Consider the following 60,948-nt stretch of genomic DNA (forward strand, 5'->3'; position numbering starts at 1 on the left):
TATTAAGTTTGGGTGTTTTTCATAGAGTTTGCACTTTTGGATTGTTTTCTTGCATTTTGTATTTGTTTACATTTTTCATGAAGTACATCATGGGAAATGGCATGAATAAATGAAACAACAACATAAAAAAAAACAATGCACACCTGTTTTTGTTACTTTACGAGGAACACCCCCCCCCCCCCCCACACACACACACACACACACACACACACACACACACGCACACAAACACAATGTTTTTGACATTGTGGCGACATTTATCTGATTTATACGGCTTAGTGAGGTTAAGGTTAAGGTTACGCGTAGCAACTGGACTGGAGGAGCAACTGAAGGAGTAGTCAAGGACATTAAAGCAAGTGTGTGTGTGTGTGTGTGTGTGTGTGTGTGTGTGTGAGTATGTGTGGATAGGTGTTTCCCAGGTTTATGTAAAGGTTTCCATGGACACTTCCTGAGAGTGCACAAGCAGTAGAGGCAGACTGAGAGACTCTTCTACACTGTGTGTGTGTGTGTGTGTGTGTGTGTGTGTGTGTGTGTGTGTGTGTGTGTGTGTGTGTGTGTGTGTGTGTGTGTGTGTGGTATGGGGTATTCCACCATATGCAGTAAAAAAACAGATTAGTTTTCACTACTATATTTAGACACACCAAACAATAGAGATTAAATCAACTCTAACCTACACAAAGCAAACCTGCTATCCTACTTCTGTTAAATAAGTGGCATGTTAAAACTGAATTACCACCCACTAATCCATAGCAGATCCGAATTTGATGACTGGCCTTATAGATTATGCATCTGTATCACTGGTTGCATAAATGGCTGTGTACGTGCCTGCGAGCATTTGTATTTCTATGTTTAAGGCCAAAATCTAATTAGGAGGCTGTGAGTTGAAGTCAGGCCAAGCCCACCCAGCATACCACCCACCACATTGTCCCTTCCATCAGCTCAGTTTAGAGTCGTCCACTGCCAAAATTCTGACATCTATCTGAAAGATTCCACAGTAACATTCTCACAAGATCATTCAAATAAACCCTCTATACACAATTATTGACTTCTCTCACTGTTGTATAAATACATCTTACATTAAACTGGTGTTGAGTTATATTATTATCCAGAACTTGAATTTGAATTCAAATGAATTGCTGGCTAAAAATTCTTATATTTTTATTATTATAAGTATGCACTTACAAGATAAGTGCCCATAATATACGCTGAAGCTTATGTAACAAAACGACAAAATTTGTCTGAAGAAAAGCACACATACAAAGTTGTAAGAAAGAGACCAATACTTTGGTTTGTTGCTTTAAGGATAACATTTAAAGTTTTCATGTAATTTGATATATTCCTACAACGAAGGACAACGAGCCATGAAAAATACTTTTAGGAAGCTAGAATCATTAACTGTTATTTGGACAAATAAAAGTTTCTTTTCGGCTTCTCCCATTAGGGGTCGCCACAGCGGATCCTCCGCACGTTTGATTTGGCACATGTTTTACGCTGGATGCCCTTCCTAACGCAACCCTCCCCAATTTATCCGGGCTTGGGACCGGCACTAAGAGTGGCTGGGGATGGTTCCCTGACCGGGAATCGAACCCGGGTCGCAGCGGTGGGAGCGCTGCATCTTAACCACTAGACCACCAGGGGACTGTTATTTGGACAAATATGAATATAAATTATGCAACATGAATCTAGAATTTATGCAACATGAATTTACCCGTTTAATAACTTTGCAATGTAGATTTCAACTTATTTCTATGTTGGCCTTTAAAAAAAAAAAAATATTTTTCCAGGATAGGCAGGATGGCAGAGAGCACAGATGTGGACCAGCTGCTATTTGCCTTTAAGAAGTTTGCCATCCATGGAGATACTAAAGCCACAGGCAAAGAGATGAATGGAAAAAACTGGGCTAAACTCTGTAAGGACTGCAAAGTTATTGATGGCAAAAATGTCACGGCCACCGATGTAGATATTGTCTTCACTAAAGTCAAGTGAGTTGACAAGTAACAGAAAATTTTTAAAACGTTAACGTTATACTATAACTATATCTATAACATTAATATTACTATATAATATTGAAAAACTATATTATTAAAGTAAATAGGGAGTAAATATAAATGCTATATTTTGGTTTGTATGGTTTATAGTTGTATATGCATTATAAAGGACATTTTTCTGACATATTTATACTTAAAAGAAAGAAAGAAAAAAAAAGATTAAATCTAGAACCCTAAATTTTCTTCTGATTGTTGCATTAGAGGAAACCATGAAATTTTTCTTTTTTTCTATAAAAAATGTATTACTTTAACTAGAACTCTTTTAGAAATCTAAAATTATGTGCCATTTAACAATTCCTTTATAAGCCTACTTACAGTTGTGACAAATGTCTGTTATTCTAATTATAATAAAACAAATATTTCACATATATAATTTGACAAAATTGTTGACAAATCAACATTGGATTTTGTCTTAAAGCAATGAAAATTTTTTAAACATGGAATATGTTGTATATTGTTCATGGGTGTTTAGAGCAAAATCTTCTCGGTTGATCACTTATGAGGAGTTTCAGAAAGCTCTGGAAGACCTGGCCCTGAAGAAGTTTAAAGGTCAAAGCAAAGAAGAAGCATTGCAGGCCATACACAAGCTGATCGAGGGCAAGGAACCTACCAATGTTGGTGTAACGGTGAGACAAGCAATCTGACATGCATAAAATATGCGCATGCAGTACATGTATATAACAATATGGAAGACAATTTACACAATTGTATTTATGTAAATGATAATTTAGAAGACAACGAGTTTAGAATAACAATAATTTGGCTTTTATTAAATTATTTTGTTTATTGAAAGCTTAAAATCCAAGCTTTTACATATGAATATTTTAAGATGAATGTGTAAAAACCAGCCACAAATATATTTTTTTCCTTTATTAAATATCATGCATGTTATTCTGTATAATATAAAAGGTGTACATTATGTGGAGCCTTATAAATCCCAGTGAATTAGTTGTCATTTCTGAAATATAAACTTGTCTTTGAACCATCACTCCTGTCAATATTAGTCATATTACATTATGTATAATAATACTGCTTAGGCTTTCCCATTCCAAATTCTTTCTGTGTGCTCAGTGATGATTGAGTAGCTCAAGCTATCTTTATCTATGTACATTTAGCTTAAAGAGCAAGAGTTCATGAAGAGTTATTTTCAATTACATAACCTTATATTTAATATATATCTCACACAGCCAACCCTGTCAGGATGCAAATTATCTCCTATAATAAATATGTAATTTGTTATGTCCTCTAAAATTATCATGTGTACTTGTTTTCAGAAAGTGTCAAAGGGAGGAGCAGTGGACAGATTAACAGACACTTCCAAGTACACAGGCTCTCACAAGGAGCGCTTTGACATGAGCGGCAAAGGCAAAGGAAAAAGCGGACGTGAGGAGATTGTAGAGAACACTGGCTATGTTTCAGCATATAAGAATGCAGGGACTTACGATGAGAAGACCAAAACTAAGTGAAGGTCGCTAAGGCTAATGGATCACGTGAAGAATCTGGAAGAGCTCCATTTCCATCAGCACTTACATCTGGACCAAAGGCAGACCTAAATGTTGTCATGGTGGAAGCCAGTGAATGTCAGGAAATTATGTAAACAGCTGTGTTTGGTGTTTCCGGATGCAGTAATTTAGATGCATCAGTGTTACGGTTATGTTGTTTTTAAATGTTTCTGCAAAATATTTGATCCAATGTTAATGCATTTTTCTAAATCTGGCCAATTTTAAACTTTATACCAAAGCAAAACTAATACAAGGGTTTTTTTCTTTCTCTTTTCTTTACATCTTGATGTCAAAATGTTTAAGTGTTTTGTTAATGAAAGTGACCTGCGTGGTTGCAAAGCACTGGATGACGAATTATCCACTCATTAATTATAACAGTTTTCATTTATGAGCTCATTTTATTTCTCAAGCAGTAAAGTAAAAAAAAAAAACATCAATGTCTATATAAAATTAAATTAAATACTAACAATTTAGAAAGAAGAAAGCACTGGTATAGCCAGGAATTGATTTTAGCAGAATGATAAATAAATAAAGTAAAATTTCTAAATGCAAATTAAGTTGTGACATGCCCTTGCAGTTTGAGTGGATAAGAAACAGTAGTAGAATCAGTGTTTTAGATATTACTTAATTTATTATTTGAGGTATGATCTACCAATCTTGCTTTAATAAATTTAGAACATAAAACATCCATACCACAGGTCTACATACCCATACTTTGCCTGTTATTTTGACATGCCTCTGCGTAGAGTATAATAAGTGGTAGCTATGCTGCTGCTGCTGAGGGATCTTGTTTTTACAAAAATTATGAAATCTAAAAGCTTTTGAAGAATTATTTAGTTCTATTATAAACTTTTTAAAAATCTAAGAGCCCATAACTACCCAAAGAATCCACTGATGCATCCTTAAAAAATTTTGTGTACATATACTATGCAATATTGTTAATTTTGCACGTGATGCTAATTGTGTTCAAACGTTTTTTTCTGTAACGCCATAGTTCATAAACCTCAAATGACTGAGAGAAACTTCATGCTTATGACATTTTTGACAGCAGTGCTAGATGTGTACATTATAATTTCATCATTTCTTTTTTGGTCTTCAAGCATAAAATATGCCTGCCTTCTTAGTTGCACTTTAATGGATGCAGATAAACTACACATCCTGATGTATACATTCATGATAAGAAACAACAAAATGCATTGTTTCTCTAATAATTTATCCTAGTTCATAAGAATATTGTCATTTACCTGTAAAAAACTGAAAAAAACATTCTGAATTCTTTTTATTCTGAAAAAACAGCATAATAATGTGCTATAATCATATTATATTGAACATTGATGTTGTCTAATCGTGTTTTACATGTGGTGAAGTTTCATTTTAGGTTGATTTTTTTTTTTATTGTTTTTTTGTTTCTTTATATATGGTATATTATTTCATACATGAACAATTTCTCATCCTCATACTTAAGGCTGAAATAAAACTGATTAATAGACTGCCTTTATATAAGAATTTAAAAAGGAAAAAATTATATTGATTATATATGACAATACATTAATTTGACACATTCAAGCATTTATTGCACATAAAAGCAACTCCAAATGTAGATCATGCTAAAAATATGCCTAAAAAGAAAAAAGTTAGAAATGTCAGCAATGCATAATTATCAAATCTGTGCACATTTTGAACTATTCCTTTAGTAAAGAGATTATTTTGCATTTATCCATGGTGACCAACATACACTAGCGTTAATAACTGCTTGTGGTGTGTATGTGGCTGAGAATATCAAGCCTGGTTTAGAAAGAAAAAAAGTTAATGTCCTGTCTCATCCAGACACACACAGTCAGGCCCAAGCTGCTCATTTATGTGGACAGTGGACAGAGTGATGTGAAGTGTCCACCGCCCCTTTCCTGGTGTTTGAGAGGAACAGGATGCCTATGTGGGTCCTTCTGTCACCATGGCAGCAGAAACGTACACAAAATAACAGCTCGGCACCTGGCTCCGGCACTTCTCGCCTGCCTCGCGTGTTTTTTTTTAACTAAACACGCTGGTTCATGGCAACGTTTGTTTTGGACATCTCCTAGGAAGTCTCTAATCAAAACCATATCTCATGTAGGATCTGTTCAAATGTGGCCCCCTTTTTTTTTTTTGCCTGAAGCCACAACTTGAATGAATTCCTTGAACCATTCTTCAGAAGAGCTCTGCTGCTGCATTTTTAGTTTACGATAAATTTTCTGATTAATTGCTTGTCAAACTTAGATTGCAGTCTTAAATTAGGGTGTGGAAGTGCTGTATATCATCACATGAGGACTGCAGTTATATTGCTGTAGTTATGAAATGATAATATACAGACAAGAAAAGCATTAGCTGATAAATGGCACACAGTACATACTGTATATCTGCAATTATTTTAGAATTAATGTTCTTTCCAATTTAATTTCTACAGTCATAATTTTGAGTTTATAGACAAAACAGTATATTTAACCTGCTCTCAAAGAAAGTCTTTTTCATTGAATTGTATGAATGAAGTCATACCAAAAGGTTATGATCGAACTGCCCAATATTGCCTTACTTCACCTCTCTTATCACAAAAGCATAAAAATAGACTTGATTTCCAAATATGTCCTTATAATCCATCCTTTTACCTAATCCAGCAAATTTCCCAGTTTGCAATTTTTTTACACAGACCAAAAAAGGTTGCATTCCTTCTTTGATTTGTCGTGGTAACATTTCTGTGGTGTAAATTATTAATTTGCTTGTATTTTGGAAAACAGATTTAAAACAATATTGGGATGCAAAATCAGTATATTTATATTTTATATTTATATAATTTTTTTTTTTTTAATAAAAACTCATATTTAATAGTATATGAAATACTTACATTTAAGTCACATTAACTAAATAAATTTTTAAAGGGGGTGGGGGGTTACAGCATGCTTTTATGAACCATATCTAACTTTTCTTTTTTTTTTTTATAACACTGCATATTGAAGTATATTAATTGTGTCAAGAGTTCATTAAAAAATTCCAGCAACCAACAGGTGATTATACAGATATTACATAGTAATTATAGAGTGTGCAAAGTAACAAGCAGAGAATGATTTACTAGTCAAGTAGTTTGCACATGCTTATCATCATTATCAATATCATCCTCATCATCATACTAATACTTACAGAAATCTGAACATTAAGTTCAATAAAAGTCTTTCCTTTAGCTACATGGTAACTGGAAACAACTTCTGACTGTGAATAGCTGTAATCGATGGCCAGCTCAGCTTTTAGATGTTGCTACATTATGCTGCTATGGTGATACTTGAACTTTAAAGTCTACCTGCCTTCAGCTGTAAAGTTGTTGGGCCAGTCTTTGTGTCTCTATGACTACAAAGGCAATCTTTCCTGTCTTCACTACTTTCAGTGAACTTCAATATCTTTCAGGTGGTGCAAAACAACCCCTCTTATATAAAACCTTGCAAATCTTGGACAAGAATTCCTCAAGAATGAGGGAAAATTCTGGAAAAGTGGCAAAAAAGGAAAGGAATACACAATGTGATCAACAGGATTTTATGAGGTGAGCACTAAACACCAGATATAATATAATATAATAGTCAACAATTGAAATATATTAAGATTTTTAATAATTAATTATTATATGTGAAGCCATAATTGTATTATGTGCATTATTTTCAGTCTAACAGCAATAATTTGGTAAAGAAGCTAATGCACTTCAGTGCTATAAAATCGCATTACTATGATATGAATTAATGTAAAGGATACAGAAAATGGAAATTCTACAAATGATGACTAAGCATTAACATTGTCATTTTAAATCTTTCAGATGACAAATTATATCCTGGTCCTTCTCACGCTGTTCTGCATTCCTCCTCAATCAAAAGACTTCAAAGTGGCTTTTAAACAGGAACTGCTTTTCAAAGACAGGGACTTTTTGTAAGACTTAAAAAGCATCACCTTCATTTTGGAGAACTGATCAGTATTTAGTGCACACTCCTACATAAAGCGCAATAGAGATAAAATCTTTCTATTTGGACTCTGAGCCTACAGAAGGAACCAATAAACCATTGGGCATGAATTTTAGGGATGTTGTGTTGTCACAGACCTCAATGAATCACACTTTGGCTGAAACCGAAACAGAGCTGGAAGCACGTACTGACAGACTGATCCGCCTTACCAATGGTACTAAAGTATTTTTCTCATTTTCATTCATTTAATTTTATAGAAGGCCTTATAAATTATATCATAAAATGTCTTTTAAAATGTTATAACTACAGTATGAAACATTCCAAATGTAAGGATTTAAAGGAGAATTTATCCTGAAGGCCTTGCATATTAATCTTTATAATGTTCAATTACATACAAGATTTATTCCTCACATACATGATTTTGGTTTTCACGTTGGTTAAGTTCTTACATTACCCACATTATGCAACTTCTGAAGTTATGTATGTTGGAATTTTCTGTCCAATGTTTACCGTCGCTTCTTCTACAATGTTGAATTTAGAATTAATAAGACTATTGCTTCTTATTCCTTTGCTGTTGTTTATCGTAGTTAACAGTGAAGAATTTTTATTTCCTATATTAGAAATTGTTTACAGTTTTACTGCCATTTAATGACATTGTGCATTGTGCAGGTAATGCTGTGATGCATGATAGATATGTAACATCTCACAGGAATAAAGAAAAAAAAAGCCTGAAATAATTTATTTGCACCAGAATTGCTAAACACCTTGCAAAAACGTATACTGTAAAAATATTCAATTTCTTTCAAAGTAAAGTTTCTCTTTTTATTCTATAGACTTGTATGAAGCAACTCACCAATCTGATGCTGCCACACAAATATATGAGATGAGACAAATGAAAATATCACCAAAATATAGACTCCAGGTGAAATCATTATTAAACCCAGACAAAGAGGAAATGCAGCAGACTTCTAAACAACAGCTGAAAACCAAGGAACAGGTTTGCTTTTTAGATTTATATTGAATAAATTATAAATTGTTTTTAATTCTGAATATTCTCCTTGATTTCCTCAGCCCCTTAATTTAGAATACAAGTTCATTCATTCATTTAATTTTATTTATAAATATATATAGAAAAAGTAATTGTTAAAAGTGCATATTACATGTCACAAAGACATGTTACAGAAATCAAATATAGGTTTGAATCTATCCCTAGAGGGGAAGCCATTGGTGACAAGGAAAACTCAAAAGGAAACCCATTGTCTTTATATGGAAAGAACTGGCTGTTATTTACCATGACTTCAAAAAGAGAAATATAGTTTTACTTTCTAAAAGAATTTGGCCAAATGGTTTTCATTCAAATATTTCTCTATCAGGAAATTAATGGCTTTTACTCATTAAGCCAATTCAGTTTATTAGATATAGAATACATTTGGTTTATAACAACTCACATTCTGGTATACTAAGTGAATATTTCTAGGGTTAGCTAGATACACATGCTATATATAGGTTTTTGATCAGGACATTAAAAATGTCCTTTATGCTCTCTGGCCAATAAACCACAGTATAATATAATTATGGATAATGTACAAATGTATAATGTATACATTTAAATTGCATTTATTTACTATTACTATATAAGCTTTGTGACAATCTCTGTGGTTAGAAGTACTAAAGAAATTGTTTTTTTATGAGATTTCAGGGGAAAACTGTCAAAGAATATAACATGACATAAATCTTCATAAACAATTTGCAAAAGTTGTGAAGCTCAAAACTCACATTTTGGTCAATATAAGCTAGTGTTATGTCTCTTTTGGAGCTGACATACATTAAAATGTAACTGACTTTCAGAGTTTTTCAGAGTTCAGAGATACACCAGTGATATGAACTTTTCAAGAGAATTATTAATGAGCACTTTCAACTCAACAGATACTTGGCACATGATGCTCAACATTAATTCAACATGCTTATGTCAACACAAGTGCTACATAAACATCATTACAATTGTTAAAAGCTTTTGCTGTTTGGATTACGAATGGAGCCTGTTAGAAAAAGCCCTTAAAATTGTGTATGTAAAGTAAGCTTATGTAGCTGTCCTGAAGAGCTTATATTCAGTAGATGTCATATAGCTTAATGGTGTATGCCCTTTGGTAAAGTAGAACATACAGTGGTACATGATACTGTATGTTCTCAGGTGTTCTTACCAGAAGCCCAAGGTAGCGCTTTGCTTGGTACAGCTGTCAAGCCATTTGGCCCTGATGTGTGTGCTGTGTTGAGGACTCTGCTAGACTTGGTAGATGAGCACTGGAATGGGCAATTCTCTCTACATCTCAATCCTAACTTTATGGGTAAGCATCCATTTTAAAGTGAACTGTAAGTGATGTGCCTTTTTAAAGTAATTTTGAGTGAGTACTCTTAACAGTTTAAATGCTAACACCACCAAGGTGTCACTGCTGAGCCCTTGAGAAAGGCCCTAATCCGCAGCTTCTTAGTTTTATAAACAAGATCATTATAAGTTACTCTGGAAAAGTTCATCTGCCAAATGCCATAAATGTAAACATATATTAATGTTTTTAAGACTAACATACAATACATGGCCAAATGTTCGCAGACACCAGAAAATCACAACCACAATTTTAGAAGCACACACTTGGTAGGATATATGTACAAGAGTGTGAGTAGTGTTTTTCCAGCATGACAATGTTCCTGTGCTCCAAGCAAGTGCCTTACAGACATAGTGTTCCAAGGCTTTAGTGGAATAATTGGAGAATCCTGCACAAAGCCCTGACCTCAAACCAACTGAGAGCTATTGGGATTAAAATAAATCATTCTATAATAATCATGGATTTAGTTTATTATATGAAGATCCCATTTTCAAAATGGATTTCAAATAAGTGATACAGACCCCCTGAGTTGAATAATGACACTTGGAATCGCTGATTCTTATTTGATAAATAAGAAGGTAAGAAATAATAAGCAGCACATTATTCGAACACATATACACTATATTTCCAAATGTTTGTGGACACCTGGCCCTAAGTATGGTATGTGCGTTTTGAGCATTGCATTCCACATTCCACATCCCAATTTGCTCTTATAATTCCCTCCACTCCTCTGGAAAGATGCTATACTGAATTCCAGAGTGTGCTTGTGGACATTTGTGTTCATCAGCCACAGGGGAGTTAGAAAAGTCAGGTACTGTTGTAGGATAAGGAGGCCTGGAGTGCAGTGTTCCAATTCATCCCAAAGGTTTTCAGTAGGGTTGCGATCAGAGCTTCCTAACAGGCCACTCAAGATCTCCATCTTCAAACCATGTAAACCATATCTTAATGGAGCTGACTTGTGCACAAGGGCATTTGCAAGTTAAACTGCATAATAAGCTAATGTTGTTGATACGAAAACTGTTAGCAATGTTTTGGAGGCTGCTAAATAAACTACTGAGATGAAAACAAAATTCTCTCCGAAATACTACATGTTGGGTAAGATAAAAATGCTTTAAAATGTAAAATGTATAATGTAATCTATCAAAGAATTCATCATCATTAAAATAATACAACTTCTTCAATTATTTCTATGGTTGCTCACAGCAAAAGCCATCCTACTTCTCTTACCTCTGACCAAACCAGTTCCACCATCACAACCTGAGAACAGGAATATAAGAGGAAGTAAGGATGAGCTAAAAGCAAGACATGGGAAAACATGGGAAAGCAAGAAATGGTGGGATATGGAGAAATTAAGGCAGGCTCATAGCAGTTTGGGAAGTGAACAGGTTGGAAATGAAGAGTTGAAATGCTATAAAGAACACAGATCAGCATCAGATGAAATTCGACGACTAAAGAGACAACTTGAAAAAACCCAACATGAACAGGTTTTTCTTTTTCAAGATAACAGTTTAAGATTTAACTGCTCTGTTTCTAAATAAACTAAATACTTCTATGTTATAGGAATCGTTAAAGGCAAAACTGATCTCGGCTTTAAAAGAGAACTTTATTTTGCGGGCTGAGAAAATAAAGATTGGAAAGTATTGAGCATTTACATTAAATAGAACATACATAAAACACAATATAAACAAACAATGAGATATACATTGTGTGTGTGTGTGTGTGTGTGTGTGTGTGTGTGTGTGTGTGTGTGTGTGTGTGTGTGTGTGTGTGTGTGTGTGCATTTATTAATATACCTCAATGTTGAAATTGGGGGAACATCTAGACAGAGAAACACAAGTCCTTCAACAGCAAGATAAACTCTTAAAGCAGTTGGAAGAAACACTGCATCTTTTACAGGACAATCACAGGTAAAATCTTTTACAATTAATCTGTCAGTTTATAAATATCAGTCATCTGGATTCAGTTTATCATCAGAAATGCAAAAATCACTTGAATAACCTAATCCTTTAGCAAGGTAATATAAATTATATTTATGTTCTGGTATTTTGCTTTCTCATTTAGTAAATGTAATGTTTTCTTTTTTTAGATCCTTGGTGTCCTATAATGAGTTGCATAATGCGGTCGAAAGAACCAGGAAATGCAGTAAAACATTTTTAATTAATTGAATTAAATATTAATAAAATTAACAATTTGAATATTTTATTGTGTGTGTGTTTATGGCTGAACTTAATTTGATTGTTTTTTTATATGTTTTTTACAGCTTAAAATTTCAATCAATTGATGAAGCACGAAATAAAGTCGCTATCCGTGAGGAACTTTTCTTGTGGCTTTCTTGTAAAAGGCTGGACTCACAAAGTGGAGGTTACTGATTTAAATTCTGCTCATGTACCTGCTATAACTGGTTCAAATGATGATTATGAAGTTCAAAATGTATCTTCTACTTGACTTAGTTTTGCATAAATTGTATCACCTCCTCACCACCACACCCAAGACATGAAGTAAAAGGATAAATTCCAACTAGCAACCTCTGTTTAAAAAAAAAAAAAAAAATTATTTCTGTGTATAAATAATATATAATAATGTATATTAATGCAGACAACTTAAACTTAACTTAAAATTGCCACTGTTACAATAAACAGTACAACAATTTTAGGAATAATCAGGAATAATCATAGTTCCATGTAAACCTCTATAACAGGACATAACTGATTTAACAGATCAATCTACAATAATGTTTATAAATGATCTAATTATGTGATCTTTTTTGTATGAATGCAAAATATTTACCAAAGATTTCATACATACCCATTCTGATGGTTATAGTCCTTGAAATTAGACTACCAGCAGATGGTGCTACTGATTAACCAAAACCAAAGTCCCCACAATTCAGATTTTTTTTCACATATACAGGTGCATCTCAATAAAATAGAATGAGACTAAAAAGTTGATTTATTTTAGTAATTCAATACAAAAAGTGAAACTCGTATATTATAGATTCATCACACACAGACTGATATAATCAAGTGTTGTTTCTTTTAATTTTGATGATTTTAGCACAGCTAATGAAAACCCAAAATTTAATATCTATGAAAATTAAAATATTGTGAAAAAGTTCAATATTGGAAACGTGTGGTGTCACACTCTAATCAGCTCAATAAATCCAAACACCTGCAAAAGTTTCCTGAGCCTTTAAATGGTGTCTCAGTCTGGTTTAGGCTACACAATCATGCGGAAAACTGCTGACTTGACATTTGTCCAGAAGACGATCATTGATACCCTGCACATAGAGGGTAAAACACAAAAGGTCATTGCTAAAGAAGTTGGCTGTTCACAGAGTGGAAAGTTGAATGGAATGGAAAAATGTGATAGAAAAAGGTGAACTGAAGCCCATTCAAGAATTTGGGGAGATTTACAATAAGTGGACTGCAGCTGGAGTCAGTGCTTCGGAAGCCACCATGCACAGACGTATCCATGGGCTACAACTGACGCATTCCTTGTGTCAAGCCACTCCTGAACCAGAGACAACGTCAGAGGTGTCTTAAATGGGCAAAGGCCAAAGTCGTCTTTTCAGATGAAAGGAAAGAATATTTTGCATGGAAGAAGAGTGGAAAGGCACAGAATCCAAGTTGCATGATGTCCAGTGTAAAGTTTGCACAGTCAGTGGTGGTTTTGGAAATCATGTCATCTGCTGATGTTGGTCCACTGTGTTTTATCAAGTCCAAGGTCAGCATAGCCGTCTACCAGGACGTTTTAGAGCACTTCATGCATCCCTCTGCTGACCAGCTTTATGGAGATGCTGATTTCATTCTCCAGCAGGATTTGGCACCTGCCCACACTGCCAAAAGCTCTAAAAGGTGGTTAAATGACCATGGTGTTGATGTGCTTGACTGGCCAGCAACCTCACCAGAAATGAACCCCATAGAAAATCTATGTGGTATTGTCAAAAGGAAAATTAGAAACAAGAGACCAAAAATGCAAATGAGCTAAAATCCACCGTCAAAGAAATTTGGGCTTTCATACCACCTCAGCAGTGCCACAGACTGATCACCTCCATGCAAAACCGAAATGAGGCAGTAATTAATGCAAAAGGAGCCCCAACCAAGTATTAAGTACATATACAGTAAATGAAAATACTTTCCAGAAGGCCAACAATTCATTAAAAAAAAAGGATTTAAATTTTTTGAGATGGAGTGGGTGGAGAAGAGTGGCAGGAGTAATTTGTGATAGTAGGGTATCTGCAAGAGTGAAAGGGAAAGTTCAGAGGACTGTGGTGAGACCTGCGATGTTGTATGGATTAGAGACAGTGGCATTGAGTAAAAGACAGGAGGTGGAGCTGGAGGTAGCAGAGCTGAAGATGTTGTGATTTTTGTTGGGAGTGACGAGGATGGACAGGATTAGAAATGAGTTTATTAGAGGGATAGCACATGTAGGACGTTTTGGAGACAAAGTGAGGGAGGTGAGATTGAGATGGTTTGGACATGTGCAGAGGAGGGACATGGGGTATATCGGAAGGAGAATGCTGAGGGGGGTATGCAGACGGATGATCCGCTGTGGTGAGTCCTAATGTGAGAAGCCGGAAGAAGAGGAGGATATACAGCGGGTACAATAAGTATTGAACACGTTGTAACACGCTGAATCAGGGCCAAGGGAAAGCTTGCCTAACTGCTGCTGAAATCAGCCAAAACTACAGTGGCTGAGAAGTGCAAAACACATTAACAAATTCGAAAACAAAAGAACAAATCCAAAAACAAAATAACAAATCCGAAAACAAAATAACAAAACCCGAAAACAAACCGGAAAAGGTAGGTATTCACAAACTATACCTACCTTTTCCGGTTTGTTAAAATTGTCGTTGTGTTTTGGGAGTTGTTAATGTATTTCGTACAACGATTCAGACACCTGTCATTCAAGATATACAGGCCGTGCAACAGTTTACTTCTGTTATTTTCTTATATTTAAAGGTGAACTAATCGAAATAAAAAATAGTTTAAAGTAAACTGAGAACTTTACACATGTACAATAAACAAAGTTATAAGATTTCATACTGCCTGTATACCTTGAATGACAGGTGTCTCGTCCAATGATCGGTAAGTTTTCCATTCACAAACGATACATACCTTTTCCGGTTTGTCTGAATTGTCGTCGTGTTTTCGGATTTCTTAATGTGTTTTCAGATTTGTTATTTTGTTTTTGGATTTGTTATTTTGTTTTCAGATTTGTTATTTTGCTTTCGGATTTGTTATTTTGTTTTTGCATATGGTAATTTGTTTTCGGATTTGTTAGTGTTTTCTAATTTGTTAATTTGTTTTCTGATTCGTTAATGTGTTTTGCACTTCTCGGACACCGTACAAAACACACAGGTCTTATTCCACATCTCGTGTTTTATTTTCCTGGAAACAGTGTTACTTGCAATAAAGAAGACAACTTAAATGAGCAACAGAAAAAAAATGTAATTAAAATAAATAAGACCAACATCGGACTCACACATGCAGTACTCGTGACATATGCAGCTGCAGACTGTTCCCAGAAGGCTCTATTCTTAAAGAAGCCACGACACAATTCAACTGTTACGTCATTATTTTTTCTCAGTAAATATATTTAAGTTGCTATTGAAATTAAATTTACCAGATGTTAGCAACAACCCATGCGAAGAAATCAAACAGCACATTTCTATCAAATAAGTTATGTGTAATAATGTGAAATGACACAGGGAAAAAGTATTGAACACGCTTACTGAAATTTATCTAATAGTTTGTACAAAAGCTTTTGTTGGTAATGAGGACTTCAAGACACCTCCTGTATGGAGAAACTAGTTGCACACATTGCTCAGGTGTGATTTTGTCCCATTCTTCCACATAAACATTCTTGAAATCTGAAGGCTCTGTGGGCCTCTTTTATGAACTCTGTATCTAAATCTGTAGTTCTTTTCATAGATCTTAAATAGGATTCAAATCAGGTGATTTCTCTGAAAACCAATTGAGAGTTTCCTTGGCTGTGTTTTTGGGATCATTGGCTTGCTGAAATGTACACCCTCCTTTCATCGTCATCATCCTGGCAGATGGCTGCAGATTTTTTATCAAGAATGTCTCGGTACATTTTCTCCATTCATCCTTCCTTCAATTATATGAAGTTTGCCAGTATTGTATGCTGAAAAACAGCCCCACAGCATGTTCCATAATGCATCTCCAAACTTTACTGTATGGTGTTTTTGGGGTGATGTGCAGTGCCATTTGTCCTCCAAACATGGTGTGTATTATGGCATCCAAAGAGTTCAATTTTGGTCTCATCTGACCAGACTATATCCTCCCAGTATTTCACAGGCTTGTGCAAATGTTGTAGAGCACCTTTAAACAAGCTTCAACATGCTTTTTCTTTAGAAATTAACACAGGCACAGTCCATGGCAGTTGAGTGCATTGCTTATTATTTTCTTTGAAACAATTGTACCTGCTAATTGCAGGTCTTTCTGAAGCTTTCCACAAGTGCTCCTTGGCTTTTGGAACTTCTTTTCACTCCTCTGTCAAAACCTTTGTGAGGAGCACCTGGTTGTGGCCGGTTTATGGTGAAATTATGTTTTTTCCACTTCTGTATTATGGCCCCAACAGTGCTCCCTGGAACATACAAAAGTTTTTTTAATCTTTCTGTAACCAATGGCATCAGTATGTTTTGCACATTACGGTTGCAACGGTCTTGAGCGCGCTCTTTGTTTGTATCCATCATAAAATGTTTCTTGTGTGGCGCCTTGGTAATGGAACACCTTTATATAGGCCATTGGTTTGGACTGAACCAACAGATAATAATTTGCACTCATGAGGAGCAGGATTGCTTTCTAATTACTGAATGATTTCAGCTGGTGTCTTGGCTTTTCATGCCTTTTTTCACCTCCCTTTCTTTGTGTTTAATACTTTTTCATTGTCATTTCACATTATTATACATAACTGTAACTGTTTCTTACAAACATCTGGTAAAAAATATAATGTCAATTGCACCTTAAGAAAAATATTTACTGAGAAAAATGGTGGCGTGTTCAATACTTATTTTACTTGCTGTATATGTTAGTTTAAATCAATATTGACAATTTCTGAGTAAATCTGTGAACACTGACAATTTGCTGTCTGAAAAAGTGAATATATCATGATCAGTATTGTTATTTAGCTCCTAACGAAACACACACTTTCATGGAAACATTGAAGTTTTTCTCACCTTTTGTGCTTGAACATGCCAAGTGCAAAAAATTATGTAATTCCAAGTTCAGACTTTGTGGATAAGACATGAAACACGTTTAGAAATAATGCTGCATGCCATTGTCTCAGCAAAAGTTTATTAATTGGCTGAGAAAAGCTGTATAAGAAAACCTTACACCTTTAAAAACCTGTGTGCCTTCTGGTCCAGAATTATGAACATGTAGGGGTTTGTGGGCTGGGTTAAAGGAGTGAAAAGAAAAACATTCATGTCATATGGGCCTACTGAATTTTATTTAGCACACCATGCAATCAAGTTCTAAATTTGTACATAAAAGCTGCCACTGCATACAAGACAATTATCATGGCTTGTATGCACATTCTAATTTGATGCACAGGCTCACTCAACAACGCCCCATATTTGGTAAACAACTCCCTTTTAACAAAGCAAAGAATTAGATGTTTAGTGTTTAGATATTTAGTGTATGTATATATATATATATATATATATATATATATATATATATATATATATATATATATATATACAGTGTTGTGCTCGTTACTAAAAAATAGTAACTAGTACAGTTACTCGTTACTTCATTCTCAGTTACTTTGTTGATTACTTCCACCAAAGTAACTTTTTTTGAAGAACCTTCTTTAATGTTCCCATTAATGCCATTTTATTGCGTTATGGTCTATACAAACACAAAACTGACTTAAACACAGAGCAATTTTTAAACACTATTTTATTGAAGTCAGACCAGCACAAACTGAATATATCACAAGGATTTCTGAAATAAATAACAAAACAAGCTGAATAATATATTCACAATCAAAAACTAAAGTGGCTTCTGTTGTTGTGTTGAGCTCTTAAAAATGTTCCTTTCACAGCTGAAGTATGAAAACTATTACCAATGTAGAACAGAACACCGGGTTAGCGGTTAGATCCGTCGAGGCATGGAGTTTCTGAAGGAGCTTCGGCAGATTGGAGTTACTGTTTATCGCAGTAGATACGAGCTTCGAACCAAAAAGACACAGCTTACATTTGACAGTTTTTGTCTTTATACTCAACTAAAGTGAAATAATGAGCATATTTCCACTTTGAGAAACTCGTCTTTCTCTCGCCTCGACTCTCCGTTACCGCCGCACAGACCTAAATAAACGGATACACGCCCACAGCGCGTCTTCTTCGTGTATACAGAGGTTCATCCTACAACCCTACAACGCGTCTCTGCTGTAAGCAGGTTAGGCTGTAGTCTACACTTCAGCCGAAATTAATTCATTTTTAAAAGTAACGGGTAACGCACCATACGGTAACAGTATGTATATATATATATATATATATATATATATATATATATATATATATATATATATATATATATATAATAACGACTGGAGGTAACTTCTATGAATCAAAGTCCCCGTTTATACGTGTACATTTATATGTTATATACACACACACACACACACACACACACACACACACACACACACACACACACACACACACTGTATATATTATTTGACTCAAAGCCACAGCGCCATCTGCTGGCAGAGCTCGTATGTTATTGGTTATCGTATAATAAAAAATATTCAGTGAAATTATACTTATCAAGCTAGATAGATCACGCAATGCATTTTAAATAAAATGAGTACAGTTTACTTTGTATACAAGTTTAAAGGTGCTAAGATTTTAACAGAAGATTGTATCAAATTGTAAGCTTTTTTGACTAATCTGACTAAAGCGCTTTGTTCAAATGGCTCCCTCTTGTGGACACATTGGAATATTAGACATACTTGCGACATATTAAAGTTTTTATTTCATCACTTTCTCTCAGTAAGCACTTTATCATGATTACAATCTCAGTAAAATCGTTGGAATCGGGCATTTTTTGTTTAAACTTTATATAAATAGACCAGCTATAATAATGCTAATATAAATCAGTTTATTTGTGCAGAAACACTGCACACCAGGCAGTATATTTTTTTAAATGTTGATTTTATAACATTTTAAACCTATGTTGTATAAAATGGGACACTGTAACACCAATATAAATTGTTTCTTTATTTTTTATTTTCTGGAGAGGTTGTGCCATGACGTGTTGTTTTCTCTGTCACACATCATTATCTGATAGGAATTAGCAATTTAAGCGTAGTCTCATGCGAAACTTAATCACACCAAGCATGCATTTTTCTCTCCACTGTTTGAATATACATGTGCCTTATCTGCTGGCCTAAACTCTTTTTTCCCATATAATTTGCAAAAAAACACTATTTTTCTTAATTTCAAATCCCTTAAATGTGAAATGTCCAGTCCGCCACTGCATACGTTGAATTGGAGTCAGTGGATGGAAAAGTGTAGCCTGTCTCCATCACAAAAAAAGTTTTTTTATTATTATTATTTATTGTTGTAACAATGCTTGCAAAGTATAGAGAAGGTCAAAAGGAGTTGCATTGTGTGTTTGTGGATCTAAAGAAAGCGTGTGACAGGGTGGAATGTAAAGAGTTGTGGTATTGTATGAGAAAGTCAAGTGTGGCAGAGAAGATTGTGAGACTTGCAGTGGTGATGGACAGGTTGACAGACGAGGTCAGATAGGAGTCTTCATGGACTTGATGTTTGTAGATGATATTGTGATTTGTGGTGAGAGTAGGGAGCAGGTTGAGAAAAGCCTGGAGAGGTGGAGGTATGTGCAGGAGAGAAGGGGAATGAAAGTCAGTAGGAGTAAGACAGAGTACATGTGTGTGAATAAGAGGGAGGGAAGTGGAGTGGTGCGGTTGCAGGGAGAAGAGATGGAGAAGGTGGAGGAGTTTAGGTACCTGGGGAGTGTGTTAGAGAAGTGAAGAAAAGAGTGCAGGCAGGGTGGAGTGGGTGGGGAAAACTGGCAGGAGTGATTTGGGATAAAAGGGTATCTTCAAGATCTAAAGAAGCTGAGATTTTCATTGGGAGTGACGAAGATGGACAGGATTACAAACGAGTTTATTAGAGGAACCCCACATGTAGGATGTTTTGGAGACAAGGTAAGGTAGGCTAGATTAAGATGGTTTGGACATGTGCATAGGAGGGACATGGCATATATCGGTAAAAGAATGCTGAGGAAGCAGCCACTAGGCAGTAGAAAAAGAGAAAGGACAAGGAGGAGGTTTTTTGGATGTGGTGAGGGAAGACAAGCAGAAAGAGGCAGATGTAGAGGACAGGGTAGTATGGAGACAGATGATCTGTGGCAGCCCCTAATGGGAGCAGCCAAAAGAAGAAGAATAAGTTGTAACAGTTCTTGCAAAAATAAATTTTATGACATTGGTACAACTTGCAAATGACAAAGCACCAATATTATATATAATATATTGTTATATTGTAATATATTTTTTTTAGTTTGTGGTGCTTTGTCATTTGCAAGTTGTACCTATATATATATATATATATATATATATATATATATATATATATATATATATATATATATATAACCCAGCCATTAGGGGGGCACAAGCCAGTGTACTCTTAGTGCCGGTCCCAAGCCCGGGTAAATGGGGAGGGTTGCGTTAGGAAGGGCATCCAGCATAAAACATGTGCCAAATCAAATATGCGGATCACAAATGAGAATTTCATACCGGATCGGTCGAGGCCCGGGTTAACAACGACCGCCACAGGTATCGTTAGCCGACAGGGTACCGGTGGAAATTGGGCTACTGTTGGCCGAAGGAGGAGAAGGAGAGGAGGAAGGCGTCTACAGAGACGGCAGGAAAAGGAGCAGTGTAGGAGAGTAGAGGTTCGGGTTGGTACTTTAAATGTTGGTACTATGACGGGTAAAGGGAGAGAGATAGCTGATATGATGGAGAGGAGAAAGGTAGATGTGTTGTGTGTTCAGGAGACCAAGTGGAAAGTAAGGCCAGGAACATTGGAGGTGGGTTTAAACTGTTTTATCATGGTGTGGATGGGAAGATAAATGGTGTAGGGGTGATTCTGAAGGAAGCGTACAGTAAGAGTGTAGTGGAGGTGAAGAGAGTTTCTGATAGGGTGATGATCGTGAAGGTGGAAGTTGAAGGGATGTTGATAAATGTCATCAGTGCCTATGCTCCACAAGTTGGCTGTGAGATGGAGGAGAAAGAAAGATTCTGGAGTGAATTAGATGAAGTGGTAGATGGTGTACCTAGGAAAGAACGATTGGTGATTGGGGCAGACTTTAATGGGCATGTAGGTGAAGGGAACAGAGGTGATGAGGAGGTGATGGGTAGGTATGGTTTTAAGGAGAGGAATGTGGAAGGGCAGATGGTGGTAGATTTTGCTAAAAGGATGGAAATGGCAGTGGTGAACACGTATTTTAAGAAGAAGGAGGATCATAGGGTGACGTATAAGAGTGGAGGAAGGTGCACACAGGTGGATTATCTTCTGTGTAGGAGATGCAACCTGAAGGAGATTGGAGACTGTAAGGTGTTGGCGGGGGACAGTGTAGCTAGACAGCATCGGATGGTGGTCTGTAGGATGGTTTTGGAGGCGAAGAAGAAGAGGAGGAAAGTAAGGTTTGAAACAAGAATAAGATGGTGGAAACTGAAGGAGGAAGAGTGTAGTGTGAGGTTCAGGGAAGAGGTCAGACAGGGGCTTGGTGGTGGTGAAGAGGTGCCGGATGATTGGGCAACTACTGCAGGAGTGATGAGGGAGGCAGCTAGAAAAGTACTTGGTGTGACATCTGGAAATAGAAAGCAAGACAAGGAGACGTGGTGGTGGAATGAGGAAGTGCAGGAGAGCATTAGGGGAAAGAGATTGGCAAAACAGAAGTGGGATCGACAGAGTGATGAGAAGAGTAGGCAGGAGTACAAGGAGATGCGGCAGCAGGTTAAAAGGGATGTGGCGAAAGCCAAGGAAAAGGCATATGAGGAACTGTATAAGAGGTTGGACACTAAGGAAGGAGAAAAGGATTTATACCGATTGGCCAAGCAGAGGGACCAAGCTGGGAAGGATGTACTGCAAGTTAGAGCAATAAAGGATGGAGAGGGAAATGTGTTGACTAGTGAGGAGAGTGTGTTGAGAAGATGGAGGGAGTATTTTGAGCAGCTGATGAATGAGGAAAATCAGAGAGAGAGAAGGTTGGAGGATGTGAAGTTGGTGAAGCAGGATGTAGATAGGATTAGTAAGGAGGAAGTGAGAGCAGCGATTAAGAGGATGAAGAATGGAAAGTCGGTTGGACCAGATGACATACCGGTAGAAGCGTGGAGATGTTTAGGAGAGATGGCAGTGGAGTTTTTAACCAGATTGTTAAACAGGATTCTGGAAGGGGAGAGGATGCCTGAGGAATGGAGAAGGAGTGTGCTGGTACCGATCTTTAAGCATAAGGGAGATGTGCAGACCTGCAGTAACTACAGGGGAATTAAGTTGATCAGTCACACCATGAAGTTATGGGAAAGAGTAGTGGAAGCCAGGCTGAGAGAAGAGGTGACCATCTGTGAGCAACAGTATGGTTTCATGCCGAGGAAGAGCACCACAGATGCCTTATTTGCTTTGAGGATGTTGATGGAGAAGTATAGAGAAGGACAGAAGGAGCTGCATTGTGTATTTGTGGATTTAGAGAAAGCGTACGACAGGGTGCCGAGAGAGGAGTTGTGGTATTGTATGAGGAAGTCAGGTGTGTCAGAGAAGTATGTGAGGGTGGTGCAGGACATGTATGAGGACAGTGTGACGGCAGTAAAGTGTGCAGTAGGTACGACAGACTGGTTCAGGGTGAAGGTTGGACTGCATCAAGGATCGGCCCTGAGCCCTTTCCTGTTTGCAGTGGTGATGGACAGGTTGACGGACGAGGTCAGACAGGAGTCTCCCTGGACTATGATGTTTGCAGATGATATTGTGATTTGTGGTGAGAGTAGAGAGCAGGTTGAGAAGAACCTGGAGAGGTGGAGATATGCGCTGGAGAGAAAGGGAATGAAAGTCAGTAGGAGTAAGACAGAGTACATGTGTGTGAATGAGAGGGAGGGCAGTGGAGTGATGCGGTTGCAGGGAGAAGAGGTGGAGAAGGTGGAGGAGTTCAGGTACCTGGGGTCAACAGTGCAAAGTAATGGAGAGTGTGTTAGGGAAGTAAAGAAAAGGGTGCAGGCAGGGTGGAGTGGGTGGAGAAGAGTGACAGGAGTGATAGAAGAGTATCTGCAAGAATGAAAGGGAAAGTTTATAGAACTGTGGTGAGACCTGCGATGTTGTATGGATTAGAGACAGTGGCATTGAGTAAAAAACAGGAGGTGGAGCTGGAGGTAGCGGAGCTGAAGATGTTGAGGTTTTCGTTGGGAGTGACGAGGATGGACAAGATTAGAAATGAGTTTATTAGAGGGACAGCACATGTAGGATGTTTTGGTGACAAGGTGAGGGAGGCGAGATTGAGATGGTTTGGACATGTGCAGAGAAGGGACATGAATTATATTGGTAGAAAAATGCTGAAGATGGAGCCACCAGGTAGGAGGAAAAGAGGAAGGCCAAGGAGGAGGTTCATGGATGTGGTGAGGGAAGACATGCAGGTAGTTGGTGTAAAAGAGGCAGATATAGAGGACAGGGTGGTATGGAGACGGATGATCCGCTGTGGCGACCCCTAATGGGAGCAGCCGAAAGAAGAAGAAGAAGATATATATATATATATATATATATATATATATATATATATATATATATATATATATATATATATATATATATAGTACTCGCCAGTGAAGATTTAACTTGAATGTTGAAGATGATGATGAAATAAGTGTGCAGTACTAATGATGATGAAGGTGATGACAAAGGAATGAATGTACTGCATACCCAAGAAGAGCATTACAGTTCTTCTGAAACCTTAATTTTTTAGACTAGAAATAAAATAACATTTAACAATACTACCTATATACTGCGGGAAAAAATTTAATCCGCAATGTAAAAACCCGCGTTACAGTGAGACCCCAATGTGGCGAGGGATTACTTGTATATACAAATTACAAAATACAAAAATAAACAAAAATAAACTAATTTTATTTTGTTTTCTAGTATATTTTCTAGTATGTACAGATATATATCTATATATACTAGAATTTTTTTTAGCTGTGTCCACCAGAGGGCGTCGAGGGCGTAATCTGGCTCTATTTGAACTTTTCCTTAAAAGCTGCAGCGGTAATTAGAGCCACAGAACCGCACATTTGGTTGGCGACACAAGGATCCGCAACGTGCAGCGCTAACGCGGTGAGTACTTTCAGAAAAAAAAAAAAAAAAAAACGATTAAAACTATTGTTATATTTTGGTGATGTATGTATTTTGTAACTGATTATAATTAAATAACTGGATTGAATTTTAATTGCTACAAAAAGGTAATTCGGTTTCAGTTAAACCGTTTTATTCATCAATAAGATTATGCCTAAACTTGTTAGATTATGTAGACTACATTGTGTAGATGGTGATATTAGATACATTACACAAACTATCTTCTTTAACTGTGATTGAACACCTTTGCTAAATAAACAATTTACTATGTTTTTTTTATATATATTTAAAACGGTAATTTAACTCAAATACAGTTTTTCAGTTTCAATCAGATTACATTGTTCATTTACTTATTCCTAATGCAGTATAAACCAAAATTGATCCACAGTTATAGAAAGGAAAAAAAGGAAATGGATATCTGACTTTCTATCAAATGGTTAGGTACATGAGAAACATAAAGCTCTGAGACCCTTTAACAAATGATGATGGGGTAGACAATCCAGTATGGGGTTTGCCAGTATGTCATGTTTAGTACATAACAAAAGTGGTCCAAAAAAGACAACAGGTTTACCAGCAACAAGGTCATGTCCTGTAATGTAGCTGCCTGGTGGTCAGAGTGCTCATGCTGACCCCTGTCCTCTATCGAAAGCAGCGAAAGTGAGTATCAGAACTGGACCGGTCACGCTTGGGATTTCAATTTGCACTTACCAATCGAAATCTAATGGCCTGCCTTGTTGGGTTTCATTTAAACTTAACAAATCTGACCAAATGAATCACTATTTTATATAGCTCCAGTAAATCTGATTAAAGTTTAAGTAAAGCTTTTTTTTTTTTTTTTTTTCTTGCTAACAAGGAATTTCATAACATTTGCATAATTTGGTTTGGCTCTGAGCTAATGCTTTATTTTGCCCCCTAATGGAAATATTGTTTACTTATAGCTCACAAGATGATTGTAAACATATTTGCTGGGCCGAAAATAAGAAGCTTTGTTGGGCCTTATGTATAGAATGCTTGGTTTGTGCAATTCATGAAAGATGTTGAAAATTATGAACATGACAGTGTATGAACCGTTTCATTTTTATATATTTAGTAATGTAAAAAGTACACTATTTGATAAGAAAAAGGTAAGAAACTTCTTCTTCTTCTTTCCGCTGCTCCCGTTATCCCATTTTCCATAGTACCCTGTCCTCTACATCTGACTCTTTCAAACTGTCTACCTCCATGTCTTTCCTCACCACATCTATATACCTCTTTTCCTCTTTTCCTCCTTCCTGGTGGCTCCATCCTCAGCAACCTTCTCCTACCGATATATACCATGTCCCTTCTCTGCACATGTTTAAACCATCTCAATCTCGCCTCCCTCACCTTGTCTTCAAAACGTAATACATGCACTGTCCCTCTAATAAACTTGTTTCTAATGCTGTCCATCCTCGTCACTCCCAACGAAAACCTCAACATCTTCAGCTCTGCTACCTCCAGCTCCACCTCCTGTCTTTTACTCAATGCCACTGTGTCTAATCCATACAACATCGCAGGTCTCACCACAGTTCTAGAAACTTTCCCTTTCATTCTGCAGATACCCTTCTATCACAAATCACTCCTGATATCACTCTTCTCCACCTACTCCACCCTGCCTGCACTCTTTTCTTCACTTCTCTAACACACTCTCCATTACTTTGCACTGTTGACCCCAGGTACCCGAACTCCTCCACCTTCTCAACCTTTTCTCCCTGCAACCGCACCAGTCCACTGCCCTCCCTCTCATTCACACACATGCACTCTGTTTTACTCCTACTGCCTTCAGCACATACCTCCACCTCTCCAGGATGTTCTCAACCTCAATCCTGTCCACTTTCTGCGTAAATGGCGCAAATGTAAATATAAATGTAAATATGAATGTGAAAGATAAATGTCATCATTGCCTATGCTCCATTGCCGATGCTGTCTAGCTACACTATCCCCTGTTATGACTGTAAGGTGATAACAGGGGATAATGTAGCTAGACAGCATCGGCAATGGAGCATAGGCAATGATGACATTTATCTTTTACATTCATATTTACATTTATATTTACATTTGTGCCATTTAGCGACGCCCTTGTATGACATACAAATGTGCTTTGAGTCTATATCTATGAATACATTTACACTGGCAGGCTAGATTACATTGTAAGATAAATCAGCCTACTCTGTTGAGAGTTTTGCTGTTTGAAATATGTTATCATCACCCATTCACTCTTCACACACTCTTGCTGTACTCTTCCTTCAGAATTACACCTACACCAATTCTCTTTAGATCCACACCAAGATAGAACATTTTAACCTCCCCCTCTTTGATGTCCTTGGCCTTAATCCCTTTCCACTTGGTCTCCTGAACACACAATATATCTACCTTTCTCTGCTCCATCATATCAGCTACCGCTCTAACTTTACCAGTCATAGTGGCAACATTTAACAGGTCTTCCCCTTCTGGTTCTCCTCCTTCGGCCAAAAGTAGCCCAATTTCCACTGGTACCCTGTTGGCTAAAAATTCCTGTGTCGGTTGTTGGTAACCAGGTCCTCGACTGATCCAGTATGTAATTCAGGTTTGTAATACACATTTGCATGGACGCTCTTCCCTCACCATTTTTACGGGGCTTGAGACCGGCACTAACGGTGCACTGGCTTGTAAACCCTAATGGCAGGGTTTTAAAAAAGGTAAGAAACTAAAAATAAAAATAAAATACTGAAGGTTCTATCACCCATTACTATTTTTTTTTATTACATTTTAATATTAACTTGTGTAGTAATACTATTTATTTGTTCCAGATCTGTGTAAAAGTTAATACATAATGTGCAATTTTATTTGAAGTGCACACCATGTAATTATGTTTTTCATAATCTGTTTTGTGCTTATACAGTAGCTGTTAATGAGAACCAGACCATGTTAGCTCTAAAAGCACTGGGTGTATGTCTCCTACTGTTTGGAGTGCAGTCTGATTCCAGTTTGACCCACAACACTTTGGAGCTGATGTCTAAATACAGACTGATAGATGGGTAATGATGACCTGCTCCTTTCTCTCACTTTAGACAATTCACAGGCAGCATAAATCAGTTTATTTACTCCAGTCTTGGAAATGTTTTTCTTCCAAAATGTCTTCCAAAATTAGAAAGCGTAAACAAGAAAATCAAGAAGCCACATTATTTTTTCATTAATTCATTTGTGTATTTATTATTTTTAATGCCACTGTTGCTTATGAAAATTCATATACTGTATTGGAATGTTAAGCATTAATGAATTACTGCTCAATTAAAATCCACAAGATGTAGAAAACCTTTTGTTGCTAATTTTGAACTACAGTTTATACAATTGTAACAGTAGTTGAGGAACATTTTGGGCAAACTGGCTCAGCATTTTTAGTCTCCTTAAAGTGTAATTTTGTCATTTGCTGTTGATATTTTGCTGGGTTTCTGTTTTCTTTCTACTCTGCTAGTAACAAGAATATTTTTTATATACAGTATATGTACAAAACTGAATCAAATAAATCCAGGAAATCTCTTTAAACACAATATGCTTTCCTCTAAGGAGGAGTTGTGTTGCACATATGTATTGCAAGAAGTTGCTCAGAAATGAGAAATACAGAAGGGAACACTAGCTGGAAAAAACATGCTGTTAGGAATGAAATTATGAAAGTGTAGCATTCTTTACTTTAAATTCAGAATTTCTTTCCTTCCTGCTTACAGACACAATGACCTCCCTTTGCACATCCGCATGCTCAAGAATAACAAACTCAGCCAGTTTAATTTGTACAACAACCCAGAAACTGCTACGGATATTACCCGACTCAAAGCTGCACAGGTTGGAGGACAGGTAGTGTCTGTTTTATGCTGTTCCTCTTGAAAATATTCTACTGTGTTGTTCATCTATTGAAAGTTTAATATGACCAGAATGGTGGCAGCGGTTCCTTTCGAGGTTTATTATTGATTACGTACAGCAAAAAGATACATTTGTGTCAAGAAGTCATAGAGGAGGCATTGATGTAGCACACAGAACAACAAAAAGCTACATCCAAAACTTTGGGTGCATCTCAGAGATCTATGTAGCTCTCTAGTTCATGAATCAGTAGATGATGTAGATGAGTTAGAGTACTGGAAAGGTTGATGGCTCACTAGACATCGACAGATAACTTACAACCCCAATTCCAAAAAAGTTGGGACACTGTCAAATGTAAATAAAAACAGAATGCAATGATTTGCAAATCTCTAGAGTGGGGCTGCAACAACTACTCGATAATAATCGATAACGAAATTTGTTGTCAACTAATGTCATTATCGATTAGTTGGGCTACACAAGTTATGAGTTAGCGTGACGGCAGGATAACACAGCTGCTCTCAAAATGGCGGAAAGTACAGGGTCAACCTGCAGCAGGAAAAAGTGTGCCTTCCAAGATCAAGATACGGATGAAGGTCGTCATCAGCATGGTAAGCAAAAACTGTATAATCCTTATCATATGAAAATGTTATCGTTTAATGAAGTGCTATTGTGTAAACTGTTTGTTGGCTAACTTCAGGACAGTCGCACTAGATCTGTTTTGCCGTGATTCGCGAGCATCAGGTTGCCCAATCAGTTCGCTCAAGTGGTGCAAACCAACACTAAATCTAAAAGCAGCAAATAAGAGCAGCAGTAAACTATAACATTTTAGTCAATGTTCTGGTTTTCTGCGAATGCTTATGCATTTATACACCAATGCATATTTTCTCCTTTTTTTAAATTAAGTCTGTTAGCTTGCTGCATTTCTCTGTTCCATTCTCTTTTTATAGCATTTGTCTGCTACAACAGTTATCTATCTGTTTTAAAACATAATTTACTGCGTCTTTATTATATGTTCAAATGCTTGTTTTCAATGTTTGTATATTTAATTTATGCATATAATTATTGAATTATTATAAAAAAATTAATTAATTATATATTTTAGATGCTTATATCTTCACAATTGAACAAAATGTGTGATATAAAACAATGTTATATTATATTTCATTTAGATTTTTTTAACAAAGTTGTCATCAGCAATTATCATTAAAAACAAATGTTGACGTACATTGCTCAACCTTTCATACTTCAATGCTGTATTTTTTTTGTTTTTACAGAAAGAAACAACCCAGCATGAGTGAATTCGATTCAAGGAGAAATCCCCCATGCACTCCTCAACAAGCAGCCACTATAAGCTTTATAAAATGTCAACTAACTAAAGATTAAACTCAATATGTGGCTTTTGCATTTTTTGTACACTCTTATACATAAATACCCTGAAATATGGTTTTATATAGCAAAACATACATATATATATATATATATATATATATATATATATATATATATATATATATATATATATATATATACTTTTACAATTACTCGAAAGAAGAAAAAAAATAAAATTCATCGATTATCAGTTTAATCTTTAGTTGCAGCCCTGCTCTAGAGTTCTTTCTACAGAAAATAGAAAAAAATGGCAAATGTTTAAACTGAGGAAATGTGCCATTTTAAGAATATCTGTGAAAACTATTTTAAGTGTATTTTAACTTTAATTGCAAATACAAAATAAATAAAATAATCATAAATTAAAACATAAAAATTAATTTCAAAACGGTAAAACTAACTGTACAGTGTTTTTTTTTTTTTTATGTTTTAGTTTAAAATGAGATGAAAGAAAAAGTTTAAAATGAGCCCAAACTTTAAAAACTTTCTTTTGTTTTCTTTGACCTGAATCTCCTTCTCACCCCAGTTGTTTTCTCCCTGTTCCTCTATTTTTCATTCTGCAGCATATTCTGTGTTTACACCTGTCCAGAGCACCCCAGAGTTTAGTTGTGGGGCTAAAGTAATTTGGGGCGTCTGTGGGGAAACACAGTGTGTAGTTACATGGACTAAACGAATCATCGAGGGAAATAACTTGCCTTGATGCATTTTTGTATTTTAATTACTCGAGTTACTCGAGGAATCGTTTCAGCCGTTCTGTGAACACAGTTTGACATCATCCACAAACGCTGGTTAAATCATTCAAAAAAGAATGCATGCATGATTATGATCGAGAAACACTGCCATCCTCTCTGGGCCAATGCTTATTTAAAATGATTCAATGAGGTACTGAGGCAAACTGGAAAACATGAAAAAGTGAAAAAGTCGATGTAGGCATCTATGGACCATGTACACACGATTTGTTTACAAGCTGTTTTCATTTCAATTGGGTTGAGAGTTTGAGTCTTTTTTTGGTAGCAAACGTTTCAATACACTGGAAGGATTTTTGACTGGAAAAGTACATTTTTCTTAAATATTATAAATTAATATGAAATATTTTGTGACGTTGAATGTATCTTTGGGCACCTATGTGTTCTTTTACAATTTTATTTAAAATCCTTCTAAGCATGAGCAGTACAGGTCTCGAGTCCTGGGTTTGCAGCATGATGGCCTAACATTTCCCAGAAATTACACTAACATGCACTTTGCATAAACAAATGCTTCCGCATGTTTGCTGATCAGAGTAGATTTAGATCTCCATGTACACAATCTAAAATTACACATTACACAACACAACACCTGCAGGTCCACACGTTATTATATTTCAAAAGTCACTTTATTTTTAAAAACAATAAGAAATTTGATATAGATATTTTATCATTCTAAAAGTGTGACTAACTTTTCTTCTATCAGATGTTTGCCGCGTATGTTTTATGTACAGCTCAGGACAAAGATGCCGTTAGACTGGCATTGGAGCAGGTTGATGTGATACGACGTATGTGCACTGAATACCCGGAGCTGGAGTTGGTGACCACTTCTACAGGTATGACCTCAGTGTCTATGAAAACCAAAGAAAACTAATGCCTTTCACTTTACTATTAATGTAAATATCTTTATATCAATATTTTATATCAATATATTATAACAACTTATCAAATATCATGTTGTATTATGTCATATATTCAGTAACCAGGAAGTTAAGAGCCCCATTTCCTAATTACATAGAAAAGTTAGCGTACATTTAGATTGCACATTTGCATGTCATGCTTTGGCTGGTATTTTTGACATGAAGGAAGCATTCACATTAATTTCTTATTTTTTTGTATCCACTAAGGACAGACACAGTAGTATACACATAGATAGACTTTTTTTAAACATATGTAAATGAGAAGAAAGAAAGTTTGCACTCATAACTTGCATTTGTGTGTGTTTTGAAGAAATGAATGCCACAAAGAAGATAGCTTGTTTAATCAGTATAGAAGGAGGCCATGCAATTGATAGCAGTCTAGCAGCTTTACGCATGTTCTACCAGTTAGGAGTGAGATCTTTGTCTCTCACGCACACCTGCAACACACCTTGGTAAGCACATTGATAATCAATCACATTTTTTACTATAATGTTCATGGACTATTGTAGCATTTCTCAGGCACAGAAGAATGAATGATGCAGTGTTTATGAATGTGCAATGAAGTCCCAATGTGGACACCATTTAAATAAATGTTTTTTTAAGTCCTAGCAATACTGCGATGTCTAATATAATCAGTATAACACACAGTCACATGTAAATGTTTTTGTTGTTTGGAGAATAATGCTTTGTTTAGATAGCATCTCACAGGTTGGTTTTGGGTAGTGTGTGTTTGTGTGAGCAAATATGTTTCATCCATTGTTTTTCTACAGGGCAGAAAGCTCTTCCCAACATTACTCTTACTACAAGAGATACGACAATTCCTTGACAGATTTTGGCAAGGTTATAAAACAACATTTGCAATTACCAGAAATGTATGTAATAATAATAATAATAATAATAATGATAATAATAATACATTATTTTGTGGATGCCTCCTGCTCAATACTTCAGGCAGTGGTACATGAGATGAACCGGCTGGGAATGTTGATTGATCTGTCTCATACTTCCTGGGCTACAACAAAAGCCGTGCTGCAACTTTCCAAAGCTCCGGTCATCTTCAGCCACTCCTCAGCCTACACCATCTGTAACAACCCACGCAATGTGCCTGATGACTTGCTTTTCATGCTGGTAAATCCAAGCTGCCTTGTTCTCATGTGCCAGAAGTGAGAGTAAATTAGATTTAGGGTCTTTTATAGCTTTCTGACTGAATTGGAGGAAATAATCAAAAAGCTATAGGATGTAAACAGGAGCACTTCCAAATTGTTTTTCTGGAGACTTTGTTTGTTATGCATCTTCGGTTATGTATTTGTATTAATAGACCTGTTACTAGAATCATTATAATTAGTTCAATCTTTTTCCACATTTCTCACTTCTACACTAGAAAGCAAATGGAGGGCTCATTATGGTGAACTTCTTCAGTGATTTTATAGCTTGTGGTGCTCATGCAAATGTCTCTCATGTAGCTGGTGAGTTCAGCACTTTTAATAAAGAATATAAAATAAATACAAACCACTATTCATCAGGAAAATTATAAAATAAAACATATAATGGTCTTTTGTGAAATAAATATTAAGTTCCACACATGTAACACATTCAACACAAAAGAAACCAATGGTTAACCTACAAAAACAAGCAAACAAGTATAAAATATATAAGAATTAATAACTATCATTAAGCACAGTTATAAAAAAAAAAAAGGTCCACACAATACAGCTTCATTACCTCAGCCATTATTGTAATGCAGCACCTGAAGCAATAATGGAACTACAATTAGAATGGTGTGTTGTAGTGAGATGAAACAAAAATCTACTAAATCTATCTTTTTCTCCATGGACAACATATGTTGAAGGATGATTTTAAGGTTGAAGCTGTTTTGGAGCTGATCGCTACAAGACAGCTTCAGGACTATTGTCAAAAAAATATTTGCAACATGAATCCTTCCAGCACATCGGTGTTCAGTCTAATCTACTGGATCCAGGAGTTTGAATGGTCAGAAATGTAATCTTTCAAAATGACCTGAGCTTAGAACATCTCAAACAATGAAGAAGCTTTAGGGTTCAAGATCACTTTATAATGTTTTGACCATATTATTTATTACACCGCAGTCTTTGAAAAATTCTAAATATTGTTCAAAATAAATCTACAGAATAAAGACCATCTGTTTGCATCATATTGTTTTATATTCCTCTCTACATACATTTTAATTGTAAATATGCACCCTTCAGACCATTTTGACCATCTGAAGCATGTGATAGGAGCCGAACACATTGGAATCGGTGGTGACTATGATGGGGTAAGTAGGTAAGTGGTAAGAGATCTTTCCTGCTTTCACATTTCCAATGTGTTTAAATTCTAAGACACTGACTTACTTTGTTCCAGACTTTCATGAATAACAAACATCTGGCTTTGTGTGTGTGCTTATAGTTTTCCTCAGTTTCTGGAGGATGTGTCTAAATACCCTGCTCTGATTGGAGAACTGTGGAGTAGGAAATGGAGTGAGGAAGAACTGGCAGGTGTACTGAGGCTCAACTTCCTCAGAGTGTTCAAGAAAGTGGAAAAGGTGAGAGCCAGCCATAATTAAAACCCTCAAACCTATATCTGCTCAAATCTACTAAGCCCGCTAGCTTATAGATGAGATAAATCAGGTATATGTATGCATATATATTGACGTTTTTCATTAAATCTGACTCTCCAGCAGGAATTAGGCAAAGTTTTAAGTTCATAGCAAAAGGCTCTTATGTATATAAAGCAAAGCTACTTTTGAGGCAGTAACATTTCAAAGCAGTTGCTATAAGCAAACCATGTGATCTAAGCAGATTTTGTGTAGAAGCCTTTAATCTTATAATCCTGTATTTCCTACACAAAAAATTGTTGCTATCTGTTTGTTTCTACGGTTTTATTTTATTGCAATCCAAGAATGTGGGAATAACCTTTATTGTAGCATGTGTTTGCAAAGGATTGCATGTCTAAAAACTGCTGCTTTTTCTGTCTTTTTTTGTGTTGCTGTACAGATACGTGATGAACTGCACAACACTCTTCCCAGTGAGGTGTTGATCCTTGTTGCAGAGGCCCAAAACGATTGCCGTTTGGTGTTGAGACATCCGAAAATCCCCGAAATGGTCAAGTCAACCGGGATGCGAGCATACATTTGTTTAAGATCTGATGCTCTGTTCTGGACTGTTCTTTTTGTCCATTTTATGCTGCTATGTAAACCAATATATTATAATTGATGCTAGTACAATCATTTATAAAAAAAAAAGTCTGAATGCCTTCTTTGTGTAAAGGGCATAGCTTGTTTGAGTACAACATTTAAGACATAGATTTAAAGCATTTAAGAATTAGAGGCCTTGTTTATACTCTGCTATTTCATGCATTTACAAATTCTCCTCCTTAGCATGTGGCATGATTCCAAGTGCAATAAATACTGTAATAGTTTGTTTAGAGTTTTCTCCGTGCTTTTCTTATACATTGTGTATTTGTATTTTGGTTCTGTCTCTACCATATCTCATTACTTGTCTGTTACCTAATGTATGGGATTTGACATACTCTGGATTATGAAGATATTTTTTTGGACTATCCCTAGTAAACAACAGTTTATGAAGTTTATGGGGTATGTATATATATATATATATATATTACACTGACCAGGCATAACATTATGACAGGTGAGTGAATAACACTGATTATCTCTTGTCATAACACCTGTTTATTGGTGGGATATATTTGGCAGCTAGTGAACATTTTGTCCTCAAAGTTAATATGTTAGAAGCAGGAAAAATGGGCAAGCGTAAGGATTTGAGTGAGTTTGACATGGGCCAAATTGTGATGTCTAGACGACTGGGTCAGAGCACCTCCTCAACTGCAGCTCTTGTGGGTTGTTTCCAGTCTGCAGTGGTCAGTATCTATCAAAAGTGGTCCAAGAAAGGAATAGTGGTGAACTGGCAACAGGGTCATGGGCAGCCATGGTTCATTGATGTATGTGGAGAGAGAAGGCGGGTCCTGGTGGTCCAATCCAACAGATGAGCTACTGTAAGAAGGTAATGGTGTTAATGCTCAATGGGTCAGGACTGTTTTGGCAGCAAAAGGGGGACAACAACAATATTAGGCAGGTGGTGGCCTGGTAGGTCTGTGTGTGTGTGTGTAAATTTTTTTTTTTAATATTATTTTTTACACTAATGTTTATTCCTTTTTCAATGCTTATCATTTATAGAAACATATTTTTAATTTATATAGTTTTAAGAAATCAAGTTTTATGCTATTCAAACTTTGCTATATTTCAAGTCTTTTTTTTCCAGTTTGTTTTGTTTCTTGTCTTTAAAGGCTATGCCTTTAAATAAGAGTACTTACTGTATGTCTAAATACAGAGTTGTTAGATGGATAGATATCTTATTATGTGGACTATAAACCAGTATCAAAATAAATTTATTAAGAGAGATTCAAAGCAGTTTTTTAAGTCAATTTGGATAAGGGCATCTGCCAAATGCCATGAATGTGAACAAGCAAATCATGCATTTGCACATGTTGATTTGAGTTTTTTATTTATTTTTTTCCACTCTGATCATTTTCAGTTTTACAGATTCATTTGCATGTATTGTGGTCACATAAATATCAATGTGTAATAATTACAGCTGTCACTGTGAGTTGTACTGATGCCTTAATTAAAAGTAAAAATATGTCCTTTTTTCATTTACAAAGTTTAACATCATATATTTAAAAAAAAATTGTTCAAAAGTCCAGTATAAAAAGTCATAAGTTATAAAATCATTTTATGTTTTCCTCCAAAATCATGAATAAATTCAATGTTCTTTCTTTGACCATTATCTACAACTTGTTGCTTTCAAGCCAATGGGAGTAAAGGCCCATAAATTAGGAAATAAATAAAACAAAAACAACTTTTCCAACAACTCTAAGTAAAATTTGTGTTTGGACTAAAGCTCTTCATAAAAAAAAATCTTACAGAAACACATGCACTAATGCATCTGTAGCTGTACTGAAATAGCTTAATGTTAAATAGCATTACTTGTTTGCAGATTTCAAAAGAACAGCAGATTTCTGTGAATGCATAATTTTTTTTCTCTGTGCAGACTGATCTAACTTTCTGTTCACTGTGAATTCTTGCCCACATTTTTGAAACCACAAATGGTTGTTGATGGTGTTTTGCTTTCTTATTAGAATCAGATAAGCTAGCTGAGAACTAAATCTGAACAGCGGAAATATACTTTAGTGCAGCTTTTGTTCAGTCCCATGTGCTATGTCTGCTAATGCTTAATGCATTTAGTGTGTGTGTGTGTGTGTGTGTGTGTGTGTGTGTGTGTGTGTGTGTGTGTGTGTGTGTGTTAAATACTTGTAAGGCTTTAACCACAGAATGAGTGCCATATGTGTGCATTCATATACAACAGATTGCAACTAAAATTCTGCATATGGGAAATAAATGTATCTTACTTTTTCTGCATTAAATACTATTGATACTGTATATCAAAATTCATATTTAAATAATACGTATCCTGCCCTGATTTGCTTTGCAAGGGCAAATCTGGCAATGTGGTTATGAGTTATGAATAGATAGTGATAACTTCACGACCTCCACCCCTAACAAGCAGCACTCTCTCAAGACCTTCTGTTAACACCTCCAGGAACTCCATATCTCAAATGGTTGAGTTAGGGGAAAAAAGTGGAAAAAAGCAAAAGTCTGATATTGCTGTCCGTAAGAAACTATTAAAACTATTAAATGCATTGTTATATAATAAGATAAATAAAGGGGGTTTAATCCCCTACACTAACATGGACATACTGTACACATGTAACAGTGGATAAAAAGCTCATCCTGCTAGGCATTCTTAGCTCTATGGTGTCTTTAAACTGAAATATGCATAAGATTATAAGATTGTGAAACATCACGCCATGAAACTCAGAGTCCAAGCATGGCATTGCCATTGTGCAGGAATGAAGAACCATGAAGACATGGTTATCCAAGGTTGGTCTGGAAGATCTCAAACTGGAAAACTGACTGAACCCAAGACATCCTCATCTGCCATCTCTATCTTCCAATTCTCTATATTAGCATCCATACCAACATCTATTGGAAAGATTTCCCAGAAGAGTGAAGACTTTCATAATACCAAGGTGTGTCTAATCTGGACTGGGGTGTGCAGAAACACATATGGATGTGATAAGACAGGTGCCTATTATAGGCAATATAAAGTTCAACTCTGAATATTATAATCCATATTCAGGACTACCCTGTATCACTTTTTTCCCCTCAAAGTAACATCTTTACTTGAGATTCTTTAGCTTTATTATGTCCTTAATGTCAAATGACACCTTAAAGGTGGCTAATACAGTGCTAAATCTGTTGCTGGCTTTCCTGCTTCCTTAGTTTCCTTAGTGAACAGCATATACAGTAAGTATGATACATATTTGAGATAAATCTTCATTAAATAGCCATTAAGGACAAATTTGTTGGATAGCTATTACCTGAGTTAGCACTTATTTCTGTTCCTTCATTCAAACCCACTGTGAGGGCAAACAACTAATGTGGTAGCTAGCTAAAGAGCTAGATCTAGCTAAAGAGCTAGAGCTTCAGAGGTGCTACATCTTACAATTTTTGTAAGGTGGTATACTGATTGCACTTAAATTCAGATCTAGTCCTTATAGTTGCTAGAGCATTCAGTCAGTACAGTTGAGTCAGTGTACTGCAGTGTCTCTCAAGGATACAGTTCTCATCACCATCAGGATTACGAGGAGGCCCAGGCATGTTGAGCAGCACCAGCCGGGCTTCATGAGACTTGTTCACGATGACTTCATTTAGCTTTACTGCTGTGTGCATTCGTCTCACATTAGACTGATCTCTGTTCCATAGGCAAATATGGATAAAGCAAGAGAGAAATCGAGTAAAAAAGAATAAAGAATAAATAAAATAAACTTTCTTGGTGCTAAACTATCTTAATATTGTATCTTATATGAATGCAGTTTTATTGTTATACAATTTATAAACAGGCTCCATTTTTTTTTTATACGTATTGTGTGCTGTTTCCAACAAGAATTGTAAAGCAAATTGAAAACAAATAAAAGCACTATTGTGTTTAAAGCACTCACGGTTTAAGACTAATGAGTTCTCTGAAGTTCTCTGGAGCGTTGTTGCGGTTTCGTCTCTCCGAGTCCAATTTATCTTTGGTCCATGTCATCTGAATTTTCTCGGGTACTATATCTAAAGATTCCTCCTCTTCATCAGAGTACAAACTGCCCATTCGTACCAGTGAGTGCCTGTCCTTAACTATCTGAGCCTATTAGGAACAAATCAATATATCAATACTAATACCAATACTTCCGATTTTAGTTATTTTAGTTCAGTGCAATGTTACAGTTACAAAAATGTGTAGTCATTAATAGTTTGAGAAGTTTTTCCAGGTTTTTGTGGTTTCTTAATTGCATAACAAGTTACAATAAACACTTTTCTTTTATGTCAGGCTACATCCAGTTCATGTCAGGCCACATCACACTGCCTAATCATTGATTATTTGGTAAGAAACAACATGTTCTTTTGTGGTTTTACGCATTACTTTGACACATTGCTAAACAATACTGTATAACGCACATAATAATTTGGCACTAAAAAAGCACTATACACACACCTCTCTGTTAATCTCAGCTGTGGACAGTCTCATCTGCCTCAGCATCTGTGATCTCTGCTCCATCATTAGTGTCCTCTCATAGGTGTATGCAGAGATGTCACTATCATGCTACAAATAATTAACAGAATTCCAACATGATTATGGAATACTTCCAGGGACATATATACTTTCAAGTAAAAGGCAAAGCAAACAGCTAAATTTAAATTGTATAATTTTAGACAGGTTTGAAAAAATTAATTAGTTGTAGATGTTTGTTTTTTACCATTTCCACCACCTCCACCTCTGCTTCTAATCGGAGCTGGTATAGGAAGGTTGCCAGATCTTTCTTCATCTGAATACTGTTATCATCCAACTGAGCCACAGTGAAAATGCGCATCTTACACTTGCGCCATACCTAAACAGCAAAAAGATCACAAGATACATTAGGAATTGGTTGTAATTGTAGAAAACAGTTTTTTTTAATTGAGGACACAAATTATGGTGTGCCACAAAACATAAAATTAATTCTTGTTTACAACAAAATAGAGCATTACAATGAACAAAAAGACTGGGGATAAACTTTTAATTAAAGTTTTAAACTGAATTTTGAATGACAAATAAATATGATCAAACATTTTCACTAGTTCATAATTTATTAATTAATTAAACCCAAAGTTGTATTCAATGTTTGTGTATAGTTTTACAAGGCCAAATTTGAACCTTGTGCTGTTTGAGAAGGAAGGGTAGCAGCATGAGCATTCCTCCATCATGGACTATCCACCACACGTCAATGTGTCCGTCAGTGAAGCGCTCATGGTTGCTGGGATAGAACGGCACATTTTTTGGTACCATCAGAGCCAGGTGGGCAGCAGTGGTACAACGAACTGTATCTGTTAAAGGTGAAAAACAAAACAAATAACAGTAAGATATTTGTCCAGAAAATGCCATAAATGATACATTTACTTCATAGGACAAACAATATCATTTGACTTTATTATGTATATAAAAGCTGTTTCAGTAATCAGCTATCCTTTCATATCAAAGACCTATTCTACACATCACTGCCACCACACTGTCATTTTAATAATAAAATATATATAAATAATAAAAAAAATGCATAAATAAAAGTATAAATATATAATTAAAATATAAATGATAAATAATTTTATCCAAATGCAAAACATGGTATGCGTCACGTTTTAAATTTGTCAAAGTTTTGCATATTTTTTGAAGGAAGCTAAGAAATGAATGGACTTACTAATGAAAGTTTTCCATGCTCGAGGATCCTCACTTTGTCTCCAGCCATAAGGCCAACCCATAACCACTGTGTTGTGCTTCATCCCACCCAAGCCACATGACTGAATAAGATGGGCAACTCCTTCACGCACCTTTGAGGCCACTACAACTTGGCAGAATCCCTTTACCCTCTCAATTTCCATCATGTTTTTAATGGCCTAAAATAGACACAGCAATTTTTTTGTGATTATAAATCACCAGGTCATGTTAACAGGCTTTCATTTTAAAAAGGAAATAGAAATTCACTGACTCGTATCATTACCTGTTCTGAGGCCTGAGCTTCCCCATAGGTGTCAAGAAAGTTCCCCTGGATTACTGATCCGACAATGGTCAGGCCCTTTCCTGCTTTTAGTTGTGAAGCAAAGGTAAGCATTCTGGGATATTTGACATGCAAATCTTCATCGAGCTTCAGCAGCACAAGCAACTGTGGCCTGTAAACATGGTTAGAACAAACCTGTCAATTCAGTGCAATGTTATGTTATTTAGACATCTTAATCAGAAATGTTTTCAAGAATAGATAAAATTGTTAGTTAACACACACATGTAGTGATTTTGCAACTGAAACCAATAGTCAAAGCAGGAAGTGAGTGTGTGTGTCAAAATGTTTTTAGATCCTCCCCAATCACTAGATGGTTATTTGTGCTGCAATATGCATGCCAGCCAGAAGAGGTAAAGCTAGTCTGTGTACCTTTGGTGATTGGGACTGTAAAAACATTTTCTTATAAGAGCTTAAAATTCTCATGCTTAAAATCCATTGCAACATCCAAGGTCACAATGTGGTTTGTGAAAAATAGATTGAAAATCAAGCAAGATATAGATTATAAGATACTGTTCACACATTTGTTGGAGATTATAAAAGATCAAACCTCCAGTTTTTGGTGTGAGGAGGTCCAGCTTCCAAACGAAGCAGAGAATATCGTGCGGCACTAAGAGACAGACCCCGGATTCCATCTCCCCATTCCTTTTCCGCTCTGAGATACAGGCACAGATAAATTGTGAAAAAGTGTACATAGTGTATGAGTGTATTCCTTAGTGCATCTCCAGCTGATTCAGTGAATTAACTGTTTAAGCCACCACTCACCCTTGGTATTCAATGTATTTGTAGATCATGCCAGCAATGCACATGGCTACCATGGCATAATACCAGGATGAGATGAACATTAGAGCCAGACACATACTCATGCCTAGGAAAGACAGGGCCCTGGGAAATAGACAGATAAGGCACTGGATTCATGTTTTTTTTTTTTTATGTAAAGGCTAAAATGCTGTCTATTATTGCATTGTATAATAAAAAGATTGTTACATACCCTAATGCGGCTGGTAAAGCAAAACCAAAATAAAGGTCATGACTGAAGATTATTGCACACTGCATGCACACTCACCAGTGATAGTATTTGAAACGTGGCCTCCAGTTTGGGGTTCTCAAGAGGGTTTGAACAGCACAAGCCAAATTTACAAACAGGTAACACATCAGGAAAAACCTGTTAGGGGGACAAAACATTGACAATTTATAGAAAACAAGCAGGTGCAAGAACAAAAAAAGTTTTGAGGATAACAGGCACAAAACATAAAACAACTGACTGACATGTCCATAGTTTTGTACCTGTTGTGTGGTAACTCTATGCTGATACACAGTAACCAGAGTACTACAAAAAGAATTGATGCCTTCATATAATCATTCTATCTATGTACTTTCAGAAGGTAAACTAGAGAATTTCTACTTACTGGGTGACCATAAACCTAGAACTCCACAAAGCTTATTAAAAAAATTCAAAAGCCTTACCAAATCCATTTTGGAGGCTCACCATGGAAAAATCATGGAACAAGTATCCTTGGCTTTGGCACAAAGTGCTATGTTTGCCAGAAATCAAACACTTCTCATAACCCTGAATAAACACTTTTCCAATTTAAAAACGTAGTGGTGGAGGAGTCTATGTCCATAGACTCAGAACTCATGGAATGATAAACCCTGGGTTTGGCACGAAGTGCTACTTTTGTTGGAAAACCAAAACTACTCATGACTCTGAGAACACTACTGCCATGAGGAGCATTGTAGTGAAAGAATTATGTTTTAGGGACTGGTAAACTGGTTAAAGTAGAGGGAAATCCTCAAGGAAACCCTTCTCCAGTCTGCAAGAGATTTGAGACTGAGCTTTCTCTGCCAAAACAGCAATGGCCTTAAACATCCAGGAAAGTAAACAAAGCAGTGACTAAAAATCAACAGACTGAATTAGTTAGAATGACCCGGTCAAAGTCTGTGACGAAATTATTTTGCCAAAGATCTAATACAAATGTAAATAATCACTGTTTGCAAACACATGCTGATCCATTGGTGTTTAGAATATTAGGAAGAATTAGCAGGAAGTATCCGGGGTGCGGGTTTGCTTATAGTCCCCCAGCTCAGCCGCCATATGTTAGAGTTCACCCCGGATGAGAGGGTCATTTCCCTGCGCCTACGGGTCGGGTATAGGTCTCTCACTGTCGTGTGTGCCTACGGGCCAAACGGTAGTGTAGAGTACCCGGCCTTCTTGGGGTCTCTGGGAGGGGTGCTGGACAGTGCTCCAACTGGGGACTCCATCGTTCTACTGGGAGACTTCAATGCCCACGTGGGCAGTGACAGTGACACCTGGAGGGGCGTGATTGGGAGGAACGGCCCCCCTGATTTGAACCCGAGCGGTGTTCAGTTATTGGACTTCTGTGCTAGTTACAGTTTGTCCATAACGAACACCATGTTCAAGCATAAGGGTGTCCATCAGTGGACGTGGCACCAGGACACCCTAGGCCGTAGGTCGATGATCGACTTTGTGGTCGTTTCATCTGACCTGCTGCCGTATGTTTAGGACACTCGGGTAAAGAGAGGGGCGGAGCTGTCAACTGATCACCACCTGGTGGTGAGTTGGATCCGATGGCGGGAGAGAAAGCTGGACAGACTCGGCAGACCCAAGCGTACTGTGAGGATCTGCTGGGAACGTTTGGCCGAGTCTCCTGTCAGAGAGATCTTCAACTCTTATCTCCGGCGGAGCTTTGACTGGATCCCGAGGGAGGCCGGAGATATTGAGTCCGAGTAGACCATGTTCTCCACCTCCATTGTCGAAGCGGCCGCTCGGAGCTGTGGCCGAAACGTCTCCGGTGCCTGTCGAGGCGGCAATCCCCGAACCCGGTGGTGGCAACCGGAAGTAAGGTATGCCGTCAAGCTGAAGAAGGAGTCCTATCGGGCCTGGTTGGCTTGTGGGATTCCTGAGGCAGCTGACGGGTACCGGCAGGCCAAGTGAACTGCAGCCCGGGTGGTTGTGGAGGCAAAAACTTGGGCCTGGGAGGAGTTCGGTGAGGCCATGGAGAAGGACTATAGGCTGGCCTCGAAGAGGTTCTGGCAAACCGTCCGGCGCCTCAGGAGAGGGAAGCAGTGCCCTACCAATGCTGTTTACAGTGGAGGTGGGGAGCTGTTGACCTCAACTGGGGATGTCGTTGGACGGTGGAAGGAATACTTTGAGGATCTCCTCAATCCCGCCATCACGTCTTCCATTGAGGAAGCAGAGGCTGAGGGCTCAGAGGTGGACTCGTCCATCACCCAAGCTAAAGTCACCGAGGTAGTAAAGAAACTCCTCGGTGGCAAGGCACCGGGGGTGGATGAGATCCGCCCTGAGTACCTCAAGTCTCTGTATGTAGTGGGGCTGTCTTGGCTGACACGCCTCTGCAGCATCACGTGGCAGTCGGGGACAGTGCCTCTGGAATGGCAGACCGGGGTGGTGGTCCCTCTTTTTAAGAAGGGGGACCGGAGGGTGTGTTCCAACTATAGGGGAATCACACTTTTCAGCCTACCTGGGAAAGTCTATGCCAGGGTACTGGAGAGGAGAATACGGCCGATAGTAGAACCTCGGATTCAGGAGAAACAGTGTGGTTTTCTTCCAGGCCGTGGAACACTGGACCAGCTCTATACCCTCTACAGGGTGCTGGAGGGTTCATGGGAGTTTGCTCAACCAGTCCACATGTGTTTTGTGGATTTGGAAAAGGCATTCGACTGTGTCCCTCGCGGCGGCCTGTGGAGGGTGCTCCGGGAGTATGGGGTCCGGGGCCCTTAACTAAGGGCTGTCCGGTCCCTGTACGACTGAAGCAGGAGCTTGGTTCGCATTGCCGGCAGTAAGTCACATTTGTTCCCGCTGCATGTTGGACTCTGGCAGGGCTGCCCTTTGTCACCGGTTCTGTTCATAATTTGTATGGACAGAATTTCTAGGCGCAGCCAGGGGCCGGAGGGTGTCCAGTTTGGTGACAACACGATTTCGTCTCTGCTCTTTGCAGATGATGTTGTCGTGTTAGCTTCATCAGACCAGGACCTTCAGCACGCACTGGGACGGTTTGCAGCCGAGTGTGAAGCGGCTGGGATGAGAATCAGCACCTCCAAATCCGAGGCCATGGTCCTCAGTCGGAAAAGGGTGGCTTGCCCACTTCAGGTTGGTGGAGAGTTCCTGCCGCAAGTGGAGGAGTTTAAGTATCTTGTGGTTTTGTTTATGAGTGAGGGAAGGGTGGAACAGGAGATTGACAGACGGATTGGTGCAGCTTCTGCAGTAATGCGGTCGATGTACCGGTCTGTCGTAGTGAAGAAAGAGCTGAGCCGCAAGGCGAAACTCTCGATTTACCGGTCAATCTACGTTCCTACTCTCACCTATGGTCATGAGCTCTGGGTCATGACCGAAAGGACAAGATCCCGGATACAGGCGGCCGAAATGTGCTTTCTCCGCAGGGTGGCTGGGCGATCCCTTAGAGATAGGGTGAGAAGCTCGGTCACTCGGGAGGAGCTCAGAGTAGAGCCGCTGCTCCTCCACATCGAGAGGGGTCAGCTGAGGTGGCTGGGCATCTGTTCCGGATGCCTCCTGGACGCCTTCCTGGGAAGGTGTTCCGGGCGCGTCCCACTGGGAGGAGACCCCGGGGAAGACCTTGGACACGCTGGAGAGACTATGTCTCCCGGCTGGCCTGGGAACGCCTCTGTGTCCCCCTGGAAGAGCTGGAAGAAGTGTCTAGGGAGAGGGAAGTCTGGGCATCTCTGCTTAGACTGCTGCCCCCGCGACCCGGTCTCGGATAAGCGGGAGAAGATGGTATGGTATGGTATCCAGTGTGCGCGCGTGTGTTTGTGTGTGTGCCTGTGTGCATGTATGATTCAATGCAGTGTGTTATGTCCTTACATAGAGAGAATGGGGGCCACCATATCCAGTGATGCAATTAAAATGCCCAGCTCTGCTATGAGTCCAGTGAGCAGCAGGGCCCATGTAGGCTCCCCATTGGCTTTACCGTGTCCAAACACCTAGAGGTTGTAAGTATATGAACACACACAATCATCACTACAATTACAATGCAATTTTTTAATTTACAATTTACATAGGAACATGCAAATACATCTATACCTGTTCATTACTTCCCAGAACAGCAGACCATCATAATTTTCAGATTAACCTCAGTCCTACTTACTGTTGGGTTATTTTAAAGTACATTATTTAAAAACTACTATGAATTATTTAGACATTACTATTAAAGTTTATATGAAAAGTATGTAGTTGTAAAAGTCTGCTGTAAATTGGACAGATAACAATATTGAAACATATGGCACTGCTGTGTATTGAACAAAACATATGCCTTGGGATATTTACTAAATTATTAGAAACAGCACAGGCCTTACTCTGAGGAAAGGAATGATGTTGTCTTTAGCGATGGCTTGCAGGAGACGAGGTGCTCCAGTTAGTGACTGCAGCCCTGCCCCTACTGTAGAGAAGAATGAGCCAATCACAATGACCCATGGTGAGGGCCAGGAGAGTGTTCCAACTACAAGGTTTTTGCTAACTGCATCTCCAAATCTGTAAATGCACATAAGAAATATTCTTGTGAAGAAAGTCAAATGCATTTGACCTCATATAAAAATATATGAAATGCTAGATCATAATTCATCTAGATGAGTACTTACTTGTCTCTAAGAACCACTCCTTCAATACAGGCTCCGAACAAAACAACTGAACTGAAATCTGCCATTTATAATTTAGGTACAAACTGATTTCTTAGGTTGTTTTTTCAAAAATAGGTAAATAAACATAATAGCAGTAAGGATACAGACAAGGGATGTTGTGGTGATGGCTAATATTGTCCCTACAGGAATAGACTTCTGAGCATCCCTCAAGTCTCCTGATCTGTTTGATCCAGCCATAATGCCTGAAAGAATACAATCAAGAAATTATCATTAAGAATTAAGAAAATTTTTTAATAAATGCAGACTTAAAAAATTAAGTCTGCATTTATGATAATGCATGATAATGATAATGCTTTTAAACATAATCATATATTAATATTAATATTACTTTTTTAATATGACAATAAGTGAATGGAAGCTGAAAGTAATTCAAATAAATAAAATAAAATAAAGCACTTATGCAGTTTAAAATAATATTAATTAATTACTTTACAGGTAAGTAACAGTTTTTAACATAACAGTAAAACTATATAATATTTAGATATTATATAGCTCTATTTGATAATCTGTTTAAATAGTTGGGAAGGGGTAGCTCAGTGGATATGACATTGGACTTCTGATTGAAAGGTCATGAGTTCAAAATTCCAGCACCACCAAGTTGCCACTGTTGGACCCTTAGCAAGACCCTTAACCCTCAAGTGCTTAGTTGTATTAATGAGATAATTGTAAGTGGCTCTGAATAAGGGTGTCTGCCAAATGTCATTATTGTAATGTTAATGCAGTTGCATTTATAATAAAAACCCAAGTGGGCCAAAGAGAGTTCAGTAGTAGACCGTATTGAGATATTGTAATTTGTTGGAAGTCGCTTTACCTGTGGCTGAGGGAAAAAATATTCCCACAAGGAGGGTGAAGGATGTGGCTATGTCTGCAGATACATAATATCTAAAGGACTCTATAGAACCATGGACATCTTCAGAGGACAGACTAGGTTTTTCCAGAATCTGCCCTTTCTCCATGTAATCTCCCCACATGCTCTCTGCATAAAAGACACACTCACTTTAAAACATTGGCATCATGGGGACACATTTTTACATCAGGGAAACTCTCTAGTGGTCAAGAGACCAATATTATGCAATTATAAAAACATCACTGCACAATGGCCTAACATTTTTGAATATTTGGAATTATATTCACATACTTTTCATAGTAGACCTTCTTACCTCGGATAATTCCGCTAGCCAGCCCAGGAATTCCCTGAATTTCGGTCACATTGTTCTGGGCAAAGTATTCATCGCAGTGAAAACTGCTGCCATTCTCTGAACTACAGAAGTTCATCCACAGCTTACTGGGTACTGTCTCATTTCCTACAAGTACCGTCTTTGCACATACATCAAAAAGATCACGCACCAGTGTTCTGTTTCCCAACATACAAATCCTGAACAAGAACAAACATTTTATTATAGCATTTTCACTGCTTAGGTCACTGCATTTATAATTGGTTCATATTAGGTTGAAATTCAAAACAATCATGTCTATAATCCTGTTTTGCTTAGACTTACGGGAACTCTGGTGGCTGGAAGATGGATTTCACTGCCCCAGCATAGATGGAAACAATGGAAATGATAACACAGGCGAGGAAGAGTGATGCAAACTTGTTGACATATTTTACTCCTACAAACACCACAACAGCCATGAGACTGAGGCAGATGGTGCCGTAAACTCTCATGTTGTTCAGCATGACGCTGTTCTCCGAATGGACATCAGTAGCATGAAATATGGCTGCTTGTGGCACCAAATATTTCTGTGGATTTCAAAACAGATTGAAACAATATCTTAATGGAGCACAATGAGTAGATAATTTTCTTAATCCCAAAGTCTCAAATTATAATTTGATTATTTAAATACTTCTATGAATTATTTCAAAACAGCAAAGTAATCATGATGAGTAACCACAATATAACCTTGGAACAGTAATTGGATTTTTTTGCTGCTGTAAATAAGAATACCAAAAGTTTGACTTACAAGAAATATTTCTATGGCACCCAGGATGTACATAGCAGCAGCAAAGGTTGTTCCCAAATAGAAGCAAAGCCCCACTGCACCCCCAAACTCAGGTCCCAGAGAACGTGAAATCATAAAATATGCTCCACCAGCTGGAAACAGACCACACACATTCGCACAAACATCAGTACTGATACAGATACAATAATCAAACACAATTTAATACACTTACAAAGGTACATTTTAAGATAACTTAAAGCTTTTTGTTTAGATGCATGATATGCAAACAAACTAAATAAAACAGCAAAAATATGATCTTGTCTGTTCATCCAAAGAAAAAGCAATGCTTGTATAATAAGGATGTTTTAGGCTTTACCTGGGACAACACCGTTCGTAGCAATGGCACTCATTGATATTGCTGTGAGCATTGTCTGAAAAAAATATGAAAGTGGTTAATCATTATCGTTTCCATGTACTCTCGATAGTCAATTAGAAAGCTAGCAACTATAACCTTGATATACGGAAAAATCGTTTATTGTTATGACTTCTATAGTAATTACTAATTCACAGAATGGTAGTAGTTCAAGTGAAAAAAAAAGGAATATGAGGAGAAGAGTCTCTAGTCTCAGGACGTAACAGGTGCTCCACAATATTAAATGTAGTGTAATTATAAATAGTAAAAAAAAAATTATAATAATTACATAATTTTATAATTCATACAGTACATCTTACTCTAATCATACACACAAATACATATATACGTGTGTGTGTGTGTGTGTGTGTGTGTGTGTGTGTGTGTGTGAGGTATGCATCAACTCACACAAGAACAACACATAAAGACTATGAGGAAAGACTGTACAACTCCGGCTGTGCCGACAATCCAGGTGAGACGCAGGAAAAGAATAACACCAAATATATTCTGCAAACACGGCAAGTAAACTCCCATCAGCGTACCCATGTTTGGAGACTGTAGCAACAAGGAAACAGAAAAACACAAGCAATGTGGGTCAAAATTTTACCCAGACACAATATCTAACAACATTCACAAATTGCGTTTTTTTTTTTTTTTTCTAATACATTTTTTTCTTAATTATTCCTAGATTTTTTATTTTTTATTTTTTTTTTTTGGAATCCAAAAATGTTTCATTTTATTGGATCTAGGATGTAAGCAGATTTTTAAAAGAATATTTATTTTAATAACTAAATAATCTAATGATTTTTCGATGTAAGACAAATATTGATGTTAAAACTAAAAGCAGCTTATTTTTTTATATGTATTTTTAAAATCTATTGTCCTATATGATTGTGTAAAGTCTTGTGTGTTTCAAACCTTTGGCATTTTCCTCTTTGAAGCATCAGCACTTTCTTCCTCTTCATGCTCCTTTACCCCTTGAGTAATGTTGATATAGTTGACCAGGCGACTGAGGAGGGAAGAAACCTTGGGCCGAATGTCCAGTTCCTCCTGTTGATAAAAATTCCTCATTTGTGAGAAAACTGACATATTAAAATACATGATTGTAGTTATTTTTACCTGATGATGTTTTATCCATAATGAGTAATTACAGATACTCAGCATTGTTTTTTTTTAAATACTGAATTGTGTTATGGATTTGGAGCCTGGTCCTTAATAGGTTAAAATAAAAAGCAATAACCTCAAACAATGCCAAGTTCTTATCATAGTAGTCATTCTTCTTTGCTGCTGAATCTGCATTGTTGAGGAAGGGAACATCTTCTTTATGATTGCCATGTCCTAAAAGATGAAAGACAAGAACAAAAAGTTATAATAACTATATATCAGTGCATAGTATTTATTTATATCACAATTTCTAGTAATAACATGCAACATGCTTCTGATGCATAACATAATAAAACAAACAATAATTATTATTTATATAAACGTAAATGATGCATTTGGTTGTATGAAAATGGGCCAATTTACGTCATCCTAAAGATTTTTTTTTATATATATTTACCTCTTATATATCTACTGAAAGCAAATAATTACATTTTTCACATTCATTGGAAAGCTGAATGTCCAAAACAACATAAAAGAAAAAGAAAGAAACAAGAAAAAAGAAATACTACTAGTACTACTACTAACATAAATAATAAACATTGAAATACAGGTATGAGATTAATAATCTCTCACACAAACTTTTTCAGGTCACTGATTACATGTCAGTTCAGCTCTTCCATGTTTTTTAAATAACCATTGCATAACAATGAAATTATTGTGTTCACGTTGGCAAAGCAAAGATATGCATTCAAGCAATTTTGCATCAAAATGACTATATTACCATTTTATTACATTGTATTACATTTAGTTTTTTTTAATTCAACCTATTTAACACAGGTATAAATGATAATTTAAAAATAAATAATAATTTAGAAAATAACTCATAATTAACACTTGCATTACTATTCGATAAGTAAACTGAAATCCACAATAAACAACATGAACGTTTGTTAACTTGCAAAATCCAGGGCTGAGATTGAAATAATTTATCATATTTAAACTAGCAGATCAGATTCCTTTGTGTAATCAGTGCAGGAGTGTCTTATTTACATTTAAACAGATACCCATTAAACATGTTTTCCAAATTACTTTGTTACTTTGCTACCAATACCGATCATTTATAAGGGCAGTTTAGTCAATGTTAAATAATAAAGTAGGTAATATTAGCTGAGGCTTTTTAATGCACATTTAAACATATTTCATATACGTTATTAATTTTACATAATGACCAATTTATAAAACTATGAATATTCAGTTACAAACTCATACAATATTCATGCAAATTTAAATGCTTGCCAGAAAAAGCAGTATTAATAACTTTAATAAACAAAAATAATTAAATAATAAAAAAAAAAACACAGAGCAAAAAAGAAATGCTACGCTCTTTTTGTTTCTCTTTGGATTATGTATGCTGAAAAACTCACCCTTGTCCTGTGTGAGTGTGCCGTTAGTTTTAAGGTTACAATTTGCATTGTTGTGAGTCAGCATGTCTCTCTGATATCAGAAATGTTATAAGCTCTGGACACAGTCACCCTCAATTCAGGCCACTGTGACCTCACTTTGAGAGTGCAGCAGAGAATTAAAACACACACACACACACACACACACACACACACACACACACACACACACACACACACACACACACACACACACACACACACACACACACACACACACACACACTTGATATCACAAACTTAAATTTTTACATTTCACACAGAAATTGAGCTAAATTTAATCTGATCCAATTACATTTACTCACATGGTCCTCTTTCTTTCTTTCTTTCTTTCTTTCTTTCTTTCTTTCTTTCTTTCTTTCTTTCTTTCTTTCTTCCACTTTCTTTCTTATATTTTCTGCTCAGTTATTCATTAAACTTTGTCCTTTTAGAGATAACCAAAAGAAGGTCTTATATTTCAGATTTTATATCATTTTTACATTTGACACAAAACAGGCAAAAAAAAAAAAATACTAGACATTGAGTAAAAACTGGTTTAATGCTACCACCTAGTGTCATGCAGCATGGCAGAATTTTTATGATCACGTGACAATGTGTTTCTTAATGACCTCATTCACATTGGGTTGATCTTATATTTGTTTACGGGTTTAATCAATATAGCCAAACTAAAGAAACCACTTTAGAAACCTAGTGAAATCTGGATGATTAATAATGTAATGTCCTATTTGGGATTGCCGCTATCGATTATTTTATTATGTGTGTATTCTACCGATTATTCCTTCAGTTAATCAAGTAATCGGATAAGAAATTACTTCTTTATTAAAGAGCAATACTAAATATACAAGAGAAAAAAGGACATCTCTTAAAATGAACCTGTAATTTGTTTACATTTTTGAAAAATGTACTTAAATTGCATGCTAGAATATCTGTGAAAATTAAACCCATTTAATTTAAATATTACATCTTTATGTTTTAGTTTAAAATTATCCCATACTTTAAAAAACGTTCTGTTGTTGTCTCTGGCCTGACTATCCTCCTCGCTGTTTCCTCAATTTTTCATTCTGCAGTGTCTCCTGTGTATACCTGTTTAGAGTGGTCTAGAGCTTAGCTGGTGGTGCATCAGTAAAAACGGTCCGTGGGGAAACACAGTGCTCCGTATAGAGTAAAACTGACTAAACGAATCATTGAGGCAAATTATTGATATGCATTTTTGTATCCAAATTACCTGAGCTACTCTAGGAATCGTTTCAGCCCTAGTCCTAATGTCCTAATGCTTGCACTGGCTATCTGATATATTACAATTTGATCTACATGTTGCCAAAGATATTCTGCCGAATGTGTTGTGTGGGTCTCTACTGTTCCCACCATTGATCATTATATTTTCCATTTAAACCAATACATTAAAATAATCAAACTCTTTACATGGTTTATTAAGTCTTCTATTGTGCTTTTTTCAGTAGGGGGTAAACAAAGTATATTTAACTAAAATAAACAGTATATTCTAAAAACGTAAAAGAAAAACCCTATATAGTATGCAATATAAGTCTTTTAAATGAGGTACTAGTGCCTCTAAAGTCAATGAATTTTTAAATTGACGTGCCTGATCTTGCTACAAACTGAAAACATTATACAGCACTGTGCTGTATTGTCCTGAAATTCTCATTAATCATGATATTCTTTTTCCCATTATAATTAAAGAGATTAAAGCCTCTGAAATGTTAAGAGCACACACCGAGCCCTCCGCTGTGCAGCTGCAGGAGAGAACGGAACAGGCTGCACTGACAAGTTTGAACACATTAACAACGCTACGTGAAAAAAATCCACATAGTTGTGGAGATCAAAGAACAGCAACAAAAGCCAGGGTTCTGGTCTCACCACATGAAGAACAGGCTTTACACTGACCTGTTAAGTTAATAGTGGTCTATAGCTTACTTGTGACATGCAGTATGCATGCTTTTTAGAAGGTACATATTATCGAGATGTCACTGAACCAGTATTTAAGATCAATATTGGTCCAATACCAACAAAACATAATGAATTGGATATCAGAAAGTAGAAAGAGAACAGTAAAAGAGAAACTAAATTAATTTGATCCAGTCCTGTGAAACATAATCTGGATTTCACTTATGTGTGTTTTTTTTTTTTTTTTTTTTTTTTTTTTTACAGCAAAACACTGTAGGTTTTGATTCTTAAACCTATGTGTTAAACTGTCATTTTAAGTTATAAAATTGTCTCTTTTTAATACCAGATGGAAACTGATATTAACTGATGCTCACATGCTCACTCCTATATCATTTTTATCATAATTCTCTCACCACCCAGGGGATAAAAGTTTACTTGTTAAAGAGCACAAACCCGATTAACCACAGAAAACATTGTTGAATCCTAATTCCGGATTTTGTGTGAAATCCTATTTTCCAAAAAGTTTTCATTTAATGGATATTTAAAGATTGCATTAGGAGAGGAAGTCATGCTGCTTAGGAATGATTATCCACTGAATTACCCACTGAGGTTTGGCACCCAAGGCCTGTGTTTTTGCTGCACACTGTTTTGCTTGACGTAATAGTCCAGATTATAAATAGTGCGTTTTTGTTTATATATGTGTATGTTGTGTCTAAAGGGTTTCTCTCTAATGGCAAGTTGGTCTCTATGGCTAACCAAAGAAAATCCATTACTTGTTCATGTTTATAATGTCGAGCACACCTGATCAAACCAGTTGTATGTGTTTTCTATCTGCAGTAACCACTAAACTACCACCTCACAGGTGCCTTTCTAATCCTGTCTGCTTCTGCGACAGGTGGAACAGTGATTCACCATTTAAAGACAGATGGCAGAGATCCTCTGGACACAAAGGTGAGTAATATAAGACATGTACAGAGTACCAACAGGGATATTTGTTAGTCTTTTTATATTATTTCAAAACCTAATTCTAATGTAAATTATTCATGAGTCATGCTTACAAATGTATGACTATTTACTGTAAAGTGTAAGTTTTGTTAAAATATGGAAATCCTGAACTGCAAGCTGTTAGAAATTTAGAATTATAACATAACTCATTATTTTGATTGAATAACTAAGCTCTAAGATTTTACAGTTTACTGAAACTACCTTCAGGTAAATATTTTATCCCTCTAATCGTTTTACATTTTAATAATATTAGTAAATATTGCACAATGGCAATTAAAATCCATTCTCTATTGTTAAAATTTTTGATTTAGTATCAAATTACCACAAACCTGTCATTATTCTCTCATCATAATAATTAACTTAATATTTGAAGATGTTAATTAAAATGAATCACCATTAATAAAAGATTACATAGTAGTTAGTTTCTATATCAGGGTTTTGTGAATTAAGATATATGTTAATAGTTCGAATTTTGGGTCTCATTCAATTCTTGAATGAAGTCAACAATAAAGTGCACAAGGATTTAAGAGAGATTTAGGAGAGATTTTCTTCCTTCAGCAAAAAAAAATGCTTTTGTTTCAGACAGAAATTGCTTTTTTTCCCCTCTAGCCAGGTGGTTGCTCAGTCAGGAAAAGTTGTTTCTGTACTAGAATGCCACATCACACAAGGTTTGCGGTAAATTTTTTGCTACTTCCAGTCAGTTCTGTTAGATCTGTTAGAACTAAATCATTGCTGACTCGGAAAATCACACACAGTATAGTTATAATAACAAGATACAATTAAATACACTTTCTAAAAAAAAAAGGCCCTGTCAGCATGTTCCCATATACATCCTTTTTTTTATATTTACATTTTTATAGGCAGTTCTTACTTATATCAAACATTGTGGAACATTCATTAAACATGCTAGCCTGTTTTAACTTTATAAAGTAACAGGTGTACTTTCGACTGTTATAAAGAGTTGACACTGGAGACTTCTTCTAAAAACAGTTCCAACCACTTTAAATAAATATCAACTTACAGAAAACATCACCTATGATTAGATTTTGCAGGATCCACAATACATGTCCCTGCGTTACCAGTCAAATGATAAGAGATTAAAAGGTGCATCAATTTAAACCTGTTATTTAAATTTTAGCCAGAACAACTGTCAAAGCTAATGTTACTGTATAAAAAAACACCACCTTCTGATCAATACAATGTATTTTATATGGGTAAATTACGCCACAAATTATTCACATTAGTTGTTTCATACCAAAATGTAGTTCTTTTTTAATTTTAACTTGTTTTGTTTTCTTTTTGTTCATCCTTGTAAAAAGCTTGTTCATTTGTGGAATCAGCTGTCTGACACAAAACACTTGTTTTTTCATCTGTTCTTTGTCTTCCTCCCTGGTATGTGTTTATTTCTGCTTGGCTAATACTGCTTTTGAGGTATGCAGCAGGGTTTTATACTCAGGCAAGGAATGGATTTAATACATGCTTATTTGGTCTAATCATCTTCATCTGTAAGTGTGCAGAAGTTTATATTAGGACATCACACAGTGCGAATTTGAGAAGGAAATTCACATTTGGACAAAATCTTCTGTCACAATAGAAGCACGCATACATCTGCAAGTCTGTATTAAAAAGGGACTTCGGGATAGGACTTCGGGCTATGGTGATAAACAGACAATATTAACAAGGGTAGGCACCCCTGGTGGTCTAGTGGGTAGGCAAGAGCAAGAAGAAAATGAAAACTTGATGCCAGAAAGGCAATGAGAGAGTGTAAATGGTTGGCTATCAACTGAAACAAAAGGCAAGAGCATGTACTTGATGAATGCATGCAGAGTGAGTCTTTAAATACTTTGATGGTAACTGAGACCAGGTTTGTGTATCAGTAATCAAGAGAATGTGAATGGGAGTGTGTTTGTTGTGACTGTTTTGTTCTTGAGTTCTTGGCCGGCATGTTTTTAAGCACTGTATTGTAGCTGGACACTGATTATGGTGTAGACATGATAACAACTCAAATAAAAGAAAATGTTAAAAACGTTGTTATATTAATGACAATAATATGATTTTAACCTAATATGGGATGTGATTAACATTGCAAGGAATTAAGTGTAACTTAATACTATAAAACTTTTGCAAAATTTTTAGGGGAATGTGTAAGAAAAATGGTTGAAAAATGTACAGGTTGTAAATGAAGACTCTACACCTAAACCTGACTTGAACGAATCAATAATAGTTATGCTCTGGGATAAACTAACACTTGATACGTTCTATGTAATATATATATCATTAGTTGTAAAATGTATATATGCTCCTGTGTCACTTCTGTAGATGTTTCAGCCTTACTAGTGCACAATGTGTGCACTGTGTACTGCTGGCCAGCATAACACTCAGCTCACACTAAAACAAAGTCATCACTGTGCCCAATCAAATGCCCACCCATTCCAGTTCCTTCATAAAAATCTCTTATATAAAACATATACTTCAACCATTCAACTCACACATTAAGATAACCCTGACATCAATGTGTGCATATACACAGAGAAACTAGCTATTGTTATTTTATTAGTTATTTTCACTTTGTGATAAATTTTCCATCCTTATCCTGAGTCCTCCTGTGATGGTCCAGATAATATACTGTTTATAAATTTTTGTACTTATAAAAATGCTCAAGTGATCACTGATACCATCAGTTCAGGTCAAATCTTGTGTACAAGTATGCTAATATTACTATATTTAATGTGACCAGAGAACATTTGGAATAATGTAAAAGAATTTACTGAGCAACAGAACACATCAATAATTAGAAATGTATCAGCAAAATTGACCAGATTGTACTACTTTTATTTTTGACTCTATAACACCTTAAACTCAAATATAAAAATTACTGAAAGTGTTTAAAATTGTTTCAAAAAGATTACAAATAATATAATAACCCCACACTTTCATTTTCACACAAATTGTGGATAATTATGTATATGTATTGAAATATAAGGTTTACTTAATTAGTATGAAACCATATCCAAACATATCATCCTAATTTATTTACATTTAGTTAAGCAAGGATATTTTAAAAGCAAATTTCATACAAATTAGATTTTCTTTAACCATTATTCTTTTGACCAGACTTTCTCTTTCCCAGGGTGGCACTGCCTGCTTGTAGTGGCATCCAGAAAACCTGCTAGTTCATTACAGGCATGCACAAGGCATGCAAACACTGATCTTAAACCCAGCCCTTATGACCTGGAACTAAAAGTTATGCCCTTGAGCGATGCTTCACTCTGTTCCCTTCTCGCTTTTGCAGTGACTCCTACCTAGCATACATGAAAAAGAAAAAAGAAAAACAGCAACAAAAAACAGACAGAAAGAGGCTGAGAATGCTGCAGATGAAGTGATTGAGGGTGTGAGACTAACTTGTACAGCTGTCATGAGAAAAGAGAGATGTTTGGCAGCATTAGGGAAAAGAAAATCTGTGGGACCTCCATCTTTTTTTGCGTGGGAGCACTTGAGGCCTGTCTGACTACTAATATACTTCTCGCCCTGTCATCCACCTCTCGTTTTCTCCCACACTCCAATTGTTTTCTATTTGTCAACACAGTCATGTGTGGTATGGAAACTCATTGATGTGAATATTTTCTGCTAAAAAATATCACTCTCCCTTTTAACAGGCAAGTTTGGAAAAACTTGGAAAAGATAGCTGTCAAAAAAACAACAGCTTTTCCATGACTGGAAAATTGCTGTAATCCCACATGGATACTCCCAAGTGTCAAAAAAGTAGCACTCTTAGCAGTTGGGAGAATAATCACAAAAAAACAGAGACTTATATAAATAGTTTAGAACTTGTTTGAAACTTACCATCAGAGCTGACGGTGTCTCCATGTCCAGGATACCCATCTTGTCCTGTGTCTCTGTAATCCACACAGTTAATTCCTTCCAGGCTGTCATAGTTGGTTTGTGAGTTATCGTCTACTGGTACCACAGTGAAATGGGGCATGTTTTCATTCGCCCAGCAGATTTATCTAGGCCTGTCTTGTCTTTTGGGAAAGATAACGCTGGGATTTCAGCTCTCAGCTGAAGCTTGCAACTTCCAAGTGCATTCCTCTGCTCTTTGCTCACTTCCTCCCATTTCACTCCATTACCATAATCTCCTCCCTTAGTTCCCCTTGGCCCTGCCCCTGCTTGGAAGGACATTCAATAGAGCCAGCCCTACCCCCGTTACACACTGCAGAGTCTCCATTCGGCCATAGCACATTTCCCCCTTTTGAAAGGGGCCTCCTAAAACATGATTCAGGCCCAGCAACAGCTTGGGAACAAATGACGTGGCCAGGACGGAATAATAGCTCCACACACCCCTGAAAACATACAATTCAGAAAAGAAGAAGGTTTGCAGTGAGATCTCTGAAGGCATGTGTCATCTATTAGCTGCTTTAAAGTTACTTCCAGTAATGGTAAACAAGTTCACTCATTACCACATCACAAATAATATGTAGCCAATACATTGTCCCATAGTAGGGGCCATAAATTCATTATATTAAAGTATAAAACATGAATCAGCATTAACAAATGCAGCATCAGCTAAGTAAATGTGAATGTTATTGGATAGTTTGTTTAGTAGTAATGTTTTTCATGTTTAACTAGATGATTGTTTATACCTGCCATCATATTTAAATGCCCACATTTCCTCCCTAATGACCTTTCTCCCTGTTAGTTAAGAATGTTTTCCAACAAGTTAATAGTTTACAGCAAATACACAAGAAGAAGCATTTGGTTCATTGTACTAGGTGTATTTTAGAAATTGCAGACAACTAATGACCAATGTCTATATACAGACATTAAACACAGGCTCTTTTTCTTTATGTAGCTCTTTTCAACAAATTGAATTTACTGTGAATTTAGCTTGTATGTTCCCTCAAGCCAAAACAATGTTTAATTTTTTTTTTGTATTAGAAGTACTGGAAAAAGCAGATCATTGGCAGTAACTGTAAATGCTAGTAGTCTGTAATTACTGTAGCGCTTTCTATTTTAAGACACTACACCCAGTTCTTGCTGAAAGTTGTATTTTGTTCTTCCTACATAAACTGTCTTTTTAGTTTTCCACTGGACAGGCAGACAAAGTCAACTGAAAAATCCTATTATCAGACACTTAAATCTCTCACCTGTCCAAAACACATCTATTCTTTTTTCACATAGTCTTATCTTCTATTCATAATTGTAAACACTTCTCTGTCCTGTTTTTGCAGAGGCTGTAAAAATAGACTGGCTCCAGGGCTCATCCATGTGTCATGTTGTTATGGTCACTATTGTTGTTATTGCCACTGCTTGTGCTGACTAACACTGTCTAATAAAAAATTGCTTTTTCAATGCTTGGACAGACTGTGAGGATTATGAGCAATGTCTAAGTGCGATATTACATTAATTATCAGATTAGCCGACAGTAAACAAAGGTTGCGAATGTACAAATAGCTATACTTCCTGAATGGCTAATGTATATAGATGACCTGTGTAGTGGCCTGGGAAAACCTTTTACAGTGAAATACTGATATTCTTCACAAATATAGACATAAAATTGAGAGGGGATCAGGCATTTTATAACAAATGACATAACTGTTGAAATAAAGTTCAAAGATATAAACTGAAGATTTACTTGATTTCATTGACTTTTAATTTGTTGAATATACTTATTATTGTACAGTACTTTGGTCAAAATTCAGTTGTGATAAAGTGTGCTTTAGAGAAATGTATTTGATAGTAACATATATTTTCACATGCCATATAAAAAACAAACAAACAAAAAAAGGCCAGAATTAAAATACAACAAACAAGATAACAACAAAAAAGTGCTGCATTTTTTATCCTACATAAAGGAGAAAAAAAGCTGTGAATAAAATGACTGTAACCAATAAAAAAAAAAGTTGCATAAAAAGACATAAAAAAAAAAAACCACATTAAGTTTGAGTTATAGAACAAATCGTGGTAACAGTGACTCCACTGATGTGTTTAATTGTTTTCCTTGAGTGATTTATTACTGAAATAAAATTTTATATGAAAAAGAGACAGAGAGAGAAAGTGTTTAAAGGACAATACAGAGCGTATTTCACAAAATAAATGAATTAATTTGTCCTTTGAGGTCAGCTCTTTTGCTGTATAACAGGAAGTGGTGAATATTTTCTGCTGCTGCGATTTGTTGGTCATTCATGTTTGGAGCTGCTGTGAAACATTTCCTCTCAGGGTGGAGGACATCGAGTGGACTCTATGAATTAGTCAATAGTTGTTTTTGTTCATAATTCCTTAGAGGAGGAATCTTTTTTTAAACTATCCTCTGAGTTATATAATAGTGTGAAATGTAATGTAGAATTGTGAGTATGAGTCCTGTGGGTGGGTACAGAAATGACACATTATATTTATAAATATTCTATGTTAATATTCAAATCCAAATATGCCTTGAGCGATTTATTGTGATTGAGGACCATCAGGGCCATAAGCAAGTTTTTTATTCCTGAAATTTACACACAGCACATCATTAAAACTAATATTAGATTTAAATTAGGCCACTTGTAGATTAATAACTTTTAAAACTCATCGACATACAAATAAACACCTGAAACACCTTGGCTACACTTTATAGACAGATTTTGGGTCACATGTCTACATTGAAAAATACTTATATCCAAATTAATTATACTCATAATCCTACCAAACTGTTGCAGCCAATCTTCTACTAGTTTGAAAAATGTATTTACCAATGTTTTAATTTAATGTTATAAACAATGTTCCTCCAGGTACCACAAGGAGGCAGTATCTATTCATGTCTCAATGTATTTCGCATGACAGGATTATATTAGGCCTAATTCTGTCTTGTTCAGTTTGATATTATATCCTAAAAAATGTGTATACATACATTTTAAGTTCATTGTATATAAATATATTAAAATATACAGAATAATTCTTGTCCATAGTGACTCAGAAAAGTGCTTTGTAAGCTACATAAAACTCATGCAATTAAGAAAAATTGCTGGTATAGAGGT

At 36.4% G+C, this 60,948-nt stretch overlaps 4 protein-coding genes across 12 annotated transcripts in view; 3 read left to right on the forward strand and 1 right to left on the reverse strand.

The window, feature by feature from the left end:
- Positions 1-5,046, forward strand: part of tppp3 (tubulin polymerization-promoting protein family member 3) — a 5,954-nt gene extending 908 nt beyond the window's left edge. For 2 of the 5 annotated variants that reach the window (XM_083550252.1, XM_083550253.1), the window contains 3 exons: positions 1,790-1,982; positions 2,521-2,674; positions 3,323-5,046. In XM_083550252.1, the coding sequence (XP_083406378.1) occupies positions 1,795-1,982; positions 2,521-2,674; positions 3,323-3,514 (534 nt within the window). In that variant the 5' untranslated portion in view covers positions 1,790-1,794 and the 3' untranslated portion in view covers positions 3,515-5,046. Of the gene's footprint in view, positions 1,398-1,635; positions 1,983-2,520; positions 2,675-3,322 lie in introns of all 5 variants that reach the window. The other 3 variants (XM_083550249.1, XM_083550250.1, XM_083550251.1) reach the window with 2 other exon arrangements.
- Positions 5,047-5,188: 142 nt separating this feature from the next.
- Positions 5,189-12,213, forward strand: LOC310730980 (uncharacterized protein). Of its 3 annotated transcripts, XM_083550236.1 has the most exons (9): positions 5,189-7,112; positions 7,380-7,735; positions 8,355-8,518; positions 9,713-9,866; positions 11,106-11,386; positions 11,463-11,539; positions 11,729-11,809; positions 11,989-12,044; positions 12,163-12,213. In XM_083550236.1, exons 2-9 carry the CDS (start codon positions 7,627-7,629, stop codon positions 12,165-12,167), a joined length of 927 nt encoding a protein of 308 aa, XP_083406362.1. In that variant the 5' UTR covers positions 5,189-7,112; positions 7,380-7,626; the 3' UTR covers positions 12,168-12,213. The 3 variants fall into 3 exon arrangements, with proteins under 3 accessions (XP_083406362.1, XP_083406360.1, XP_083406361.1); XM_083550234.1 differs by having other exon boundaries at positions 11,989-12,213; XM_083550235.1 differs by lacking the exon at positions 5,189-7,112 and having other exon boundaries at positions 7,137-7,735; positions 11,989-12,213.
- An 11,959-nt stretch (positions 12,214-24,172) lies between these two features.
- On the forward strand, positions 24,173-35,877 carry dpep2 (dipeptidase 2). 3 transcript variants are annotated; one of them, XR_014535154.1, is made up of 12 exons: positions 24,173-24,276; positions 27,194-27,329; positions 28,017-28,143; positions 30,982-31,111; positions 31,506-31,647; positions 31,966-32,035; positions 32,147-32,323; positions 32,577-32,661; positions 33,421-33,496; positions 33,620-33,755; positions 34,207-35,069; positions 35,117-35,877. XR_014535154.1 is itself a non-coding variant. In XM_083550928.1 (11 exons), exons 2-11 carry the CDS (start codon positions 27,217-27,219, stop codon positions 34,423-34,425), a joined length of 1,275 nt encoding a protein of 424 aa, XP_083407054.1. In that variant the 5' UTR covers positions 24,173-24,276; positions 27,194-27,216; the 3' UTR covers positions 34,426-35,877. The 3 variants fall into 3 exon arrangements, 1 of the variants encoding a protein (XP_083407054.1); XM_083550928.1 differs by having other exon boundaries at positions 34,207-35,877; XR_014535155.1 differs by lacking the exons at positions 24,173-24,276; positions 27,194-27,329; positions 28,017-28,143 and adding an exon at positions 28,150-28,754.
- slc12a4 (solute carrier family 12 member 4) lies at positions 35,717-58,067 on the reverse strand. Its single transcript, XM_083550840.1, has 24 exons — positions 57,779-58,067; positions 49,705-49,802; positions 49,383-49,514; positions 48,873-49,019; positions 48,429-48,483; positions 48,074-48,204; positions 47,611-47,852; positions 47,272-47,486; positions 46,923-47,087; positions 46,195-46,293; positions 46,052-46,109; positions 45,770-45,944; positions 45,279-45,397; positions 41,484-41,582; positions 41,183-41,302; positions 40,968-41,072; positions 40,364-40,532; positions 40,064-40,259; positions 39,526-39,695; positions 39,089-39,220; positions 38,827-38,934; positions 38,291-38,478; positions 37,910-38,043; positions 35,717-36,839 (listed from the first exon to the last, which is right to left on the reverse strand). The coding sequence occupies exons 1-24, from the start codon at positions 57,915-57,917 to the stop codon at positions 36,748-36,750; spliced, it is 3,288 nt and encodes a 1,095-aa protein (XP_083406966.1). The 5' UTR covers positions 57,918-58,067; the 3' UTR covers positions 35,717-36,747.
- Between the last annotated feature and the right edge of the window lie 2,881 nt (positions 58,068-60,948).

Source organism: Silurus aristotelis (genome assembly GCF_946808225.1).
Source record: "Silurus aristotelis genome assembly, chromosome: 9".
Classification (NCBI taxonomy): Eukaryota; Metazoa; Chordata; class Actinopteri; order Siluriformes; family Siluridae; genus Silurus; species Silurus aristotelis.

Excerpts from the sequence above, each read along its gene's own strand:
- dpep2 (XM_083550928.1), top strand. The coding sequence starts at position 27,217 with ATGTTAGCTCTAAAAGCACTGGGTGTATGTCTCCTACTGTTTGGAGTG. Across the intron at positions 31,112-31,505 it reads GTTGGTGACCACTTCTACAG|AAATGAATGCCACAAAGAAG; the intron begins GTATGACCTCAG and ends TGTGTTTTGAAG. Across the intron at positions 32,662-33,420 it reads AAATGTCTCTCATGTAGCTG|ACCATTTTGACCATCTGAAG; the intron begins GTGAGTTCAGCA and ends TGCACCCTTCAG.
- LOC310730980 (XM_083550234.1), top strand. The coding sequence starts at position 7,627 with ATGAATTTTAGGGATGTTGTGTTGTCACAGACCTCAATGAATCACACT. Across the intron at positions 7,736-8,354 it reads ACTGATCCGCCTTACCAATG|ACTTGTATGAAGCAACTCAC; the intron begins GTACTAAAGTAT and ends TTTATTCTATAG. Across the intron at positions 8,519-9,712 it reads AGCTGAAAACCAAGGAACAG|GTGTTCTTACCAGAAGCCCA; the intron begins GTTTGCTTTTTA and ends GTATGTTCTCAG.
- slc12a4 (XM_083550840.1), bottom strand. The coding sequence starts at position 57,917 with ATGCCCCATTTCACTGTGGTACCAGTAGACGATAACTCACAAACCAAC. Across the intron at positions 49,515-49,704 it reads AGAACTTGGCATTGTTTGAG|GAGGAACTGGACATTCGGCC; the intron begins GTTATTGCTTTT and ends TTTTATCAACAG. Across the intron at positions 49,020-49,382 it reads CAAAGAGGAAAATGCCAAAG|TCTCCAAACATGGGTACGCT; the intron begins GTTTGAAACACA and ends TTGTTGCTACAG.